The sequence below is a fragment of the Podarcis muralis genome, chromosome 2, assembly GCF_964188315.1.
Source record: "Podarcis muralis chromosome 2, rPodMur119.hap1.1, whole genome shotgun sequence".
Lineage (NCBI taxonomy): Eukaryota > Metazoa > Chordata > Lepidosauria > Squamata > Lacertidae > Podarcis > Podarcis muralis.
Window position 1 is genome coordinate 82,160,618 of NC_135656.1, and position 68,933 is coordinate 82,229,550.

The 68,933-nt window shown below is 42.1% G+C and overlaps 1 protein-coding gene across 2 annotated transcripts; it reads right to left on the bottom strand.

Moving 5' to 3' along the window:
• Positions 1 to 241: 241 nt before the first annotated feature.
• Positions 242 to 52,062, bottom strand: IL17RD (interleukin 17 receptor D). 2 transcript variants are annotated; one of them, XM_028719103.2, is made up of 13 exons: positions 51,778 to 52,062; positions 16,403 to 16,460; positions 14,824 to 14,949; positions 12,570 to 12,688; positions 11,804 to 11,924; positions 10,992 to 11,036; positions 10,739 to 10,890; positions 8,440 to 8,505; positions 7,676 to 7,730; positions 6,508 to 6,618; positions 4,449 to 4,612; positions 1,649 to 2,585; positions 242 to 547 (listed from the first exon to the last, which is right to left on the bottom strand). In XM_028719103.2, the coding sequence occupies exons 1-13, from the start codon at positions 51,916 to 51,918 to the stop codon at positions 432 to 434; spliced, it is 2,211 nt and encodes a 736-aa protein (XP_028574936.2). In that variant the 5' UTR covers positions 51,919 to 52,062; the 3' UTR covers positions 242 to 431. The 2 variants fall into 2 exon arrangements, with proteins under 2 accessions (XP_028574936.2, XP_028574935.2); XM_028719102.2 differs by having other exon boundaries at positions 4,449 to 4,633; positions 51,778 to 52,061.
• Positions 52,063 to 68,933: the final 16,871 nt, after the last annotated feature.

Here is a 68,933-nt window from a genome sequence, read left to right on the forward strand (position 1 = left end):
TATTATTGTAGATAGTACTTTAGTATTTAAGAGCCAGAAGCATATATAAGATAATGCACTGAATTATCAGAGTGCCAGACATTACTGGCAACTCATTTTGTACTTCAAAATACATATTTCAGAAAGTAGACATGTTCAGTTTCTGTATATATAACTTGATCATGAGTCTGGTTCTAGGAAGAACTTTTTTTAATAATAAAAAAATCTTAGCTGTTACAGTATCAAAGCAGAAAATACTTTATTTTATTTTTTAAAAAAGAACTATGTATAAAAATATACTGGCCATAAACTCTCCTGGGGAGCAACAGATAATCTGCTAGGAAAGTGTATTTTCCTTCAAGTAAGTCAAGTGGCTGTGATAACGCAGAGATTAATGCATACACAGAGGCTGTCGATGATAAAGTGGCAATGCGTAACAATCTTGCAGTGTGTTATAAAGGTGCGATCGGCTGCAGTTCTTCAGTGCGGATATGGCAGTGAAGTTCTGCTTTACATATTCCAGGCACTAAGGATTTGGTGGCAGCAAGCAAAGGAGGTTCTTCTTCTCCTACAAGGAAAAATGTAGGAAATGTCCAGTTATCCAATTAGTTTCAACTTCATTTCAAAATACAGTAAAATACAACATGTAGAAAACATGCAAACAAGCTCTGAGTCCCAAAACAATTCCAGGAAAAGAAAGGGAGGCAGGAAGAGACCAGACTTTCCCTGTTCCTTCTTCCCCTGCCCTGTGATCTACCACCAACTGCCCCGTGGGAAGGATCCTAATGGCCTTTTCTATTTTGAATGCTGTATCCAGCTCTGTACATGTGGATTTCCATTCGCGCAACCAAACTTCCCCTTTTTCTCCCCACACACCCTCAGAATCTGTTCTGGAAAGTCCTTCTGACTCTCTGCAGAAGGGGTTGCAGAGGAGAGGGAAAAGTTCAGGATAATATGTAAAAATGGAGTGGTGGGGTCTGAGCTTCGGAGGGATAAATAAAGTAAGACAAAAGGAGAAGTCGCATACAAAACCTAAACTTGTTCAAAGCTGTCTGTAGACCAAAGCTGCGAAAAGGCTAGTTCTGTGTAAAAAAAAAATCACAGGGAGCAGTTCTGATAGGTGAAAAAACCAATAACAAGATTAATCAGAGCTGCACAAAAGTCTGTGAAAAGCTTAACACAGAAAAGCCTAACCCAGTGTAAATTTTAAGGAAGAATGAAGTCTAAAAGAAAGAAACACCCACACCCAACTTATATGGGGTGGGGGGTGGGGGCGGAGTTGAAGTAAATATGGAATTCAGTGGAAAATTTAAAGTTCATTTTTGGTTCCTAGCATCCCAAAACCTCCTGCTACTTGCTGATATGTTTTTTCTAATTACTGCATCTAATCATACAAGTTGGAAGGGACCCTGATAATCATCTAGTCCAACCCCCTGCAATGCAGGAATATACAGCTGTCCCTTACGGGTGTTGTCCCAATACACGGTGTTGTCAGCACCATGCCCTAACCAACTGAACTATCCTGCTACTTCTTCATTGCTCACAACTAAAATTTAGTGCTGTATTGTTGAACAGCAGATGAAGAAGGAACGTTATTCTACTCAAATGTCCAGTTATATAAATGTTTAGACTGTAACTTGAGTGTAGTTCACTCTCTGTTCCATCTTACCCAGTCCTGATGAAGAGGAGACGCTCTCTGCAATGGAACAGGTTTCAATTTGGTCTGCTATGAGTCCTTCCATTAAAGGGAGTGATAATTCAGATGAAGGAACAGAAGAATCATAAATCCCAGAGTCCCTGGGCATATCTGGGAGATTGGCAGCCTTTACGACATGTAGCAATGGCTGAAGAATGCAGCTACTATTCTGAACGTCCTGAGAGTCTCTGTCCTCGCCAAGATTAAAATGTTGCATCACACAATGAGAGTCTGAATTCAAAGGTAGAACAATATTTGCATCTGCTTTCAGGAAGAAATCCCCATCAGTCACTTGTTTACCGACTAAGTCATTTAGTACCAATCCAGAGTCGAATTTTTCCATCACTGGCTCTTGGTAATGTAAAGGAGGTGGGCGGAAGGGAACAAACTGCTTTTCAAACCAGTCTGGCTCCTGGTCAATATACTGGTGCATGTTGCAAATGGCGACATAAAGAGAGCGCCCAGATTTGCTCCTGAAATAATTCCTTTTGCTGATGTGTACAGGATACAATTCTGAATCATGAAGGCTAAGATCTCTGGACTGTAAATGGGAGTAAAGCTGAGGCAGGTTATCCATGAGTTTGTACTTTGTAGTTAAATCCAGAATACCAGGAACATCACCCTCACAGGAGTAATCGAAGTAGACAGCAATGAACTTGCAGAGGTCATGTGAGTTCTGTTTTGCATGACGCAGCTTCTCTGCTATTATAGCTACAGCGACCAGAAACAGTTCTCCTGCCGCATCCTTCTCCTTGGGTCCCTTATGCTTCCAGTTCTTTTTCTCCACAAAGTATTTCATTCCTTTGGAACACACAATGATAATATACTGGGACTCGTTGATTTTTCGATGAAGCCACTCTTTTTGACCTTCTTTACAAATCCTCAGATCTTCCCATAAGTCTAAAGAAACCTAGAAAAAATATTATTAAAACCATAATCTAATGGACTGACATTTACTAAACATGTATTAGTTATGTTCAGTGACTTGTATGTGGCTTTATGCACAGACCTTCAAAAGTAGGGATGGAGAATTTGTAGATCTCAAGATGCTGCTGGACTACAACTTCCATCATCCCTGACCGTTGGACATGCTGCGTAGGGCTGATGGGAGTTGTAGTCCAACGGCATATGGAGGGCTACAGGTTCTCCATCACTGCATTATAGGTTTGTCTAAGTTGTTCATACTTTGAGATTATTATTTTTTGAAAGTTAATAATTACAAGATAATAGGGGGGTGTATGCGTGTGAATGTACACTGCACACACAATCCAGTTTATTATGCATGAACTGTAAAATGCAAGGTTGGTTTACTTGCCTCAATCCTACGTTATAACCCCCACCCAAGAATATAGATGTTTAGTTGCACAAAAAGCAGCAGCTTAATTACAGAAGCCACTGTAATACACACTTGGAGCTCCATGACAGTAAGTGCATATGTCAAAGGTATTTGTGTTGAACTGTCCCCAATACTGACGTGAAATTTTCATGCACACAAGATCTGATGGATGGGGCTAAGGCCCTTGAGGATTAATTTGTACCTTTAAAAAAAAATTGGTACCCTTTCTAAATAAATATGGTTTGTATCCAACCAAGTCATACGCAGAGTAGTCTACTTAAATAAATGGATATTGAATTCAGTGGGTCTACTCTGGGTATGATTTAGCCCTCCTGAAAAGAAACTAAAGCAGAATACAGGCAATGACTTTTACAAAGATTTGACCACTAGAGGTCAGACATGCTGTATAAATCTCTATGCAAAAAATAAATCAGCATTTAAATTCATACAAACACCAATTAATTTAAACCTCACAGAGACAGGATTAACACTGAACAAAGACAACTCTAAATGACTCCTGCAGGCTAATTCCACCCCCTCACTTTTTGCCAAATCTAGCTATTTAAAGTACAAATTTTCAAATATTAAAAGAGTAAGAGAGAAAAAAACAGAATTATGGGGTTGGAAGAGAGCCTAAGGGTCATCTAATCCAGGGGTCAGCAAACTTTTTCAGGAAGGGGCCAGTCCACTGTCCCTCAGACCTTGTGGGGGGCCAGACCCACTCTCTCCCCAAAGCACCCCCCCCCCTTGCGAAACGACCCTCTGCCACCACCACTCATGCCACCACCACGTCTTCAGCAGCGTCGGCGGCATCCTCTGTCTTGTCGGGGTGCAGAGCCCATGCCACTAGCCTGGGCAGTGGAGGCAGCCTCTGCACTGCTGCCGCTTCCTCCCGCTCGGCTCTTCCCACTCGACCACTTCTGGGTGCCACTCCTTCCTTCCCGCTGAGGCAGCTGAGCAGAAGGAAGTGGCCAAGTGGGAAGAGCCTAGCGGGAGGAAGCGGCGGCGGCGTGGATGCCGCGCCAGCGTCGCCACCCGCCCAGAGGCATCAGCGGCTTCTGATTGGCTGTAGGAGCTTCCTGCAGCCAATCAGAAGCCGTGTCGTGTCACAGAAGTCATTCCCCACAAGCCCGGCAGGCCGCATCCGGCCCATGTGCCTTAGTTTGCCGACCCCTGACCTAGTCCAACCCTTACAATGAAGACTGCCTGAACCAATAGTGTATTAAGAGATAGGATTAGGATTCTAGGGCTTTATGGAACCAACATTTCATCAGTATTTTTTCCCCTTTTTAAAAAAATTTGCATGGTCCACCAATAATCGTTTCATGGCTAGGCAACTTCTAGAATCAGCCATTATGAGGCTCATTCTATTTGCATAACTTGCACAGGCCCACACAAGTAAATGCAAAGCACTGGCAGCAGCTACAAAGAGTTTACCTCACAACCACAGAAGTCCTGGAGGAAATAGGCAAAGCACTGGATGACATTAATGTGCTTCTGACAATCTTTATTGGAATAGCAGATGAACACTTTGGGCCGAGGTCGTTGCCTTTCCACATGGAGGGCAGCAGAATAGGTTGAAGATTCTGAACTCTCCTCATCTAAATGGGAATAGATATTTTCTAAATTGAAACAAAAAGTAAAGGATTTTACTAGCTACATACATACAGGTGCTGCCATTTTTTTTCCTGCTTCAGCTTTGAACTTTAGCAGTTGATACATTTGTCTTAATTTCCCAAAATAATTTCCCCAAATTTTCCCTTCCAACTACAGACACCTTAAAACCAAACCCTCTTCAGCCATTTGACATAGTTGGAAGTTCTTACTGCTTGCCTGTTAAATGAATGCTCACTGACTGTGCCACTGGAGAGCTGCTAATGGAAACATTTGGGTCTAAGAGACATGCACAAACAACTCTCTGCAGGTGCAGATTACTGTCATCCTCTACATGCTACAGCTGATCAGGGCTGGCCCTGTCATTAGACACAGTGAGGCAGCTTTCAGGGTGTTTTGAAAAGGCATTTGCTGTTCCACCTCAGGCAGCAAGATGCCATGGGCTAGCCCTGTAGCCCATATAGCGCAAATGCAGAGTCTCATCCTAAACATTAGAAAAGTACCACCAGTGTGCCAAGCAGCAAAGTCCAAAAAAATTAACTCTAGCATTGCAAGCAATTTAACTCTGGGCACAACCTGTAGAAGGGCTCTGGTGATGGTGCAACCCTAGCTTTTCCCAGCCTCCACCCCAAGGACTAAAGCCAGGGGTCGGTAACCAGCCCACAAGCCGTACCCAAACTGAGCCACCCGCTAAGCGAGTCTCTGCACACTGTGCTAAACCGGCAGTGCGTGGCATGGGGACTTGCTTTCGCGGCGCTGGAAATCGCATCTGCGCAGACACAAACACCAGAAATCGCGTCTGCGCAGACGCAGGAAATCATGGGCGCACACGCTCACAAAGGGATCTCCACTGGAATGAACCAGCCCAGGCAAGGTAAACCTTGCTGACCCCTGGACTAAGCCTAGACAAACTTCAGCCATTGCTGAGGCCAAGGGACCTAGGAAGATGTCTGGGAAATCCCGGACATGTCCTCTTTTTGGGGGCCGACATGCCCATCTAGGGGGGATTTTTACATTTTAAAGGAAATGTTTCAGTTTGGGGGGATTTATTTATTTGCTTATTTATTTGGCTTGGGCACAGGCTGTTCAGCATGCTGCGGCTGCTGCTAGCCCAAGCTGGGGAGAGAGGCACATGGGCATGTGCCCTTGTGCCCCTTTCCCTGGCTTGGGCTGGCAGTGGCTCGGGCTATCCTCTTTTACTCTTCAAGATATGGCAACCCTAAAGGGACCACATGACCCAGGAGCTACATACCAAACTACAAGTACTGCTAAGATTGACTGGAGGAGTTGCAGGAGATAAGGCACACCTCTGGGTGAAGGTCACAGCAGTGTCACCCCTTGCTGAATGGAAATCTCACCACCCAAAGATAAGGCTATAGAGTTTGCTGAGCAAGACTTGCAAGTTAATCTCAATGTAGGGTTACAGTTACAGTTAGGCTGGAGATTCCAGCAGCAAAAAAGGGCTGAAGGAGAATCACAGACTTGCAGAGTTGGAAGGGACCACGAAGGTCATCTATTTTATTTATGTTATTTATTAAATTTGTATACTGCCCTATATCTGTAAGTGTCAGGGCAGTTCAACCACCCACAATCTTTCACCCACTTTGGGGCTCAAACCCTGAAATTAAGAGTCACATGCTCCATCTACAGAGCTATCCAGAGCACTTCTAACAACAGAATCCAGCTTTAGAAACAAATATAATAATAATAATAATAATAATAATAAGAATAAGAATAAGAATAAGAATAATTTATTATTTATACCCCGCCCATCTGGCTGGGTTTCCCCAGCCACTCTGGGCGGCTTCCAAGGTTTCCTTCCAATGTTAGCACTGCTATAGACATTTCTCTCTTATAATTCATCATGTGGAAAAATACAAACCTTGCTGCTTTTTGCGGCACATCACTGTGAAAAGTGTTGCAAATGCAGAGACGACAACCAATGGAACTGTAATGGCTATTGCTCTTATCGGCCCGGCCCATGGGGAGTGCACTTTGAAAAGTAGAGGAAAACCACTAAATTAGCTCTTCTCAGATTGTCATATTCTTAACGATCTCACTTTCTTACTGTCATTGCTGGCAAGCCTACATTAACTAAATGGCTTCCCCCCAATACTGATATTTAAATCATATATTTGCAGTATGTCGTTCATTTCTATTAAGTCCACTGTTGTGCATGCATCACAAATAGAGGGCCCCTCTCCCATCTCTATGTAATTGGTATGGGGGGGCGCTATTGCAAAAATTCCTCCACCCTATATATCTTTCCATCAATTATCACAATTATAGAATTCACCATCAATCCAGGGAAACTAGCACACAGTAGAGGGTGATCCACCAATGGCAGCCAACAGGGTGCCCTCTGGGTGTTGTTAGATTAGACTGCACTACAACTCCCATCATCCCAATTACTTTCCTATGGGTGATGGGAACTGGAGTTCAGCAACTTCTGGAGGGCATCATAATGGCTGTCCTTGCTGTACAAACTCCGCCTTGTAGAACAACCCAACCTCAAACATGCTTCACACTATTTAACATTGTGTGGATAACCCATTACACAGGGTACAGCACTGACGAGAGAGGAAGGGCCTCTGCCCTCTTCTTTTGATGTAATGCAGGGGTTCCCAAACTGTGATCTGCAGACCACCACAAGCTTCATTCAGGTGGTCTGCGGCATGTCTGTGAAAAACACAATCTGAATTCTATGGAATTCAAACTGTAAATACAATATAAGAAATAAAGGAAGCAGCAAAAATACAACATAAGGAATAAAAGAAGCAATTACAATAAAATTAAACATCATATAGCATTTAAGCACAGCACATTACAACTGCTGCAACAGGCGGAATAATCATTAAGTGGTCCACCTCAGCAATTTTCAAGTTATCATACGGAGAAAGACCACAGCTGCAAGAACTTTCAGAGCAAAGGGTCAGTGTAGAGCTGGCCCATAACTTTTAACCTTAACTGGGAGTTAACTGGAGATTAAGAATTATTCTTCAGATGGAAATGGGAAATTAACATCTCTTTCAAGTAGAAATATATCATACCTGGTTTTAATGCATAATGCATTGTTTTCCTTGTTGTATTGGTATCGTCAACCAGCTTTTTAAAAATGGGAGGAGAAAGAAATTTTAAATGCTTTATAACAATATCTATTTTTAGAGATATGACAAATCACTACTAAGTACCCATGAGTCAAGAAAAAAGTGGTGTTACTGGTAAAATAAGAATTGTGTACACTTTTTATTCATTTGATGAATAAAAGTGATGATTTGCCTGTGTGACTGAGTCCTTTAGCATCAAATACAGAAGCTTAGTATTGCCTCAAACACAATCCTTTTTAATAGAATTGATTTCACAGAATCAACTGTGAAGCATCCAGTAAACAAAGAGCAACCACACGCTGAAAACATGAATGAACCAGTCTGGCTTTTTTAAAAACAACAACAACAACAACAACACAAATTAGAGCTATGAAATTAATTAGACATGTTTGAAAAAAATTAAAAACGTCAAACATGTTGAAGAGTCTCTCCAACCCGCAAATAACGCTAGTGTTAATAAGATAAGAATCAAGGTTTAAAACTCTTCTTTGGATCAAGAGTTACAAAGATAGCTTGATTTCAAGCTACCACCCCTATTTTTTATTTGCATATAAGCAACCTTTTCACCATGGCAGTAATGTAATGATATAGCATTGTCTAAGTACATTCCCAGCTTCAAAGTAGATGCAAAATGCTGACACCTTTAATTTTGAAGAAGAACAATTTCTGTGAGCCCCAACTTCTCAGACTACAAATAATTGCATTACCTCTATTATATAATCTCCTGGTGAGACATTCTGAAGAATACAGCTTGTGACATCTGTATTTTTTTCCTACGGAGAAATGAAATAAATTGTTTTCTTGTAAGTCATTTGTATGCATTTGAATGCTAAGCAGAAGGTGCGCTCCCATTAAAAATTAGTCAATTTGGAAATTCATACTGCATCTGAAATTCACCCAGTACAAATAAAGGCAAACACAGAACAATGTTATTAAGCCCAAAGACTTTGGAGTCATTGATCGAATGAATGAATGAATGAATGAATGAATGAATGAATATTTATTATTTTTACCCCACCCATCTGGCTGGGTTTCCCCAACCACTTAATGTCTCACATTAAGACTTCAGAGCCCATGACCTAAAATCCAATAGTGAACACAGGGCTGTGTTCCTTCCCAAGAGTCAAATGAGAACTCTGCTGCAATCACAGACTGGCTCAGCTGGTTCAGAGCCAAGTGTATCAGACTGCCCAAGGGAGCAGATTCCAAAGACAAATACATATGATTGAAAGCAATCAGTATTTAACCCAAGGAAATTAGAATTGCAGTTCTTGTGGCCTTTGGTGAAAACCTTACATTAGCATTCAAGAGAAAGATGTACAACTTTAAACGACCCTTAGCCCAGATACATTGATTACTGTTCCCAGGTTGCAAAAAACCCCAAAACAAAACTCCCTACCCCCACCCCCAAAATGCAAGAGCACTTGTAAAATTTAAACCCAACTTTCACTCTCAAAAAAAATAGCATGCATGTATACGGATATATGATCGAAACACTGTGGTGTATGTCTGTGCTATCAAGTACTTTGCATGGTGCAGTACTGAACTCTAAATACTGCATTATCCTGTTCTATGTGGATCAATCCAATGTGAATAGAAATAACTGCTAAGATCCCACTGTTGTGGCACAGAATGATTGAAAGAAATCCAAGTTTTGCACAGTGGGCATGATCCAGGCAATATTGAGCACTTTCAAATCCCATTGATTTCAATGGAGAAGTCAGGCACCCAGTGAAATCTATCCTATTGAAAAAACCATTGCATTCAAAAATGTTTCAACTTTGGTGGGAGTGTTCCCAATGGGTTTTCCTACTTAGAAATTCCTGTGAACAACGTAGCATATTCTCCGCTCAGCTGTATAATCAGTGAACCTCATCCCAGAAAGTTCACTTTAAGTACACTGATGAGGACAGCAACCCCGCACTCATATTACATCACAATCAAAGATACACTGGCAGCAAGTCTGCTATATCCAGATCACAATCTGGGAGGGAACATGCAATTTGGAAAACAGAGGGGCAAAATGACTGATGCATGAACACAGTTCCTGGAAATTCTACCACTCTTCCCTAATCAGAGGCCATGCTGCTGCTGATGCCAAATGAAGTCAACAAACAGAGGGAGCCAATCCACACAGACCAGTCCATTTAGAGAGAAGTATGGCACCAGATCTAGGACTGGCAAGCTGTTTTGCCATTGAAATGGGTGCCCATAACTCTGCCCTCGTTCATCCACTCCACCAGTGTGCTGGGTGCATAGATTCTGTGTGCCTGTTGAGATGCAGCATGTTTTTCATTTCAGCAGCGTAGTGGAGCTTCTGCTGAATCCTACTCCTCTTCAGCCAATGTTAACTCCTATACAGTCATACCTTGGTTTTCAAACAGCTTAGTTCTCAAACGTTTTGGCTCCCAAACACTGCAAACCCAGAAGTGACTGTTCCAGTTTGTGAACTATTTTTGGAAGCCGAACATCCGACAAGGCTTCCATGGCCTCCGATTGGCTGCAGGAGCTTCCTGTAGCCATTCACTTTGGTTTCCGAACGTTTTGGAAGTCGAATGGACTTCCGGAACGGATTCTGTTCGACTTCCAAGGTACGACTGTGTTAGGAACTGTGCCCTAAATCTGCTGGAAATTAGGTCCGCCAGCACAGAGCTGTTAACACTTAACTATCAGTTAGTCAAATTTATTTGCTAAAAAGCATTGGGCACCACTAAACTACAACCAATCAACTTGTGCGATACATTTTAACATAGATGAGCCCCAGCACATTGGAACCTGTTTCATGCAGTAAAATTTTGTCTGGTCTGTTGGAATGCTAGAACAAATATAGAAACCATGTGACATATTTATCCCTATCAACCAGTACGGAAGATTTTTATTTGTTCTGCTCAAAAAGGAAACGGTCCAAAGAATCTCTTTCAAAAACTTGTCCCTACAGGAATTTTATGCTTAACAGTTTCATGTACAGAGCATTGTGAACCATGTTATAAATCATGCTCAGCCAACCTGTTTGCAAGTCTTCTGTTTGAAGTGTCCTTCGTTTTTAAGTTTGTAGTGCAGATAATAATATCTGAATCCAAAATTATGCGGTGCATGGTCAAAAGACACGTGCATATTAAAGCCTTGCTGGGTAACGTTCAGATTCCTTGGCTTCCAGACTATCAAGGAAGAGATATTTAAACATTAATTACTATTTTAGGAAAAACCATTAATTATACAATCTTCATTTAAGGAATGCTGAGCAAATATTTCCACTTACAAGGTTTGCAGGCTAAGTTTTCTGGCTGCAGTAGCAGTTCACAGGCTAGCAAGGGGAAAAAACAATAATGGATTCTTTAAAACTCAGGTTTTACAAACAAGTATACACCCTTCCTTTCATCCTTGATGAGTCCAGGTTGGGTTATATCATATATTATATCACAGGCTTCAGAATGTCAAAGAATCATTTATCTGTTACCTGCCTAGAGTCCTTGGAATAAGGCAGGTCAAGGATTCCAACAAATAGCTTACACAAATATAGCAGTTTCCCATAAATTTGCTGGGCATCATATAAAAAGCAGGACCTCCTTTACACCAGCAAGTCATGTGACCCTCACTAAATGAAGAAGAGGAAAAAGAGAACCCCAGGGTCTCTTAACAATTGCTTAATTGTAGCATCAAGCAATTATAGCATGAAGCTTTGAAAAAATGGATTCAGACAATCAGGTTACTCATAGGATGGCTGCAATTGTCATTTGAATCTTATCCTGATAGGTGACAAGCAGAGGCACAACCTTATGATGCTATTTTACCTTCCTAAAACCAATCATGGGGAGATGGGGGGAGGGCCAGAGCAATCTGAATGCCATTAAATGAACTTATTATTAATGTATCAAAACATTTCTTAACACTTCCTGTATTGTTGACTCTGATTCCCATTCCCATCTTTCTCTCCAAGGCCTCCAAATTTATGTGAAGTAGATTTTAGCTGGAAGTGGAAACTTCGGCGTTTCAAGTTGGTACCTGCTTTCCTTAAGACGCAAGACACAGGTACCTTTAAAAGCAGAAAGCCGCAATTGCCAATGCACTTACGCCGAGTTCTGAAGAAAAATGGGTGGTAGTTGCTTTCGTTCTTAATGGATGGGAAAGGGACAACCTTCACAAAGTAGTCAGTTTCAAATTTCAGATTGACAAAAGACTGAGACTCCACTCCCTGCAAATGGTTGGGGGAGGGGGGGAGAGAAAGAGAAGACAGAAATTAAAGCCAGTTAGTAACGTATTTTAAAGCTTGCTGCATGGTCAACTTGAGTGCAAGTATGTTTATTTGCCATCTTTTTTCTTTGCCAGTGCTTGAAGCACATGGGAACCAAAAGGGGACTAGACCCCTTACTTTTTTGAATGACTTAATTAACAACTCTCTTAAGGAGGGCACAGGCGGGTTCATGATTTTGCAGAAACTAGGGCTGGTGGGAGTCAGGATTTTGTAAAAGCCTCTCTCTCTCTCTCATAAAGTGCTGGTTCTTGGTATAAACACAAGCTAGAAGTCTCTTGGCTTGTCCCATAATATTCTGATCAGAAGCAACCCCTCCCCCCGCAAAGTAGTCATACACTTTCCTTCTGGCACTTCATAGAACTATTTCCTTGCTGCAAAGAGGTAAGCAGGGGAATTTTCAAAGAAGAGTAGTATGCTGTGCTCTGATAAAAACAGGGGAAATGTGTTCTAATAATCAAGGTCACGTGTACCAGAAGCTCCACTAACCTCAAATAGGCTTCTCATAAAATAATAGTTCTGGATTTTTTACCCAAATTATTCAACACTTTCTAAAAAAATACTATTTCCTTAAAATACACTACTTACAGTCCATTTATAACTTGAATTCAGCTGCTTTGGGTCTTTTAAGACCAACTGTTGACATTGTCTTCCCTCTGATTTTAACTCTTCAAGTATTACTCGAAAACCCTTCAGAAATTCAATACCTGCATACATTTAAAGAAAAAATCAAATACATATTTAAAGGCTGGATGTGCATGTGTGTTTTATATATGATGGATATATCATTCATCAGCTGGTTCCTTCCATGTGACCTTCCCCTCCCAAAAAACTTTGTACTATTAATGGTGCATCATATGAAAAAGCCACACTACAGTGGTTCCCACAGCGTTGAGCTAATGCTGGAAGAGGCTCTGTGATATTAAAAATGCCTGGTGCCAACCTGCAAATAACCACATTTTTCTTTTTTAATGTAGCATGTGTAGCACATAATAGCACATGTAGGCTCTCTATCTTGCTTTTCAAAATTTGCTAGATGATGAGCACAAGCTGCGCTTACATCCTGCTCAGAGGCAGGCAGCCACAAAAGTTGTCTGACCTTGGCACGCAGCCAAGGCATTTGGATGCCAGGCCTGTGTCCCTGAGCATGTGCTGAGGAGCACTTGAGAGCACCTCTCATGAGCAGCAAACAGTGCCTCCAAAGTACAATTCAACTTGAAAGAGCCCCAGGCCCCAAGCTTGGAGATAGGAAGAAAGCCCAAAACACCTACTGAATTTCAGAAGTGTTCAAAGTGGCTACAGTTCTGAAAACGTCAGATGAAATTTGGTTTGGATGAGGATCATGTTAAAAATGGTTACAAGGCTCAGAAACAAAGGGTGGGGTTTTTCTTTTTGTTTTTAAGACAAGGTGCTTTGCATAACTGGCCTACAAAGAATCTTGTAAATCACACACACTAAGGAAGAAAGGCTAAGTTTGCAATCTACAGTGCTTACACCATTCATGAACAAAACAGATTCTGAGTAAGAGGCTGAGGTGAAAAAAGAATCTAAGCACAGCGCTTGATAACTGTGTGTGTTTATAAAGACTGGGGGACGCTCCCATAGTCCAAAAGTACGTAAACCAAAACTGGATTACCATAGTTCAACTCTGGATATTTGTTGCGTTTGAATGCAGGTTTCGAAACTACACACACACACACACACACACACACACACACAAAATATCTTATTTCAGGGCTCTAAACGATCTTGCAATGGGAAATACAAATGAGCCACCCACTGTGTTCTTAATATTTAGAGGAACAAAAGCAGTGTTTGTGCTAACATATAGACCATGAAAGAGAAGAGTTAACGGGCTCCCTGTTACCTGAGATCCTTCAACTACAGTTCTCTCTTGATGCTTTCAGAAGGATTAACCTCTGATCATTACAAGAGAAAGCACCAAGCTTTGTATCCCGTGGAGATTGGATGCAGCCAAACCTGCAGCTGCAGATTACCAATTCAGTAACTCTGCACTCTTCGAAGCATTGAGTATCACTTTCACATTCCTTCTCTCTATCTCCTCATTGTTTTCAATTCAAAATTCATCAGCGGTAAGCTGCATGTTATCAAGCTTTAGACATTTTTCTATTTCCACAAAATATATTTACTAATTCTTCAGCAAAGTACATTTCTATAATCAGTTCATGACCTCAGCCCTTCTGAAAGGCTAACAGATTTAAACACACACTGAAAGACACAATTGTTCTGTAAGGTGTATCCCTGCATTGAATTTTGTTTATAAATGCTGTTTATACTTTCCTTACTTTATTCTTGGAAGGTACAAGAATTCACTAAAATCTATTTCCAATTAAGCATGTCTCAAATCACAATTGTAAATGGAAAGCAGGAGAGGCACAAACAATCTAACCTAGAGGGGGATGAATCAAATTGTGCACCTTTAAGGACCAGTGATTTTAATGGGAGAGGGTAAAACATGCTCCCAACCATTCAAACCTAATCTAGGCTGAAACTGATTTTCAAAGGACTTCTTAAAGATTTAGCAATTGTACAGAACTTGCCATTTTTAAAAAAATGGCGAGAGTACCATTTGAAACATTGCAAATAAGTGTCCTTCAGGCTAGAGTGCTTAGTTTAGCTTATTTGGACAGCCTGCAGCTCTTTTCCTAACAAATTTTCTCAAGTTTCTAGCCCAAATTTTAGGGGGATTAGTTTCAGGAGATTTGAGAAGACCCGGATGGTGACAATAGCAATTCTACTTGGAGTGTCCATGAACAGAAGTCATCAACTAATTGCTACTACAAAGGGCACATGAGCACAATTTCTTTTTTATTCTACTTACCAATGGGATTTGCTGTCCACAGTATTGTCACGGCAACTTGATCAGAGCATGCATACTGGCTAATAGTGATGTTCTGTACATCACCAATTACATGCTTTCCCAGTGAGCTCAAATAAGGAGTACAGTCTAAAGAAAGAACAATTGGGTGAAATACATTTAATCCAGGCTTTACGCAAAGACACATTCACGAGCTTAGCCAATATACTTTTTAAAAAAAGAGTTCTGCAGAAGATGTTCCTGCTATCTATCAAGCCTCATAATTCTGTTCTCTAGATGACTGCTCTGAGATCACCACCATGATATAACTATAAATTAGTGAAAGCTCCTATTCTGCTGCACAATTCAAATGAAGGACAGCAAGAGCTTCCTATTAGCAAAAATAGAAACCTGTCTTTTAATAGGAAGTTTTGAGCAAGAGCTTCCTGCAACATCTGGATCAAATTAATAGCTAGCTTTCCATTTTTGGATTCCTGTTGCTAAGGCTTTATGATCAAAAATGACAATCTTATTCCATTACTTTTGATTTCTTTTCAGAAGAACAAAGAACAGATTTCGGGTAAATAAATCTTTTGTACTTGACAGAAAATAGCTTTTAAGAATACTGACTAGGGAAAGGCGGAAAAAAGGTATCCATGGTCCATATTAGAAATAAACCATTAATGACAAAATTTTATGTACTATGAGATAGGGTCCAATGTTAACAAGGAAAGACAATTCAGCAAGAATTAACATTGTAAATTATTCACTTTTATGGGGTTAAACGTGGGTGGATCGTAGACTGGCTCTCTAGTCTCTGTTATTTCCTCATGGTGATGAAGGCTGTAGTCGTTATGAAATACCCTGTATGCAGCAACTACAGTAGTGAGAGTATGCAAGAATGGCTCCCTTGGACTTCCTTTCTTCCAAAGCCCAACCAAAGATCCAGTAAAAACCAGTATCATCTGCCTTATTTGCATAAGCATGCCATAGCATGTAAGTAGCTTAAAGCCCTTTAATTCTCTTCTCTGTGAACAAGTGTGCTGCTGCAGACAGAGCACCATCCCTAGTGAGATCCAGCAGGCTTCTTTCCATTCTAGATGAGCAACTTAAGACAATTCTTATTCAAACAGGCATCCCTCAGTTACCAGAGCTCTCTGAATTTTACTGTTCTGTTTATTTGTTCTGGTGAGGTTGCTTTTTATTGATTTATCATTTTAATCGTCTTTGTTGTTACAAATTGTGTTTGTACACTGCTTTGATATTATGCATACACAGTTTTTTATGTTGTTACCTGTAACAGGCCTACATTGGGTGCATTAACCTCTGGCCCTCCAAATGTTGCAGGAATATAACTCCCATGATGAGATCATTGACAAAGCTGGCTAAGGCTGATGCTCAACAACGTCTGGGAGATTAGCCACTCTGCTCTAAATAATTAGATTAACTAAGTAAAATGTGCTAATTCAACAATTCTCTATTATCACTGTTGATTTAAAAAAAAAATAGATTACTTCAATACATGGTGTTAAAAACTCATTTACTACATTAACAAATGAAATGAGTAAACGTGTTTCCAGAGGAAACAGGAAGGAGAACTTACTGTCATACTTAAAGGTGATATTAAGTAACCCGGGATTCTTTCCAATTGGCGATAAAGCCTACAGAGAAACAAAAGAAAAGTTTGTTGTACACTAATTACTTTGAATTTGAAGATAACTTGGACTCAGCTCACACATGAATTCATTTGGCTCTTCTATCTCTGGTGACTTTAGCTGAACGTTAACCGCCTCCATTGGAAAGCATTGTGCTTCAAGTGATCTTTTGTTAGGAGTACCTGTCCAGATCAGAAGTCAGGAAGAAACCAAGTAAAAGTATGAAATCCATACAACTGTGATAGCTATTTAATGCATTTAGGTTGCACACATAGAATCAAGAACATGTGAAAAATTAGCTCTACACACACACACACACACACACACACACACACACTTATTCTTCAGGTGAATAAACTAATGCTTGCATAGAACAAGTTTAACTGAGATTAAAGTAATGTTGTGATAGAATAACTTGGGAATGAGGCACATCAGCACTTGAAGACTCTTCAGTAAAGAAAACTGCATTTTCAGACATCTGAATTTGCAGCCTATCTACCCTTGTTCCAACACTTTGAATATCTTGTACTACCACTAAAAATTGATACTCAAGAATGAATAATGAAAATAATAGCTAGATTATCTAACTACAGTTGACTATTTCCTTTCTTTCACAAAGCTTTTGCAAAACCTGCCTGGGCAGCTTCTTTAAACCACCCCTCAGCACTATTCTTGGCCTCTATAATTGTGGTAGGAAAACCAAGCACGGTTTTCTATTCTCTCAGTACAATCAATGGATTAAATTCATTCCCTACCTCCTACAGAGTTGCAACACAAGTGAATTTAGGTTAGGAACTCCAGGCTAAAAGTTTGTTTTTCACTTTAAGAGGCTTTTCATCCTGTGGGAATGTATTGGAGAACTGTTCTGAGTGATCCTGCATTTCAGTTTCCAGCCATTCCACGTTAAAATTTAAATCAGCTGCTGATCAGACATTCACTGTTTATAAAGCACTAATACCTGACCAATTATGACTATTTACTGGGTTGGGATTTTACTGTTCAAGCATTGCTTTAAGATGCCAGATACTCTTACCAGCTCAGAGGAAAACTGTTATCCATTTTAACAGGATGCCAATTTTAAAAGCGTTCCAAATTTTCTAAAGCCATGTGGTGTGAGCAATGGTTAAGAGCATCAGACTAGGACCTGAGAGACCCCACTAAAGTCCCAACTCAGCTATCAAGTTCACTGGCTGACCTTGGGCCAGTCACTGCCTAACCTACCTAACAGGGTTGTTGTGGGGGGGGGGTTAAATGAAGGGGGAGAACCATGTACACCACCTCCAGCTCCTCTGAGAAAAAGGTGGGCTATAAATGCCATAAATAAAATAAAATGAATAAAACATGGAAAATCAAACTTCTGGCAGTATTAGGTTACGAATGAATACTAATTGTGCTCACAAAACATGTAGAGGAATCCCAATGAGATACAATTATTATTTATTACTCAGCAGTCCTCTGTAAGTTCCTCCCAAGGGATGTATGCTAATAGGTGTATGGTTACAAAGCAGAGAAGGAGAAACTTTTCTAGTCACATTCACTCAAATGTACAGTGGTACCTCAGGTTAAGATCTGGAGGTCCGTTCTTAACCTGAAACTGTTCTTAACCTGAGGCACCACTTTAGCTAATGTGGCCTCCTGCTGCCGCTGCCACTGCTGCATTTCTGTTCTCATCCTGAAGCAAAGTTCTTAACCCAAGGTACTATTTCTGGGTTAGAAGAGTCTGTAACCTGAAGCGTCTGTAACCCGAGGTGCCACTGTAATCTTCCGGAGCCATATGTCAGTGGTGGACAGAGCAAGGGGTGGAACTCTTACCCACTACATTCCAGCAGCCAAACAGGAGTCAGTGGTTTCTACATAGGCAAGCAAGAGGATTGCATAGTCATGCTATATCTCTTCCTCAGCCTCCATTCAGTCCTCTTCCTATAAAGCAGGAGCAACAAGCTATGCAAGGCACAGTGTGGGTTTCAGCAGCCGTGTGAAATATTGGTCTTGCTTTGGGGACAATTGTGTCTCTACTGTCTTAGCAACAGAAGCACAGGTTTTACAGTGGAACCTTGGTTCTCGAACAAATGCCTTGGTACTCGAACATTTGGGCTTCTGAACGCCGAAAACCCGGAAATAAATATTCTGGTTTTCGAACATTTTTGGGAACCCAAATGTCTGCTGTGGTTGTTGGCTATTGCTTCCAGGGCGCCTGCACCAATCGGAAGCTGGGCCTTGGTTTTTGAACGTTTTGGAAGTCGAACGGACTTCCGGAACGGATTACATTTGAGAACCAAGGTTCCACTGTAGTATCAAGTGGCTCCAATGCAGAGCGTAGTATAACCAGCTACTTGCATCTTGGGCTGCTAGGGCTGTCATCCAGGTTGGATGCTTCAACAGCCAGCCAACAAGTGTGTCGTTCCAGTGCAAGGGATTAGGCCACCTGCCATATAATTTCTATACTACATGTGATGGCCCGCAAGCAAAAAAGCATTTCCACCCTTGGTCTATCCTGATGGTACAGTGGCTCTCTAGAATCTCTCTCTGTCTTGCTACCTAAAAAAACCTTATAACAAGAGACTGAACATGGGGTGAAAAACACATACCGGTACTTCACCACTCAGCTATGGCCTATCCCCCAAGTCCTTCATAGGGGTTTAAGCAACTGCAAAACCATGGTGTGTCTCGATTAGACACGCTCCTGTAAATTTGCAGGAGGCCATGTTTGGTAACAGTGCTGCACTAAACAAAAGGATTCTGTATCATCAGAAGCATGTATAAACCTGTACTGTCGCTCACCAACTTTAAAAGTCAAAAGCAGGTGTAGGGAAGGGAAAACAATGCATCCGGCTGTAATTAGCATCTGAGTCAAATCTCTTTTAAGGAGATGTAAACTGCTACTTAAAGGATCAAAACAGATACTGTTTAGTGCTTTCAGAGTGCACCTTGTAATCTGGCTACCCTGTCTAGTTGCCTTTTCATTTGCTTATCTTATCTTTAGGTTTGAGCATATCAAGTTTAAAAAGGTTTCCTGAAACAGGAAGGAGGCAAAATTACCTCCCAGTAGTCTCTTCTGTTGTCGCTAAATTATGCCTTGTTAGAAGCAGATGGAAACCTTTTCAGTCATTTACTACTAAACAAGAACATAGGCCAGCCACAAAAAGGGTGGGGAAAATGTTTTTACTATAGTGGGTTTGTTGTTGGCCTATGGTAAACTCATCCACTTTATGTTACGAGTGCTTGCCACAGAGAACATAGGCCATAGTGGTCAGGACTGGATTAGTTGCTGTGTGAAAGCACCATACAATCTGCCATCAATCCCCTGAATATAAATCCAGGGCCTAGTTAGTAGGAACACACACTGCTGAAAAAGGAGAAAGAAGAAGGTGAGCTATACTGCAACACTGAATACTATTTGGTGTCAAGAGCAATGCCCATTCTCACAATCCCCTCTATACATGACAATGCAGCATTGAGTCAACATGTGCAGCTTATCAAAGATCCTCTTTGTCAGCCTCCTCAGGTTAAAGTATTCTGCATTCATAACTGCCTCAGCACATGGCTCTTGTCAGGGTCTGGCCCCGCCAGACAGCAGGGTGAAGTGATATAATAATAATAATAATAATAATAATTATTATTATTATTATTATTATTATTATTATTATTATTAATTATTTATACCCCGCCCACCTGGCTGAGTCTCCCCAGCCACTCTGGGGGGCTTCAGGAGGCACACTGAAGAGAATTATTGGTCTCTGAATGGTGCAGCGAGGCTTCTTTAATGCATTGGGATGAGCAGGGTATGGGTGTGTGGGTGTTTTAAAACCACAACAGCTATACACCAAGCCAAGCAGAGTCAGAACAACTGACCTTTCAAAATGTGCTACCACCGTACTTAGGTAGCACTGTGCTATCCATTTCACTTCTGTTGGTTTATGTATTGTTTTTCTGCCTTTAACTTCCTGCCCCAGGCGTTTCAGAACTTTAAAATACCAAAGGATGACAAAAGAGAACATTTAAACACCAAGTGCACAAAACAGAGCAGGTAGTAATTAAAATAAATCAAAAGCCTAGCAGAAAAGCTTGTGCATACACCAAGCACTGAAAGCACCTGGCTTCCTGCAAATAGTCCTGGGAAGTGTAGTTTGCCCCACAGAGCTACAATTTTAAGAAATCTTAACAAACTGCAGTTCCCAGGGTTGTTTGGGAGCAGTCATGTTTTTTGTTAGGTCCTAGCCCTAAAAAGCAGCTTATCAAAATTAAATGTTTTGAAAATATTTATTGGTTACAGTTATATCCCACAATCTCTACAAGAAGTTCAAGCTGGTGTCTATGGTCCTCCCCTTTCTGATTTTATGCTCGCAAAAACCCTGAGGGTTGGTTAGGCTGAGAGACAGTGACTGGCCCAAAATCATGAATGACTATTAAGAGCTGAGTTTGTTTACACTATGTTTTCAATCTGGATATGAATGCCTCTTTATACTACTTTAATGGCTAGTGTTTTGCAATATACTGAGAACTTTATAAATGCATGCTATACCATTTGTCCCAACTCTCTTCTGAATGACTTCAACTACTTTAGTTAGCTATTATTCCCAAATTGTAAGCACAGAATTCTATCTCAACCCTTTTCATAACTTTGTTGAGCTGATGGAAGAAAGGTGGAAGATAAAAGAAAGAAAATAAATACATTTTCAAAAGTATTCCAACATGAAAGCATAAGTGAAGTATTGTTGTGATTCATTCGAACAGGACCTGCTGCCAGAAGTCCTAAGAACAACAACTGCAATTTATTTGCAAATGAGGCCTACTTGAAATGTTGCTATTTTAGTTATTATTTTTTTGGTATTCAGGATGAAAGTGCCAGGTATATACTATTTGGCCCCAAGCCTCTGCAACACAGCCAGAGGCCTAACTAATGAATAAGGACCTTAAATTGGCCAATGGCTAAACTAATAAGTGCCTATCTGTTATGGTCATTTCCTTTATAAGCTTTGAACTTGAAAGCATACTACTTTGTTCCCCAAGCATATGAGTTTAATAAAACACCTACAGACACATGGGCTTGAAATTCAAACTACCACGCAGCTACACTATTTAATTAGCTCGCAATTAAGACTTGTTTCAGGTATATCTTACTTTAACTATAAATGTAAATGTATTGCCTCGGGACTGCACAGCCTGTCAATTAGCCACTAACATTAATTGAACTTATGGGCAGCTTTTAATTTGTTCCGATTATTGCTGAAAAGCAAGTCTCTCTTGCCTGGGGCTTTTGCTATAAAAATCCTTTGGTCTACACACCAGAACTGAGAGGTAACACACACACACAAATGAATTGACCCCAAGTTTCATTGAGTGGGAAACAATCCTCTGAGTTTTAGGAGTATGCTAGCTTAACGGAAGTTGAAATACTAGCTACAAAAGCTTGCAAACAACAATGCACTTGACAGTCTATAACGTAGAATGATAAATGATAGTGTTATGTAAACAGTGTGAAGAAATTACTTGTAAAGGCTAATAAACGGATATAATCTGTAATTGGTACACACAAACAGGTCAATTTCATGAAGTCCAATCCATGCAGATTCAAAGTGCAAACGATTGAAATCAGGCAGCAGAACCTATGGTACAAATTGTACCTTATTGTGAAGCCACAAAGAGTTGTATAATTTTGCCAAATATCAAATTCAACAAGAAAAAAACCATCAAGAGAGTGTACCTTTCTGTAACACAGCTAAATTGACTCTGTCCATTTTTATGGGGCACAAAACAATAGGGTTTTTTGTATTAAATGAATACATTGTTGCTTTTTTAATTGTTTCCTGGAAGTCTCCTTGATCTTTTTCAAACAAGTCATCTGAGAAATATTAAGAGCAATAATAATATTAACCAGGTCTTATATCTCATCAGTATATGCATGTATGGTTGTAAACTAGCCATAGTTCACTGAACCATAAATTCGTAAACATTCGGTTCCTCCATGATAATATGACAGCAACAATCGCAGATAACAATGGCTCTCAAAGTGAACCTTTCACAGTGGGATCAGGGGTTAAACAGGGTTGTGTTATTGCCCCAATTCTATTCATTATTTTCATTACCATGATCCTACACTTTGTCGAAGGAGAAACTCCCCACCTGAGTAGAAATCATATATCAAACAGATGGAAAGCTCTTCAATCTGAGCAGGCCGAAAGCAAAGAGTAAGGTTACCATAACTTCCGTCATAGAGCTTCAGTATGCTGATGACAACATAGTGTGCGCACGCTCAGAGGATGACCTCCAAACCATCCTAAATATCTTTGCAGAAGCTTACGAAAAGCTTGGCCTATCACTCAAGATCAAAAAAAACCAAAGTGCTGCACCAACAAGTACAAAATAACCCCTCTGCAGCGCCACAAATACAACTCAATGGTGTAATGTTGGAAAATGTTGATCACTTCTCCTACCTAGGCAGTTATCTTTCCACAAGGGCCAACATTGACGCCGAAATCCAGCATCGCCTGAGCTCTGCAAGTGCGGCTTTCTCCTGATTGACGTGCAGAGTGTTTGAGGACCAGGACATTCGCATGGACACCATAATGCTTGTTTACAAAGCGATTGTACTACCAACCTTACTATATGCTTGTGAAACATGGACCACGTATAAACGCCATCTCCAACTCCTCGAAATATTCCATCAACGGTGTCTCCGAAAATTTTTACACATCACTTGGGAAGTTGGGTGAACTAATATCAGTTTACTGGAAGAAGCCAAGATCATCAGTGTTGAAGCAATGATTCTTCAACATCAACTTCGTTGGACTGGTCATGTTGTGCGGATACCTGATGATCATCTTCCAAAACAACTACTCTATTCTGAACTTAAAAATGGAAAGGGTAATGCTGGTGGTCAACAAAAGAGGTTTAAAGACTGTCTCAAGGCAAATCTAAAAAAATGTAGACAACTGGGAAACACTGGCCTGTGAGCGCTCCAGTTGGAGAACAGTCTTTACCAAAGGTATCATGGGCTTTGAAGACATTCGAACTCAGGACGCAAGGGGGAAATGTGCTAAGAGGAAGGCACTCTTGGCAAATCCACACCATGGTCAACTCCCACCTGGAAACCAATGTCCCCACTGTGGAAGGACGTGTGAGTCCAGAATTGGCCTCCACAGTCACTTATGGACTCATTGTTAAAACAGTGTTTATGGAAGACAGTCTTACTAGGCTACGAGTGATCGCCAGAGGAGGAGGAGGAGGAGGTACATTTATTACCAATGGACATGACTTGTAACCCACGATTAATTATAAGTGTCCAAAGTAAAAAATAATGGTTTTGCATTCCTTGCCAAATAAGAGCTTCTGGAATCAGAGATCTAAAGCAAAGTTCCCATTAAATTTAAGAGGTGCTGGATCAGTATTAATAATATATCTAGACTTGCTAACCTCTAAGCCAGTGAATCATACACAAAACCAAGTTTCAGTCACCTGAGAAAGGCAAAGATCCTTAAGCAGAAACCATTTCAGGGCCCACAACAGGAAATCCCTGACTTTGTTCACTGAACTTACTCTCCAGAGCAGCTACTGACTCAGAAACAAAGTGAAGAAACATGGGAAAGAAGTTAAGTTGGCTAGAGCCTAAGGAATTATTCACATTCCAGCCTCTCGATTTGAATGCCAAATGAAATTATACAGCATTTTTTCAATAAAAGGTGTTGCTTATGGCTTCTCATATTCTTTCATTTCAGGAGGGAATTTATCTTATAGCAGCTTAATTCAGGTCCCCTTTCTAACCAATATGTATTGAGTCAGTGAATTACTAATAGTTCCTACCCTTTATCAATCAAGAAAAAGAACTGATTAGTTTATGTGATCAATGTTTTCCTAAGGCCCAATATCAGAAAATATCTCTGTTATTTTGTACTTTCAGATTTGCCACAAATAGTATCCCATGTCTCTAAGGGAGCCCAAAGCTGCAGTTCTACACTTCAGATGTTATACTTCCCATAATGTGTGTGTGTGTGTGTGTGTGTGTGTGTGTGTGTGTGTGTGTGTGTGATTTCTTTTTCAGATTAGAGCAACAATGAAAGAACAATAGTCCAACAACAAACAACCATCCAAAGAAAACTCAACAAGAGATTGAGATTTATCACAATGAAGCGTATTTCGACTATACAAGATGGATCTCAAGTTACATCAAACAGACTCTTCAAAAAGAAAAGGTGTAAACTCTAGACCCATTCCAATATTACAAATCCATCCCATGTAAAGTCACAAAAATTAAATAATGTGGAGAGACAGGCACAAAGACATGCCATCAGTTTTAACATCCTTATTAAACACATAGATCTGTGCCTGCACTAATTATAGATTGGGTCTTGGAGGTAGGAAATCACTACCCCGCAAAGCATAGCCTGTGCACCAGACCAAGACAGCAATCACAATTTATCCTTCATATGTTGTTAATTAGCACGCATATGTTCCTAATTTCATGCTCCCACAAGGCAAACTGAAGGAAACAATTGGTTTTGAGTTTGAACACAAAGAAAGAAATAATCAATATTACTTGCAAGCGCTATTTAATAAACTGAAGGCTTTATTATTCAAACTGTCAAACTCTATGAAGATAGCTCAGGTTGCTGAGATATTTGATAGAAATGTTTATATAAATTAATGTTAAATGCTGTATTTTGGCTAGAGTAGTGCCTAAAAAAAAAGGAATGCCAGACTAACCTCCTAACGCACACGCACATATATACTTCAACTAAGTTGTAGCCACTTTTTTCCTCTCAGTGTATCACCACCCTCACTTTACTCAAACTTCTGCCATTGTTTTAAACTATCACTTTTCCTGTTGTTGCATCTACCCCACCCTGACTTCATGTAAAACTGGGATTGTGATGTGGCACTACAATGTGGCCTGCATGCAATGACATTCTTACATTTTTATTATATGGAAAGATATTGAAGTTTTATCTGTGAGACTATTAAATCAGAAGTAATCAATCACTTAATGTTGCAACTATCAAATAAAGGACATGCATGTGCGCGAAACAGGTTTTACCCACTCTTCTGCAGCAGGCCTATGATAGTTGCTGTGCAATACACACATTTTCTGGTCACACAGACTTTTAAAGATTATTAAATAAAGGCTATTATCCACACATGCACAAAGAGAAAAATGCCTGTAATTATCGATTTAGTGTATATATATGAACAAGGTGAGAATGTAGTGCTTAAGCCCTGAAGTGATAGTATGGGGTGCACCACTTCCAACTGCAAGCCAGGGGGTGATGGTGGCTTATTTTAATGCCCCCTACAAGTAGAAAGCTGGCATAGGCATCAGAGAGCAGGTTCACAATCTTCTACTACTTTCCAAGTGAAGAGGGGGCATTCAAAAATGACATCTCAAAATGCAAGTAATGGAAAAGAGGTGCACATTTGCACAGTATAATTAAGTCAATAATTAAGCAACAAAGGAATCTGTTTTTTTGCAAATGAAAATTGTGCAAATTGTAGATTCTGTAAGAATCTAACACCTGGATCATGAAAAAGAATACCTCCTTTGACACCGCATTCTACTTCAGTCTTCCTCCAAATAGCTCAGGCAGTTTATTGAATCCAAAGTTTTTTTGCTTGGCTCATTAAAAGTCTCATTTTCTGCGAATGGCATGGAAACTTTGAATTCAATCCAGACTATATGGGTTTTCTGCCATTTTATCCTCACAACAATCACTTCATGGATCCAATGAAGCAGACCCAACTTCATGAAAGCTTATGCCATAATAAATGATTTTAAGTCTTAAAGGAACCACAGGGCTGATTCCCCCCCCCCCTGTGAGGCAGAGTAGACTGAGAAGTGGTTGACACAAGGTTGCTTCAAAGCTGTGTAAGGTTTTGACATCTGCTACTCAAACAGCATCTTAAAAAGCAGAGAGACCACCTTGCCGACAAAGGTCCGTATAGTTAAAGCTATGGTTTTCCCAGTAGTGATGTATGGAAGTGAGAGATGGACCATAAAGAAGGCTGATCGCCGAAGAATTGATGCTTTTGAATTATGGTGCTGGAGGAGACTCTTGAGAGTCTCATGGACTGCAAGAAGATCAAACCTATCCATTCTGAAGGAAATCAGCCCTGAGTGCTCACTGGAAGGACAGATCCTGAAGCTGAGGCTCCAATACTTTGGCCACCTCATGAGAAGAGAAGACTCCCTGGAAAAGACCCTGATGTTGGGAAAGATGTAGAGCACAAGGAGAAGGAGACGACAGAGGACGAGATGGTTGGACAGTGTTCTCCAAGATACCAACAAGAGTTTGACCAAACTGCGGGAGGCAGTGGAAGACAGGAGTGCCTGGTGTGCTCTGGTCCATGGGGTCACGAAGAGTCGGACACAACTAAGCAACTAAACAACAACAACACTCAAACAGCACCCAGTACTACAGTACACTAACTCATGAGAGCTGAAGTCACAATTACTACTCAGTACAGCATCCTTCGCCAACCTGTTAGCCTCTGCACGCTTTAGAGTTTGAAAAGAGCCACCATCAGCCCCAGGCAGCACACGTTGGGCAAGGCTGCAATACAGACAATACATCTCACCTCTTCCTCCTACCCACAAAGCATACTGTGTCAAAAACCAGCTATTTCAGTTTCTTCTGAATTTAAGAAAAAAATAGGGATAAATATTATAGGTGTTAGGGCATTACCCTTGAACAATTTGTCCTTTTCTGCTAATACACTATTTTGTCTGTTATATCTATTAGTTTCTTCCTTTGGAGTGGAAAAAACCCTTTGTTCTCATGTTAACACAGTTAATGTTTTGACTTCCTGAGAGCACAATACAACCTTCCAGGGAGTAATCTTCCTGGCGACCTGATCTAGTCACTAGATACTTCCTTTTCTTTCACAATGCCAGACGCTACACATTTGAGTCCTCCTTCCAAATTCTCTTGGAGATTACAGAGATTTCTCCTGCCTGCCCCCTCCTCTCCAATCACAAGAACTCAAGAGCAATGAGCTTAATAGTTAGGGCAGGTAAATAAGGAGCATTTATTTATCTATATAAAATAATTTATATTGGCTTTCATAGAAGTCACAATGTAGTTCAATAAAACTTTCAGAATAGAATAAATGCAGCAGTCAGGATAAACTCCCCATACTGGTATTAATCACCAACAAAGGTCCAGGAGAAAAAGTAAATTTTTAAGCAAGTGCCAAGAACCAAGAGCAGTAGGGATTTACCTTATATCTCATATATCTAATAGGGGAGCTTTTAGAAGTAACAGGACAGAAAATCCTCCTGGCTGTCACAAGTTGGACTCAAGCAGAAGAGCCTCACTGGAAGATCTGAGTGAGTGAGCAGGTAGATAGATGATAAAACGTGTTAATAACCAGTGTGGTTGGCCACCTAGACCTCCAGCATCAATAGTGGATCAAGGAATACCTCACACTATACACCTTTTCCTTTGGGTGGTGACAACCCCATAAAGACCACCTAATTCCAAGAGTCAGGAGCCACCCACCCACCAACAAGGCATCTGTCTTATCAGGATTTTGCCTCCACTTACTGGACAGCAACTATTATGGACTTGCAGAGCCACACTTGATTTAGATGTAGGAGAGGAATAAAGTTGGGCTCCAAAGCTCTTGATTAGGGGTAGGCAACCTAAGTCCCGGAGGCCGGATGCGGCCCAATCTCCTTCTCAATCCAGCCAGCGGACAGTCCAGGAATCAGTGTGTTTTTACATGAGTAGAATGTACTTTTATTTAAAATGCATCTCTGGGTTGTTTGTAGGGCCTGCCTGTTGTTTTTACATGAGTAGAATGTGTGCTTTTATTTAAAATGCATCTCTGGGTTATTCGTGGGGCATAGGAATTTGTTCATTCTCCCCCCCCCCCAAAAAAAAGTATATATATAGTCCGGCCCACCACATGGTCTGAGGCATGGTGGACCAGGCCACGGCTGAAAAAGGTTGCTGACCCCTGCTCTTGATGACTGCCCCTGACAAACAGCACTGGAGACAAGATAGAGCCTTGCATCATCCTACAGCATAACTGCCAGGGAGCTGAAGTATTTACTCTCTAGACCTGGCCCTGAAGGTAAGAGCAGAACCACTGCAAAACACTGTGTCCAACTTTCAACCCATTCCATTGCAAGACTAAAGGCAGGTGGCACGTCAGCAGCATCCCCAAACATTTTCTTTGTCCCAACACCAAATGTATGTCATCAAAGCCCAACCCCCATGAGCAAGGGGTATTTCAGCAAGGGAAATAGAAAATGTATCATTGCAACACCCTACCCTTCAGTCCCCTGCTTTTTATTTTAAGGGCCTTCTCCTTCGTCAGCATGGTTATAAGGAGGAGATCAGAAGCATTTGCTTTCATTTTCAGGTAACTGGCCATGGTTAGTGATCCTGGGTTGTTTTTAATACACTGTTTAATACACTAACCACAGTTCCTGGGGCTTGATCCTAGGCAAGCAGCTGCTAGTTGAAAAAAGGAGATGCGTATTCTCTTTATAACTGCACCAAAAGGAGGAAAGAGGAAGACTCCTATACACAGAACTATTGTTAAGTGCTAACAGAGCCGCTGAATTAGGCAACAGAAATGTTTTCAAATAATTTGGCAGGCTCATTAGGCAAAATTGTGACTGAGAAGATTAAGTTTATAACTGAATGCCAAATAATTCTTTTCTCTAAACACATTGCATCTTTTGTCTTTTAGTCCCTTTCCTTCCAACTTCCAACTTTTTTTAAAACTGAAAAAAATGCATTTGTTAAGAAGTCTTCTAACTAAAAAGTATAAGCATAATCAAGCCCATTGGTTTTATTTCAGTAGGGGAATGCTTCACCCATTAAACTCAACAAATTTACAAATGATTAACTCTGGCTGGATTGTGCCTTACGTATGTAATGCACGTACATTGTCTGGCAATAAAATAATTACACAAGTCATACGTATCCACGGGGGCTGTGAGTACATGTTCCTCAAGCAACAGCCTACCATGACACATAGCAAGGCTTTTTTCAGAGGTAACTCACCAAAACTCAGTTCCAGCACCTCTCTTCTAAGAGAAAGAGGGAGGCATTCATGGTGAGTTCTGGAACCTCTTTTTCTAGAAAAAAGCACTGCTACAAAGCATACCATTTTGGAAATGGAGAACACTTTCAAAAGCAGTCCACGAGACGACTGCTGCTCAAACTTTCAAATCCTAGAGGTCAAGCCTTGGATCTGCCCAAGGTAGCTCTTTGGATCCCAACCTATATATTTTAAGTAACAGGAAAATATTTGTTTTGCTTCTTTTCAGTGGCCTCTTCCAGTGCAAAAGGTACTGTTTTCCAAGGAGATAAACCTGACTTCCTCAGCCTTGGTCCTCCAGATGTTTTTGGCCTACAACTCCCATGATCCCTAGCTAGCAGGACCAGTGGTCAGGGATGATGGGAACTGTAGTCTCAAAACATCTGGAGGGCCGAGGTTGAGGAAGCCTGAGATAAATTGATGCACTGCACTAAGAAAAAAGTCCATTTTCAGTTTAAATGCAGTGTTAGACTTCTAAAAATGTACACAAAAGGAGGTGGAAAGTTCATGCAACTGGATCTAGGTCTGCTCATTGTGTGTAAACATTTCTAATTTTTGAGCATACCTGTTGGTGTAAGTTGTCAGAGCCACTCTTTATTGAGCTATGCATAGAAACAGGTATATTGTAAAGGTTTTTGGACTCCTTACCCAGGCTGACTGCATCAGAATAAAAGAGCAGCAATTACTCCTACTGTGCTTCAGCTAGTTAGCAGGTGTTGGTTTCCAAAAAAGAACGGAACGCTAAAACCCTGCTGATACAAAGAGACAGGTGTGGCCCATTTAGATTCCTCTGTGATTTAAGACCAAACAGAGCATATAGTGAGATATTGGGTGTCTAAGGAAAGAAATATGGGAAAGGACCAAATATGAACTATGAAAAGTCTCATTTTTGTAGAGAAATAGATGTGTGCGTATTTTTTAAGAGATCCCTGGTAAAAGTTATGTTTTACAGTCATATTGCTAAAATATGGGACAGGACTGTTCCCGTGATAACTGGATGGTATACTCTATCAAAGCGACAAGGCAAAGTGTTTCCAATCCCATTGTTCCACCTTTTATGGAAACCTAGGGACAGTCCTTGCACTTCTTGAGTGGTATTGTTGCTTGCCCTAATAACAATTCAGTATGCCCCATGCACATGGCTGCTGTATTTGAAACACAGCCAGAACTGCTTAGAGAAGTGGTAAACATGCTACTAAAGCAACTGAACTGACCTAGCAGTTGTGTGACAGCATGAATGAGTCTCCAACATGTTGTAGCAAGCAGGGCTTGAATTCCTCGATAAATGCATGTTGAGGAATTCAATATTTATTTTATTTAACCTGCACTGTAAAATAAGCAAAACAAAGTTTTTTTAAAAATTGCACTTTCAGTATTTAAGGTTTTTTAAACCTCCTTGTTGCTTATTGCTGAGCCTTTTGTGCTAGATTAAATACAAACATCTTTGTAGCAGAGTAACTGGGGAAGCAACGGCTCATAATTAGCCAGTCATTAACAGCCCTATCTTAATCACACTGTTGGCAGGTTCTGCCTCACAGTGGCTTATCTAAGGACAGCATGATTTTAAAAAGCACAAGGTACCACCTGCAACAGAAGGTTAAGCCCAAGGGTCACCAAAGCGGTGCCCATGTAGCAAATTCTATTGTAGCCAATAAAGAGCTTTATGCAAGCCCAGCTGCAGCACAGAGGGTAATTTCAGGGGGACACAGCTACAGAGGGATCTCTCTCCGGTTATGACCTCCCTGGCAGCAAAAATGCTCCTTGCCAGTCCACACTTAAAGCTTGCTTCAAGCCTAATTTCAGCAGGCAGGGGTGGGGGAAACAAGATCCTGGGGGGGAAACAAAAGCCTAACTGATTTCATGAGGGAAGCGGGTGTGCATGCATGTATTTGTGGTTGCCATGCATGTTGTTGTGGTGGGTGGGTGTTCATGATAGCTTCTCCAGTTTGCAAGAGTGCCCATGGGTCCGAAAAGAGTGGCAACCCCTGGCTTAGCCTACACAGCATGTGCCCTCTGAAGTCTTCCATTAAGCTTGGAAATTAGCAGAGCTCCGCTTGCCAAAATGACAACACTATACTTGTTTTTTCAAGCCTTTTGCAAGTAGAGACGTTCTGAACAGGCTTGGACTGCCACATTTTTATTGTTATGCAAGTCGCTTGCTAGGAGACGTCCAAGCTGATATGTCACTTTCAACAAAAGCAAGCAAAGTGATGGTAGAAGTCTTCTGAGAGTATATCCAAGCTAACATGCATACCATAAAAGTTGTACTGTCTTGATAGCAGGAGTATAGTTTGTGGGGGGGGGGGGGAAGGGGGGGGAGAGCAGGAAAAAACCAGGACTTGCATGATTGAAATCAGAAATGAAATGAGAGGCTCTTTTCTACACTATCCCAAGAAAAACAAGGTTTACTATTTTGTACCAGTGGTAATTTAGATATAAGGTGTAGAAACATCTCCATTGTTCAAAGCAAGTTGTTAACAATGCAACCTATGCAAGGCTCATCAACCTCAGTGTAGTTACTCCCAAGTAAGAGTGTAAAGGAATGCAGCTCAAAACATTTTTCTCCTAGCAGTCTTTGCAGAGAAATGATAAATAATTTCAATATTGACAGTTCCGCTTACTATCCACTTAGGTATAAACATAGGTTAGAGGAGCACAGGAAGTGTGGCATGCAGCCTCCGTCTCTAAAACCTTAGCAAGCACCTGGAGATGGGCCAACAGATGGTTTCAATAGATTCCTCAGGAATGGGAGAAAATGAAGTATGCACATTTCAGGAGCGGGAGGGGGGCGCTGAATGCAAATTCCATCATTAGTTTTCTTAATACTTATACCATACTAAGAAGTTGGAAGAGATTTCAGGGGAAGGAATGCAAAGGATCAAAAAGAAACACACGCTGCAATTGTGTGCTTTGTGTCTTCAAATTTACATATTATATATATATATATATAATTCCTGTCCCACCGCTGCAGAAATATCCCCACTGGCTAGAAACAAAAGTCTCCTTTTCATGCAAGGAAAACTGGGAAGTACAGGAATATCTGAAGGTGAAAAGACAAACTTCCAGTCAATTCCCTCTGTATTCCTAACTCACTCGTCCCCCAGGATATAAGAACAAAGGAAATTATTCCAAGGATCACAAGATTCTGCAGTAGAAATTTTAACCTGGACATCTGAACTGATCATTTAAGAGGAAAGAGGAAGTACTGAAATTTTAAAAGATCTAATTTAAGTAAAGCTGTGTTGAGCATCACCATTTGAGATGCAACAGACAGTCATGCCCAATACAAATACATTCAATGTACTCCACTGATGTAATGAAATCGTGTGTGTGTGTGTGTGTGTGTGTGTGTGTGTGTATATATATATATATATATATATATATATATATATATATATATATATAAATGTACACCAGAGTAGACAGTTGTCACAGTTAGCTACGTAGATGCAAAAAAACCTTCCCTATATACAATAACATAAGCTTGGAATAATCCGCCTGGCCAAGACTGGGTTGAAACGCAAGTTTTAAAACACCAAACTTCCATTCAGACCTTTCCCAACTGATCTCTCCATCTCCCTTTTCCTCCCAGTGATGATCGCTTGTGTGCCTAACCTATTGGACTAGAAGTCTGACAACAGAGTTTGTGTCAAATTTATGTACCCCATCAAGACATTGGGAAGTTGCCTTCTACCACATCAGGATACTTGTTCACCAAGCCTATTTCTGCTTACTCTGACTAGCAATGGCTCTCCAGAGTTTTAGGTAGAGATCTTTCCCACCACCAGTTACCTACTCTTTTTAACCTGAAATCTTCTGCATGTAGAGCATGTGCTCTCTAACTCAACTGCAGCACTTCCACCCACCCACTCCCTGCCCATATCTGGATGAGAAAAAGAATAGAAAATGAATTTCATAGTTCTAACAAAGAAGCTTTAGTAACTCACTTATCTGTATGATAAGCAGTTAAACTGGGAGTCAGCAAGTAAAAGCAACTGTAGTTTGCTATGCACACACAGATGAAAACTTGTTTTTCTCCAAGCATTTCTAAGTTATGTTGTTTTTTTCTGCTGTATGATTGTAGCTGCCTCTAAATTGTATATGATGAAGGTTTGGTATTACTGTATTGTTTTATGTTATTTTAACAGGCTCATTATATACCACCCTGGTATTCAAAAGGGTGAGAGCCAGCCTAAAAATATTTTAATACACACCAACTTGTAAGATTGTCTTCTACCACCCAAATTTGGGACTGTCTGGCCAAATGCTATGTTCCACATCAGAGTCTCTCTTCCAATCCCCACTACCACTTGAAAATAAGTGGCATGTCCATTTACAGAATGCCCATCCCAGGAAAGCTCACCAATTGTGTCATTATTTAGGTACCCACTGGGGACATTTTAATTAGGTTTTATTTGCTCCAGTATACTTTTATGGTGAACTGTTATGCTGCCTTTTTCAGTCCTGCTTGTTGAGTTTGTGTGTTTACTTTTTAAGTGTGCACAACACTCTGATGGGCAGCCTGAACATACTATTGAAATGCATCTCGTATATATTGGTTTATGTAAGACAATCATGCATTGTTAACTAGGGGGACAGCTCTCTTTCTTCTGAAGCAACAGTGGCAGTTAAAACCTATAGGGAAAATCCCTATCAGTAGATGCCAAACTAGGAAACCAGGCCTGATGAATTCTGTATTTAAAGACATTCTGATTGTGGTACTTAAGTTTGCTTTCCTTGGGCAAAGGGCAGCTTTGGGACAAGGAAGGTGTGGAATTAAGAGTGGCAAAATAGCACTGGGAGGGTTAAAACTACCCTCCACCCAGTGCCTCTGTCTCAGTCTGAATCAGCCTCCACCCTGTTGCCTTCAACATCAATTTTCAAAGTGTCCTTGTTCAAAGTACCACCCAGTCACTTGGGAGCAGGTTTGGGAGAACCTCATGTTCTGCAGGAGAGCGAAAAGCTGGCTGCACCGTGTGATGGCGCGACTGCACTTTTTTCCTTGGTGCCGTTTGGCCCTCCCTCACTTAAATATAGCGCACCCACCTCACAGAACACCAATTCCACAAATTCCTACAAACTACCCCAGATTATTTTGTGAGGGACTTGTGTGAGTGAAAACTTAACAATTTGGAGTCTCAGGCAGGATTTGATCAAATAAACAAAGATTTTATTAAACAAAGGAAGTTTATGACACAAAGTGGGTAAAACATACTTCAGATTATGTTATTTCACTTCAGTTCTTTCTCAGTTGTTGTACAGCTGTTGCTGCTTAATACTTTGGTTCTTAAACAAGGTGGTACTTCCTGTCAGTTACACACCCCTTAGTCCAGTCGTCAGGGATTATGGGAATTGTAGTCCCAAAACTTCTGGAGGGCCGAGTTTGCCTATGCCTGCCTTAGATAACCCTATTCCTGAGGTTCTCCAAGTAACAGACCCAAGGGATCACCACACCCCTCTGAACTGGTTTCAGAGTCTTCTCTTTTTGTAGAAGAATCTCTCCCCTCCTGACTGGAATGAGACCTAAGTAGATTGTATTCTCACATCTTCTACTTCTCCTGGCTCAGCCTCAGCCTCCCAGTTAATTCCTGGCCTATTACTCTTACAGGACACCACACACCGTCCTTCATACTAAGCTCAGAATCTTCTTTCTCTAGCTTGTGATATATTCCTCAGAGTGGCTGTTTCTACCCAGAACCAACTCTCTCTCCTCTTGTTCCCTCTCTCCCAACCTCTCTCCCAACCAAAAAAACCTCCCTCTCAAAATCCTCTCCTTTTCAACTCCCCCTCCTGGACCCCGTTCGTTAACCATTTGCTGGCAGGGGAAAAGAAAACACTTGGTGACCCAACCTGCCCAGCAAAACAAACTTTTCCGTCACACACCACTGAATAGGAAAGCCCCACATGGCAGCATTTTGAATATTTTAAAACAAATCAAATCTATCCTCATAGTATCTTTTCCCCCACTTCTGGGCAGTCATATCAACATCCAAAAGAGTTCTTGCCCCATGACAATAGGTCTGACAATACGTCTGTAGGGCAGGGAAGGTCCAAATCCCACTGTCCTCTCAAAACCGTAATGTCAGGTCAAACAACAGAATCAACTATTTTTGTAATTTCCAATTACTGGCCAAGATCAAGAAGGCAAAACATTTTCTGTATTCATCTCAGTTAAGGCCAGCTCATGTGGACACAAAAGCACATGTGTCCATTCCAAGTGGGGCACAGGCTCTCCAAGATCTCAGAAAGACACTTTTCCTGGCCCTACTACTCAAGATTGCTTGAACTGGAGATGCCACAGAAATGGCCCCAGGACCTTTTGCCTGCAAAGGCTAAGGCACCTTATTAAACCGGACTTGTGTTTCTAAGTTCTGCATTGTGACTGCATTTAGTTTCCACGCAAATGGCTGTTATTCACACAGATTTTGCACTTGGCATCCAGGGCAAGATGGAGGGAGTGAGGGGTGGAAGCAGTCTGCAGTTAAAACAGCATGCCAAGTACACAGCAATGGCTACACAGGAGCAACTCCTCAAGCTTCTCCATTGAGGAAGCAGCTGATTACAAAAGCAGCCCATAGCTTTGGCTATGGTTCACAAGCTTATCTTCTTGCTAACCTCCTGGGAATGCCCAATTGTTTATCTGGAAATACATACTATTCTCTCTGCCAATGGGGGGAAAACATATTTCTAGCGCTCAGTACTGCAGACAGAACACACATAATATGTACAGAAATATTCGCTTCTGTTAAAAGCACAGAGGGGGGAAGAAAACACCCTAATGTTGTTTGAAAAGTGATAACATGCATTTAATCAACTAAAATGCCTTCATTACACACTATTCAGTGACTCTGCTGAAATTAGACACTTTTGCCCTAGACCATAAAAGATTGTAGTGATTTGAAATGGAAATATTTCCTGTCCACTCACTGCCAGGTTTGTTCCCAGAGTGATATAACAGATGACATCCAGTACAATAAATTCTTTTATTAACCATACATTTGAGACTGCTTTAGGGAATTAGAGTGTTCAGTTTCATGCTGAAAAAATGTAATGTTATCCATAGACTGTCAATGTGTGCAACAAAAACAGAGGCACAGGTTTCTCTACTTTGATCAATGGGGAAAGAGAATAAGAGAGATGTCTTAAACAGACCCACAACTTGAATTCAAAAAATTAAATTCAAAAGCCCTTGATATTATTTGAGCCATTTGGCAATAATAAAAGTTCCATGTAACTAGATTAGAACAAATTTGGGCAGAAGGTGGGTTTCAGTCTAGCAACGAAGAACTACAGCAGAAAATTTAAGAGCATCAAGACGGTTTTCTTTTTAAAACAAATCAAAGTTGTTATTCTTGTCAATTACCCTCCTGGTTTCCTTTTACCAGAAATACATTGTCATACTAAAATTAGGAATTTTGCAAATAATTAATTTATATTTAATTACGATCTGTACATAAAACCTCCTGTTAATACAGTGGTACCTCAATTTACTAATTTAATCTGTTCCGGACGTCTGTTCTTCAACCAAAACAGTTCTTAAACCAAGGCGCACTTTCCCTAATGAAGCCTCCCGCTGGCGGTGCCCTACCACCATTCAGCTTCCGTTCTTAGACCGAGGTAGTTTGCAAACCAGGACACAACTTCCAGTTTCGCAGAGTTTGTAAACCGAATACTGTGTAAACGGGGCTGTTCTTAAACCAAGGTACCACTATAATTCTAACTATAAAAAAACTTTCATCCAGACCTTGCTATTTGCAAGTAGCAAATGAAAATAAAGAAATGAGAGAGCTAGGAAAATTGGAAGCCATGGCCATAGAATTTACAGGATGAAGTGCTTCCAACTATGTTAACTGGTGCTATGCCATTAACATGAGGTTACAAGCTTCACCTGTACTGATGGGACAACATGTACCAGAATGTGACATGAACAGGACTAACTTCCAAATGCTCCAGTGGTACAAGGCAGAGCCTCAATTCTCTGGCACTGGTCTTAAGTAAATCACTGCAGATTTTAGCCTTATTTTGACAGGGGAAAGAAGGTGAGGGTTTAGCACGCACTAGATTTGCTGTTCTTCAGGATTTCAACTTCCTCCTCCATTTCTCTAAAAGTAAAAACTTTTGACTGACACCACAGGTGCAGCAACTCTAGTGCACAAAACACTAAGGCCAGGTTTGCACATCATGCGAAGCTGAACCATGGCTTATAGCACAAACATGCAAACACTGCGTCCCCACAGAGAGACTGTGGCTACTGCACTCCTCCCATAAGTCTTCCTGTTGCTGTGCTGCCATGAGTTAAGCTACGGCTTGGCCTAGTGTGTCACTTGGTTTCTGGTTGCTCCAGACAAACCATGAATTGCAAACAACATTTGTGAGTAGTGGAATGAGAATTTTCCTTTCATTCTTCAGGTTGCAGGTCCAAATCCAGAATAAGAATTTTTTAATCTCTTTGTCATTCAGTCTTCTGTAGTGACACATGAAAAGCTTCTCTGTGGCAAGGAGGACGAAGGGTGCTAAAAGGTGGCCCAATCTCTAATGTTAACCCATCCCGCCGGTTACTGATATAAGGAACAAACAGCCAGGGGTCATGTCACAGAAGGATTCCTCTAGCAATGCAGTAAGGGTCAAATGTTTCATAAGGCAATGCAGAACCAAGACAATATGGGACACTCTTGCTGGTCCCAGTCACTCCATCGTTCCATCTGGATTTGGGCCTGAAAGACCAAGGGAAGTTGCGGGTGCATGTAAGGTAAGCTGTAAACAAGCGCAATTTATGACACTGCACAACATCAATGCTCATCACAGGGCAAGTCAGCAATGGCCTCAGTATTATTTTCCTGTTTTGTAGAACTTGAACAACAAGAGACAGCCTTAACTCTGATTTTAAACCAGCAGATTTTTAAAGCACTGAATAGAAACACTAACCTATCACAAAAATACGTTGCATACAGCAAAAATTCTGAAAGGAAAAGGAAAACAAGGAACACACACATGTCCAATATCACAAAGGTGGAATGAACATAGTTATTCATACCTATTAAAACTGTTGGATAATACAGGGGTTTTAGCCTTTCATTCAGTTTGCGGCTTTGATTCTTGCATTTACTGCTAACAGCCATAAAGAGAAAGTTCTGTCTTTGCAGCTCATTCTTTAGCAAACTGAATGTTCCATTTAAAAACTCTGCATGACATTTCACAGCTAGTGGTCCTTACTCAAAAAGTCAATGGCATGATTAGTGAATTAATCTTAGAAATGCAACTATTTGGAGATACCTAAGCTGTACCCTCTGGTATTATCCTGAACTTATGAATAAAAGATAGGAAGGTTTTTGTTTCTGCTGTTGTTCTGCAACACCACACATTAAGAGCTTGTCACCTGTTAAGGGACAGAGTTTACTGACACTTTAACCTCTTTTTTGTGATTTACACTTTATTTTGGTCAGGAGTTGGAGTATAAGTGTAATGACGGCTAAGTAATTACAGAACATTTACTCCTCAGGCATCAACCCAGGATCATATTAATGGAGAGAAATGTGTGACAAAGTTTCTTTACACACACATACTATAATTGAATGTATTATTGCACTACTAACTGACAAGGTTTATGTTGTACTTTTGCAACTCTGTACTATAGGTCTAAAAATTGCTATGATTTCCTTGGTTGTGACAAATGCACCAGTGCAATTTTGGGGCTGCAAAACAAAAACAAAAGAGTGTTGGTATTTTGGAATGCCCCTAACTCCACATCAATAGCATACCAGACACAAGAGTATTTGTTACAGGATACTGTGTTGATGGAGATGCTACATTTGAGATGAGATGCAAAGCAAAGATTCTTACTTGCCATTATTAAAGGTTCTTTGGATGTTTCTGCAACTTTAGCAGACCTTGCTGAAATTTCACTTGCAAAATGAACCTGGAGTCTAATGAAATTCCCACTGGACTGGTGATGCATCCTTTATTTCCCATTAAAATAATTCATGTACCGCTAGAGTGCATTATTTGCAACACATTGTGCATTTAGTAAGTGGCTGAAAGTTTTCCTGACTGCAAAAAATAACATGCATTCTAACCAACAAACACTTGGATTTCATGGCAGGAAGAACCACAGACAGACCTGTAGTATCTTAAAGACTAACAGATTTTTTTATGACATAAAGTTTGTGGACTAGATCTTATAGAGCTTATGCCACAATAAATCTGCCAGTCTTTGAAGCTGCCACAGTCTTCTTCGTTGTTTTTGCTGCTGCAGACTAACTTAGCTACCTGTCTGAAAATGCTAGGAAGATGGGACCACCGGAATTGTATCATGAGAAATGATATTGAAGAAAGCTATGCTAGATGACACAGTAAACATCAGTTAAACTTAGGTGGCATGCAAACACACCTGCATAAACTGCTTGAGCACTGTAGTCTAAATGCAGCATCTACATCCCCTGTCACATACCATGAAGCATCACACTACCCCTTCTCTAATAACCCCTTCTCCCATATACATGAAGCAGCACTATTTTAAAATTTCACCTCTACAATTAGGCAGCATTCAGGTGGACATGAGCAGTGGCCAAGCTATTCCAATCCAGATACGGCCTTGGCTGTCACATTAGACAAAGCTGTACTCCTAGATGCAGAGGTCACTTGGACTTCTAATGACAAAGATGCATACCTGCTCTTTCAGAGAAATGAGAATGGGAACCACCTGCCCACAAACAGAGCCTCTGTCTCAGCCTTCAAACTCAGTTTGCTGGATGCTCATCCAGTCCACTACTGCATTCAGACTCTGGTCCAGGGCTTGAACAGCTATTATGGAGTTATGGAGAAGTAGAGGTGTATGTCACTGGCACACTGGTGACACCACGCTCCAAATTTCCCAATGATCATTTCCAATGGCTTTTTGCAGATGTTAAAATTTTTTTGGTGTGTGTGTATGTGTGTGTGTGTGTGTATGCTACTTCCCACCCACCCCAATCTTCTCAGACCAGCTTCTTCCATGCTTAATATGGCACAGGGTCTATTATTATTTTCTAGCATTTATATCCTACCTTTCTTCAATAATGGAACACTATAATGTCATGTTTGGGCAGACAAGAGACAGGGAACTTGCTTGCTAAGTCGGCCCCTGCTGAAAGCAGCCTTGAAATCTCCACCCATCAATCACTGTTGATCAGCAGGGGCCCAGAGCATAGGACAGAGCTCTCTGCAAGCTCAGTGTGTTGCTTTGAAGTCTCAACTATCATCGCCTGATGTCACTGTGATGTTAGGTAATTGACAGGTGAGTTGCCTCACCCACCTGTCAGGTTTGGCCTGTGAGGTATAGGGCAGATTCCTCACCCTGGTCTACACTAACTGGCAGTAGCTCTTCAGAGTTTCTAGCAGGCGTAATGACATCAAGATTCAAGTCCACTGAACCTGCAGGGGCCACATGTTGTGTGTGGACAAAAGTGGGTGTACCCTCTCACATTCTTTCATGCACTTTCTCACATGTATACAAGCACATACAAGCTCACAGCTCCACTCCTCAACTGATCCACACAGATCAGCAAAGGAGGAGGTTTAATCCCCTTTTTAAATCAAATGATTGCTTGGATTACTGGGAAGGGGACAATTTGCCATCTCCATTAGGGCGCAGAACTCTACCTACCTCAGTGCTGTGTCTATGTTTTTCTTTTTGCAGCTAACAAAATTGGTGGGAGGCTTAGGGTCCAGAACAGGCCCTAAAGTGGGGAATACTCACCCTCTTTTAGAGTATTTCCAGAATGTGCTCAGGCTTAAACTCTTACAACCCTGTAGCAGGAGGGATTTCCATATTTGGAAGACATCCATCATTGAGCACCACTCTTTATGCAAATTCCTGGCTGAACCAGAAAACCCAGATGGTATCATTAAGTAGATGCCCTCGGTGGATTTCAAAGAGCATAACTGGGCACACAAGGAAACACACACTTTACTACTATACACAGAAGGTATCAACCCTTATTTCAGTCTTGCTTAAGACCAATTATAGCTTGGACATTCATAGGTGAATCACTATATTGACTATTTTATCATTTTAAGGCGATTCAAACGTCTTAACGTGGGGGGGGGGGGCTTTTTTAAAAAAACTCAACTGTCTACTACATAAATTATCAAACCAGTATAGTTTAGTAATCCTTTGGGATTAAAGTATTAGAAATTTGGGAGTTTAACAGTAAGATCCAGCATTTCAGAAGAGTACTATTAATTAGAACTCACAGCTTGAGTGGAGCACATTTTAGAAGGAATTCTTATGAGGATCACCTTGAAAGCGTTTGATGCTGAAGAAACACCATAACTTTTTTTCTTCACACAAAAGCAGCCATCAGCAGAGCACAACCAGATGTTACCTTCTCTTAGTTTCTGTAAACCTCCATGACCTCCTTCAAATTAAAAAAAGGCAATAGCATTTTTTTAAACCCGCAGGAGCTATCATTAGTGAAGCATTGTAAGGATTTTCATTAATTCATAGCCAGCCAACCAGGAATTTTCCCACAGCTACATACAAAAAAGTCAGGGAAGTCACTGAGTGCTTGGCTGGATCTGAATATGGTCAGGAGCAAGATCAGAAATATCTAGTCCCTCCCACTGGAGACAGAGAAGGGTTAGAAATTAAAACCTAAGACTGCCTGCTAAGATAATATGCTCTACCAAGTTTTGCTCCACCACTGAGTCCATTCATGGCAAACTACTCAATATACTTTTCATACTATTTAGAAGAGGCAAGAGAGTGTTCAATGCTTAAAATATATCTTTAAAATGAGAACAAAACCATGCAAAGATAATTAAATACCATTTTGTGCCTCAAACCCTTCTTACTGGAGATGAGTACTTGTTAGTGCTTTTAATGGCAAAGTATTTTATAATGGGTGTGTATGTGCAGAGGAGACTAAATTAATTGTGACACAAATTGCAAGTTTTTTAAAGCCTTTCAGTAAATTTATAATTTTAAAAGAGAACCTACAGTTCATAGCTTTTTTTTTATTACTAGAAACAGAAGGAAGGTGCAGAAGAGCAAAGTTAATTCAGAAAAATTAAATCTAAACAGATTACTGGGCAAGTATTTGTTTTAACTGGAAACATTTTACAATCCTATAAACACAGAATTAACTTAATCTGTGCCTTTTACTGTTTGATGCTGGCTCCTCCTTGTAATCAAGGTGCAGAGATGCTTGGGCATATTCACCTACAAGGAAAAGTAATAAGAAAGACTGAAACTGTACTTTTCACTATTAACTCTTGTAGGCAGAATGTTGGGCAGAGTGAAAGAGATATTAGTGAAAAATACAACCAACTGCAGTCTACAAGTGCAATTTAAAGGCCTAAACGCCTGAAAAAAAAGGAATCTGGGCAGGAAATGCCTGTCTCCAGTACTACAGGAGGAAAACCTGGATAATACATTTAGGGGTTTAAGTAAGTCGCAGTCTATGCTTTCCACTGCTTCAGGCATTATAAGTTCCTGTGTTCATCAACAGCATACAGCTATACACGTGAAGCCTCCTGCCCAATTATTTGTGCTTGATGTGCACATGTCAAGGGGGGGGGGGGTCTGACCTACAAAGAGTGAAAATCAGGGATAGGGCTACTCAGCTCAACCCCTGCTCCTTGCTCCCATATTGTTATGTAAAGGGAACAAATAATGCCTGCATTGGGCTAATAATGTGTTGTAGAAGTGGCTTCCATAGCTCTGTCACACTTGCGCATCAGACGCATGCCAATGGGTTGTGCAGAAATACCACTACATATATAAACCTGGATTCCCTGTCAGTTTTTATATAGGGAGATGAATAGCCTTCCCATTGGCGGTGCAAAAACTGCTGCAAATATTTGCCTTTATTATTGTTCTGCTATCCATCTCTCATCATCAGAGTGGCCAGACAGTCCAAAAGGTCTTCGTTGGATGCTCTGCTCACTGCTCTTGGATGCCCTGCTCACTGCTCTGACCCTAAGTTGATGGCTAAGTGGTTTTCATGCTGTCTGAGCTATTCATATGCTATTCTCATTACTGTCTGCTCTATTCATATGCTGCAGAAGGGAAGGGCCTAGGGAAAAGGTTAGGCAAAGACACCTGGACCAAGCAGAAGCCTGAAGCAGGAGAAAGCACAAATAATGAGAAAGTGCCTAGGAAGATAGGATTGGAAAATGGGGACAACATTGGTCCAGCTTTGAAGGCTGGCATGATGAAGAGCACTTTGAACCCTTGAACTGTGCAATAAAAATGGTAAATATAAATAGGTGGTGATTTTTACAAATCCCAATGACATGCAGGGCAATTTACAGTACATCTGAATGTTAAAATATCCTTGCACATAATTATTTTCCAGCTCCTGGCCCTTACTATCTACTCAAAATCCATGTAATATCTCAGTATACTTGCCCTTACCCCTTCAACAACTGATGCTAGAGTTTGTGGTAGCCTGGAAAACAGCCTAATACTATTCTACCACTGCTTTGGCTACCATCCCACAATTCAGCTTCCTGTCCTTAGCCTGGAGAGGTAGTAAATAACAGTTGTGGCAGTAGTAATGACAATACTTAACACTGGCATATCGCTTCCATGTATCTGAAAGTACATTTATCTGTTTGTAATCCTTACAGCAACTCTATAAAGGAAGTCAGTATTATTTCCCATATTACTGATACTAGGACTGAGAATGATAGAGGCAGGCTCATTACAAACTTACACTTTGTAAGTTCATGGCTGACGCCAGATGTGAAGCAGTCACTTATCCTTCACACCACACTAGGCAAAAAGCTTGCAACATCCTAGTCAACGGTTTACTAAACTGTAGGGGGGGCAATCCACCCCAAACCTAGAAGGGACAAGATCCCACTTTTTTCTCTTGAGCTAAGGAGCTCAAGGTGGCATACCTGTATCTCCCACACCTAATTTAATCCCCCAACGACCTTGTGAGGTAGGCTAGGCTGAGAATCAGGGACTTGCTGGAACCCATGGGAGGGGACAGTGCTCTTGTGTTCATGCTCTGCTTGCTTGTTTCTCACAGGCATTTGATTGGCCACTGTGAGAACCAGGTGCTGGACTGGGTGGCTATTGGCTATTTGCCTCCCACAGGCTATTCTTACGTTCTTATGACTGGCCCAAGGTTACCCAGTGAGCTTCATGGCTGAGTGAGGATTTGAACTGTGGTCTCCGGGGTCCTAGTCCAACACTTCACCACACTGGCTCCCTCAAGGGAAAAGGACAATGACAAGACATGTCAAGCTCATCGTCTTATTTTTAAATAATAGGATCTTTTAAGTGCTTGTATTTCGCACAGTGCAGCAAAATATGTTTTGTAGAATCGATGTCTTGGGCACACGAGTAAAGTCTGTCCTGGTAGGGAACTCCTCTCAACCTGCCATCCAACACTGCAGAAGGAAAAGCGTTTAGTCTGGCTTTGGTGAATAACTTTCGATAATTTGGTGCTGTCAGGTTTCTAATATAAGGTGTTGACTTAAAGACATGAGAGTGGGCATTTAGTAGATCAAGGAAGAAATCAGCTGAACCACATTGAATCCACAATAGTGCATTCATGGCAGGTGAAACATAACTGTGGAAGTAAAATGATCTTATGGTTAGCTTAAGGAGTGGCAAGACTAGGATCCTAATATCAGGTAAACACAACCAATTTTACCTTTGATCATTGAAACAGGACCATGTTTAACCAAGCCTACTGGAGGTATATATTTGGGTGTGCCTTTTCTATCACTCTATAGCTCCACTCCCATCAGAAGTCATAATTACAATATTCACAATGAAGTTTGGATGTTAAAAGATCGTTGCACACCAAAAACTAGAAGACGTATCTGGGCTTGCAAATTCTTAATTTATTTTCTTGAAAAACTTATATCCCTTTTACCCCTGAAGAAATTCAAAACTGCTTACAGGAACATACAAACAATAAAACCAAAATAAATTTATTAATTACCCATTAGAAAATAGCATCATTTTTTTTTAAAAAGAGCAAAAGCAAGAGGAAGAACAAGAGAGCTCAACAACTACTTTGACTCTGTCTTCATGGAAAAGGAAAGCAGTGTCCAACTGGAAGGTAACAGAATAAACAATGCCAGGAGGGATACCAAAAACAGAAAAAGAGGTAGTCAGGGAACACCTGGCTACTTTAAATGAATTCAAATCTCCAGGGCTTGATGAGCTGCATCCAAGGATACTAAAGGATTTTGTGGATGTAATCTCAGAGCCTCTTTCTATAATCTTTGAGAATTCCTGGAAAACAGGTGAGGCAGGCAAATGTTGTCCCCATCTTCAAAGGCATCTGAACACAGCCCTCCCTGTTTAGGGAAGCTTTTAATGTTTAACAGACTATTGTATTTTAATATTTTGTTGGACGCCGCCCAGAGTGGCTGGGGAAACCCAGCCAGATGGGTGGGGTATAAATAATAAATTATTGTTACTATTATTGTTATTATTATTATTATTCAGAAAAGACCCAGGTGACTACCAATTGGTCACCTTGACATTGGTACAAGGAAAGGTCTTAGAACACATAAGAAAACACTTAGAAAAAGATGCTGTGATTACTAACACTTCATGGATGAGACCAATAGCGGATCCAACAATCAAGAAGGCAATTTCTGCACCTGCCATAGAGGGGCAGATGGGGTTCATCAACCTGGGAAGGTGAGCCATCTAGGAGAAGGAAAACTCTGATCCTAAACCTCCACTGGCTTGCAGGATATCTTCAGGAGAAGAAAAAGCTAAGGAGTAAACCCTACACAAATCTGGAGTAGAATCCGTAAGATGATTGGATGGCACTTATTGAGGGAATTTTGTATGCTTACCCTGGTAAAGAGGAGACTGAGAGGAGATACGATAGTCATCTTCAAATATCAAAAGGAAGATAGAGCAAGCTTGGTTTCTCCTGCTGTGGAGGCTAGGATCCGAACCAATTGATTCAACATACAAGAAAGGAGATTCCGACTAGACAACAGGAGGAACTTTCTGGCAGCGAGAGCTATTTAACAGCGGAACAGACTCCCTTGGGAGCTTATGCCTCTCCTTCATTGGAAGTGGTGTTACTATTACATTTTGAAGTTTAATTTGTCTGCCCCCAAATCATGAACAAAGCACAAGACATTAGCAACAACAAAACAGTACCGTTATTAACTAGGACCACTTTTTGTGGGATACCAAGTTATTGAACTTATCCTTCCTTCCCAGCAGATGGTTGGCACTGCCGCAGCTGGTGTTCCTGATGCAGTGTTCTACAATTTGCTTACAGTAAAGAAGAAATATATGTGCATCCATGGGCGCTATATCCCCAGCTGCAGTAAACATTAAACCATGTGATAGTAGAAATCTGTTTGCATGGCTTAAACCCCTAATTAGATGGCTTTAGATCCATTTCAGTCCGGGTTCCGTCCTGGTTTTGGGACCGAGACGGCTCTGGTCGCCTTAACAGATGATCTCTGTAGACAACTGGATCGAGGCGGGTTGGGACTGCTGATTCTCTTAGATTTGTCAACAGCCTTTGAAATGGTAGATCATGATCTTCTGGACCACCACCTCACCGACGTGGGGATACAGGGCATAGCCTGTAAATGGCTATATGCTCGTTTCTCTCTGGTCGAGGGTGGCGCTAGGGAGGGAGATGTCATCGTGCCACTCCTTGGTTTGTGGAGTGCCGCAGGGCGCAATCCTCTCCCCGATGCTTTTTAACATCTTTATGCACCCCCTTGCCCAGATTGTCTGGAGCTTTGGGCTGGGTTGTCACCAATATGCTGATGACACTCAGCTCTATCTGCTGATGGATGGCCATACCAACTTGGCCCCGGACACACTGACCAGATATTTGGAAGCTGTGGCTGGATGGTTTCGTGGGAGCTGATTGAAACTAAATCCTTCGAAGACAGAGGTCCTCTGGCTGGGTCGGGATGGTATGGGGATGAGGGACCAACTCCCTTCTCTTGCGGGGGCCCAATTAGTGCCATTGCCTTCCTTTAAGAGTTTGGGTGTAATCCTTGACGCCTCCCTTTCCATGGAGGCGCAGGTTACAGCAACAGCCAAGGTGACATTTTTCCACCTTCGCCGCATCAAGCAGTTGCTCCCTTGCCTTTCCTGCCCCGACCTGGCCACAGTGATCCATGTGAAGGTCACCTCCAGGCTTGACTACTGTAATTCGCTCTACGCGGGGCTGCCCTTGTAGCTGTCCCAGAAACTTCAGCGGGTGCAGAATGCTGCAGCAAGGCTCCTCATGGGGTCTCTGCCATGGGAGCATATTCACCCAGTGCTTTTCCAGCTGCACTGGCTCCTGGTGGAATACAGGGACAGATTTAAGGTGCTGGTTTTGACCTTTAAACCCAAGCCCTTCACGGCCTAGGACCCTCGTACCTACGGGACCACCTGTCCTGGTATGCCCCACGGAGGACCTTAAGGTCCATAAATAGCAACACCCTAGAGGTCCCAGGCCCTAAGGTAGTTAAATTAGCCTCAACCAGAGCCAGGGCCTTTTCAACACTGGCTCCAGCCTGGTGGAACGCTCTGTCTCATGAGACCAGGGCCCTGTGGGATCTGATTTCTTTCTGCAGGGCCTGTAAGACGGAGTTGTTCTGCCTGGGCTTTGGCTTAGAATCAATTTGATTCCCTCCCCCTCTTTCTTTTTTCCTTTCTCCTCCTGTGAAGAGGCTGCATCTTAATGTTTTTATGTTGTTTTTAAGTTGTATTTTAATCAACTTGTTTTTATTATTGGTTGTTAGCTGCCATGATAGTCTTGGCTGGGGAGGGCGGGGTACAAATAAATTTTTTTATTATTATTATTAATTAGTTAATAGCATTAGTGAATATTATAATTATTTTTACCAAGAAACTTTAAAAATGGAGTTTTTTTTCCAGAGAGAGGATACACTAAAAAGTGATACAAGTGATAAAATAATACACAACACTTATTTTATTCTTCCAACTACAACATAATTGGTTATATCCAATGCTGCCATTCCATTGTGCAACAGACTTACCCTTGGATATTCTCCCTTTTGATTTCTGCAGCGCCCTCGCACGTGCTCAAAATCTGCGCCAGAGAATAGAGGGCCCCTCTGGAGCAGTTTTTGAGGTGCATGTGGAGAGGAGAGGAAGGGGAAGGGGAAGCCCACTGCGTGAGCAGAACTCTACTAACACAGCACTGGATACAACTCACTAGTACAGTATTAGTTTAAAGGTATTCATGCCTGTTACCCTTTGTACTTGACATAAATCAACCCAAAAAGTACATTATTTTTAGTTTTCAAATCCAGAAGAATTATTTTAGTCAATCACGGGTGATATTTATATCATAGTAAAATGTCCCAGTCATTGGCAAGCACTCCTTTTACGATTTATTTATTTGAATGTTTATGATCTGCACTTCTATTTTAAAAAAAAAAATCAAGGCAGCTTACAGCATTAAAAAAAAAATCAACCACTAAATATCTATAAAACATAATGAAAGAAATAGATAGATAGACAGATAGATACTGGTTTGTTAAGAATAAGAATTTGTATTTTAAGAACAAAAATGGGCAAGTTCACATCATGGCTCAGTCAGTCCTAACCTATCATCAGCAGCTAATCTTTATTAAAAGGTCTTCATAATTTCCCCCCACAGCTTTAATTAGCCAATAGCTATAATACAACATTCAGCATAATCCTTTGCATGCTTACTTAGAAGTAAGTCTCACCAAATTCAAGGAGGGGGCTTCTTATTTCTTAAATATGCATAGACACACTTTCTAAAATCCCACTGACCTCAGTTATTCTCCACCACACCAAAAAATGTTGTCGTCTCCCCCCCTCCCCGCATAAGATATTCTGCCCTTAGGTATTATAGTAAGTTATGCACAGCATTAAATTTTATAACTAGAAATTTGAAAAAACATGCTTATTATGATATCAAAATAATGGTGTTCTCACACTCTGAATGCTACTTGCGATTCCATAATTAGCCTACAAATATTTATACTCTTATTAAATTTTACCATCTGTGATGTTTCCCAGAGCACTCTGTGGAACTTAACTTCTGAATAAACAAACTTAAGGTTGAATTACAAGCTACCAACAGATAATCGACTAAAGAAATATCACAATCCTCAACCTGAGAACATTTGTGCAAGTCAATGAGCCTATTTTTGTTTTCCCTTCTTAAGAAGGCAGAAAAAAAATTCTACCCATCTTTCATTTCTCATTATAAATTATAAATAAGCTACACTAAGAATATCTGTCTGAATGGGATGCAATTACTTCAGGGCTTGTGCCTTTTCAATCAGTCAGTGTCCCTGCAGTGTTTAGAGTGGCAGAGGGGAAGTGGCCTGTGGTTAAACAGAGGAAATACCAAGGAATTTTAATAGAGCAAATAGTCTTTTTACTTCCTACAGGGTAGCACTTCAAAGGCAGCCTTGCCCCAGAGCAGACAATGTGTTACAGGGGCCATCAGTCATTTAATAGTATGTCAAGTCTATTCAAAACTTACATACAGCCCAAGATACACAAACAGGACAATGGGTCTTATCCTGCCATTTAATGCTTGGGGAAAGCTCTCTGTGTGTAGTCCCTAAAACTCCCCCCCCCCCCAAGAATAAAAACTGCAGGACCCTGGTCTGTATACATTTTACATTATCAGTGACAAATGTATTCCAATAAGTGATTGGCATACAGATTAAAGTTCCCAGTGCTTAAAAGCAAGTTATAACCTTAAGTTTGTTCTAACAGTACAAAACGTGTCAGGTTTTCCCTCACACCGTATCATAAATCTATAAAAGGCTGCATTAAAAAAATAAGGTTTAAATGAATAATGTTTTTTTCTTGCCTCAGTTTTATCAGAAAATTCACTTCCTGTCAGATCACTGAATATCCATTACAAACAAACCAAAATCAGTCAAGCATTATGGCCTTTAAAAAGCTAGTGCTGTTGACCTACAGAACCAGATGTATGTGCAGCTTTAAAATATGCAAATCAAATATCACTTTTGTTATGTGAAACACTAAACCGAAGCAGCAGCTGAATGCATTTTCCTACAGGACCTATCAGTTAACAAAATCCAAGATGCAAATAATATGCCCATTGGAGAGTTAAGTTCTTTGCAAACGTTTGGCTTCTTTTGTACTCCCCCCCCCCCCCCGTTAAAGTATTTTTTGTGGACACTTGCCCTTGCACACATACAACTACTCCCTACAAATTCTACCAGTTTTTGGTTTTTTGTTGTGGCTGCTGTTAACTTTTCCCCTCACTCAATGTTATGATCTGAATCCAAGGAAATCTCTGTGACAGTCTAACAAAAAAGGGGAGGCAATGAAAGTCACTCATGCCCTTCGACAAGCGTTCATCTGGAATCTTTAATAAGGCTGAAAATGGAATGGGGGGGGAGAAAAATCCCCCCAAAGCGTTACAGAAGTCCTTTTTTCCTTTCCATAAATAAAACAACAAATCACACTCAGGAAACCCATGGGGGTGGGGGTGGAAGTAAACTTCGCAACTTAGCAAAAGCTGCTAACAGGGACAAAAGGTAAAGCCCTAAAACACTCTTTTATCACCTTACAAGCACACCCATTCCCCCCGCTTCCCCTTCGGTCTAATGACTAGGCCTGTAGCCAAACCAGCCTCCGATCATTAAAATAACAAAGCCCAAGCGATCGCCTTTTATCCCTTCTCTCCCAGGGCAGGTCTAGTTAAGGAGGGGGGAGGAAGGCGGAGGGGATAAAAGACCTGTTGAGTGACTTCCCACTTGTTGGCTTCTCCCCTCGGCCGCCCTCCCTCCTCCCCCGAGTTCCTTTGGTGAGAAAATCCAGCCAACCTCCGCCACCACCGAGCCATCCCCGAAAGTTGCAGAAATGCCAGCGCTTCAAAGCAACGGCCGCATAAGAAGAGGGGGCGAGAGAGAGAGAGAGAGAGAGAGAGAGAGATCAGTGGCAGAGAAAGAGAGAGGGTTGGAGCTGCTGCCCCCGTTGCAGAAATGTCTCCCGCTGCCCTTTGCTGCGAGGTTGCACTGCACGCTGCTGCCCGTGCAACAGCCCAGACGCGCCACCTGCAAGCTCGTCGGCACGCGGAGCTCCAGGGCTTCTTCCCTCGCCCACCCCGCCAGGCACCCGCTTCCTGACAGACCTCTGGGCACCTCTCCCCCCAAGTTCTGCCAACTCGTGCAAGAAGGGCGAGGAAGCAAAGGGAGCCCCCGGGGGAAAGCCTGCTCAAGTCACCTCACCGCCGACGCGTAGAAAAGAAGCCAAACACAAAAGAGTCTTTCTTTCTTCCTTTCGTTTGTTCTTTCTCTCTCTCTCTCTTACCTTCCAGCCACAAGCATCTCCCGCTGGCCCCTTCCTGCCCCCGCTGCCGCTGGTCCCTCCCGCGGACACGGCCAGCCTCGGGCCGTCGAAGCAGGCAGTGAGGGAGAAGAAGAAGGAGCAGAACTTCAGCCAAGGTGCCATCGTCTGCCTTGCAGCTGCAGCACCGCCCGGAGCCCCGAATGAAGTTGCTCCACAGGCAACTTCAGGTTGGAGAAGGCAAAGGAGCGGAGGGGAGGGAAAGGGGAATGGCGCGCATGCGCGCAGCAAGGCACCCAGACATATGTCTATACAGTTAGCGCTCTCTCTCTCTTTTCTCCTTTGCCCCCACCCCTACCTTGCCAAGGATACGATGGGGGGAAGGGGGAGGGGCTGGACAACCACTACCATGTGTCTAGGTGCAGAGGTCAATTGTCCGCCCCTTTCTCTCTCTCTGTGTGTTTCCCCCACCCCGGCCTTCTAGGGCTTTATTATTTAATTTGCAACATCTGAGATGCAGTAAAATGAAGTGAGACCGTTTCTTTCCTTCCTCTGCCCTTGCATCAAAGGGAGAGGGGGAAGCTGTTCAAGAAGAAAAGAAAAGAAGCCCCCCCCCTCAAAAAACAAAAACAAAAAACCAACCCAGAAAGTTGAAAAGAGTGGGAGGTTTGGATCTTGACAAAGAACACCAAATAATTACTCCTGGGGTGTACCCGAAGTACAAGCGCTCATAATCCACAAATAGGGAGTTTGGAGTGAATAGCAAAAGTAGTAGAAACGCTTGTTTCCCCCTCTTTCACTGCTTACCACGGAACTGGAAGAAGAGTCATCGGACTTGATAAGCCCATGTCCTTGGAAGGATTCCAGGGTTTCCCTATTAAAAGGAATTTCACAAAGTCCAGGGTTTGCTGGTAGAGGCAGTTAGGTTTAGATGCTGATGTACCCTCATAGGCATTTACACACACACATCGATACTGCAACCCCTTCAAATGACGAAAGGAGGGGGAAAACTTCAAAAATACCCTCACTTCAGGCATATAAGGTTTGTTACACTGAGACACAGTGCCCAATATCACCTATTAAGCTGGCAGATACTTACTGGCAACTGTACCTTTGGGCTAGCAGGTAAAGGTACCCCTGCCCGTACGGGCCAGTCGTGTCCGACTCTAGGGTTGCGTGCTCATCTCGCTCTAGAGGCTGTGAGCCGGCGCTGTCCGAAGACACTTCCGGGTCACGTGGCCAGCGTGACGAAGCTGCAGCTGGCGAGCCAGCACCAGCGCAGCACACGGAAACGCCGTTTACCTTCCCGTTATAAAGTGGTACCTATTTATCTACTTGCACTTTTAGGGGTGCTTTCAAACTGCTAGGTTCGAAATAGTAGTCCAGAAGTGGTAAGATCTTATATTTCTATTCAAAACATTGTCACATTGACAGATTTATTTTCAGTTGCTAACATTTTAAATCAGTGTTGGCCCTATTCAGTGTTGGCCCCAAGATCCGTTCTCCTGGTTAGAACTGCCGGTTCAGATCCCATTATGTGAGCTTGAGACCGAACCACAATTGCCATTTGAATGCCCATTTACCAAGACTGAGGAGATCCTTGTGGATACTCTTTACATCTCTCCATTGCAGCAGCAGCAGTCCAATTATTCCTCCTCTCTGCTTCCTGCCTCTAACACCTACCTTACCACTGCTTGTCATCCATGCTGGCACCTCCTGTATATTGCAGTATACATTAGCCCTACTGAGACATTAACTGGTGTGATGGGTAGACATGTGTTCAAAGTGCTTGTAGGACTACATCTTTAGCTCTGGCCCCTTCATTGCATGGCCATAGGCCATTTGTTCAGTGTAATACTCTCTCCTTTGGATGCCTCCCTGATTTCATTCTCCATTACAGGATCTCCCTTGGGTCAAGGGACAATGGTACAGTCTCCAATGCTAAATTACTTTCATAGCCTGGTATTGCTAACCACAGCAATCCCATGGAGGAAGATCTGCCCCTTCTGAGACTTATCTAGTTTGTTTGACTCTATGTTCTCTTTGACATACAGAAAAGGGGGCTTTCCGAATTCCTCCAGGTTGCCTTTCAGTGTTCACAAGTGAGACTAGCATATTTTGTCACTATAGATTAATTCTGGTAGCTGCCACCGCCTTATCCATTCATACCGAACCAGATCAGCAGCCGCCAGATGTAAAGCTGACATAGCCTTTAGACACAGTTATTTAAATCTAATTTAGGTGGCGTTTCAAACTACTGTCAATCCTTCCTCTATGTTGTATCAAGCAATGTTTTGAACGTTTGACAATGCTGCTAAATGGAAGAGCTGTGAATAACAGAGGGGCAAAGAATCAGCTAAACAAAAAAGGACTTATTTAGGCCAAGAGAGCATAGCTTCAGGCAAGAAGGAAGTAGCATTCTCACTAATGCATGTGCAGTACAGTCCTGCCTATGCATGTTTACTCAGAAGTAAGTTTGATGGTGTTCAGTGGAGGAGTTTATTCCATAGAAAGCATGCTTAGGTTTGCAGCCTGGATTTGCATGGGTATTAAATGCTGGAGCTAGAGATAGAAAGCTGAGGAATTCCTTTGATTTATTCAAAATAATTTAACAACAAAGAAATGTTTGTGTCTCATATGGGATAAATCAGTGATATATCACTAGGAAGTTGATCACTTAGGAGGCAGCTAGAATCTGAGGACACTAACAGTATAATCCTACACATGTGTATCATAAATAGTAAGTCCTATTGAGTTCAATGAGGTTACTCCCAGGTAAGTAGGATAAAGGATTGCAGTCTGAGTCATACAGGACACTTCCGACCAAGTTATTCAAACTCAAGAGACATTGCAATTCTGCATGGGAACAGACTCTTCTTACCTGTGTACCATTTGTATGAATTTATGGCTGAGACATAAATGATTCATTCTGCATTTGTAAGAACTCAATCCTTTAGTGTGGCAGCACCTGCACTTTGGAACTCCCTGCCTAATGAAATCAAGCAGGCTCCTTCACTGTATTCTTTTCAAGCCTACCCAGATGCTTAGAAAGTTGAGGTAATTTTATCTGTTTTAGCATTTTAACTTTTGTATGTCTTAAAGTAGGGTTGTTAATTCTTCTCAGTTTTATTTTTACCATTTTGTAAACTGCTTTGAGGGTGGTGGTGTTGTTGTTGCCCCAAGTGAGTGAGCATAAGGTCCAGTTATGCTTTTTAAGAGTCTCATTAAAAGGGTTTGTCTTGCCACCCAGATAGGCAGGAAGACACAAATTGTAGTGGAGAGGCAAAGACACCTAATAGGTGAGAACTGGTTTCAATATACATTCCAGGAACAAACAACCTGAGATTCCGGGAGGCTGAACTTTTGACCCTAGGATGGTAAGATGGTTACAGATTCAATTCACAAAACAGACATGTTCTAGTATTTTGTCACAGTTACACATTCCAGCTCTTAAAATTTATCACATTCTATTGTATAACCACAACTTGTGAGTACGTGCTACAGTATAACTAGCCCTTTAATATTTTTGCTTCCTACCCAATCCTTAAAGCCCATCGCTTCGAGGTACTGTAAAGGCAAAATAAAGCAATAAGGCAAATACTATTAAATGCTGCAGATTCCTTAGCACAATGTTGGGGTTTCAAATCCAGTTTCCTCTTCCTTCACAACAGCTTCTTGTTGCCGAATAAATATGAATACCTTTGACTTGGAGCCCACTCAAAAGTCATGGCTATCAGCATAATGAGTTCTGCAGATGGTTTTAGTTGCCATTCTCCTCCTTGCTGCAAGCTAAAAACTTTCTCAAGCTTCTTCAGCAGCTGCTGCCAGATGGAGGAGACATGTGGAGTATGGCAGTCCCCCTAAGGAAATGGGCAAAATCTCAAAATAAGAACAGTAAAATAAGCAGTTTTGCAGAGTGGTCAGAGGTTTCCCACCAATCTTTCTATCACTTGTGGGAGGGGGGGGGAGGATCTTCCTGAGATTTTAGTACACGTATATTACACCCAAACTCACATGTCTGGCACTGGCATAAAAGAATGCCATAAATCCCTCCCTGCAGGGAATACCACTTTGCTGTGTTCTTGGCTGTAAAAGTGGTGTGTGTGTGTGTGTGTGTGTGTGTGTGTGTGTGTGTGTGATGGAAATGTAGACTGCAGCCTTATGTCACTTACCCTAGGTAAATACTTAAGAAAAATGCTTTTAGAATTTGGTCTTAGACTGTTAGCAAAATTAACTTATTTCAATGCAACGTTTGCTTAAATCAACAGGGTTTGCTTCCGAGCAATTATGTTTTGGGTTGTAGGGTGGATTAGTTAACAGGAGTCACTGAAAACAGTTATTCGCTCCTGGAAATCAATTTCCTACATGAAACTGAATTTGATTATTAGTTCTCAGTTTCATATTTGCACAAAAGTTTAAAACACAACTCAGCTGGAAACCTCAAAGTAAGTTTGGGCATGCCTCATGTCATGTATCTCCCTAACCAGGGGACTGTCCCCTCCAAGATCTATGGCAATATTCTACAGTTGATACACTACAAAAACCCTACACTACAAAACTTTGGCACCGGTTTGGATGGGATCCAAAATTTTGGATTTGTAGTTAATTAAGCTGAAGCACTAAAAAGTTTATTCAGTGCTCATGACTGAGTGATAACCTCAAGTGACAGTAACAAGTAAGAAACTACAGGTATGCATTCTGTAGTAAGTTTGGGGTCACCACGAATCATATACCCACACATCCAGGCAAATGTCCTCTATGAGACAGTATTCAATCATATCCACCCCAAAGCTTTCTTGAGGCACAAGACATTGTCAAATATGGCACCCAGTGTCAATCAAAGTCAAAATATGTAGAAATTCATAAGAAATTGGGGGTGTACACCACCAAAAATTGAGTGCCGCACAATATCCAGGACGCAGTCCTCTATGAGATTTCACTGATTGCATTCAGTTACAAACTGTCCTTGGGTGCAAGACACTCTCAAGTGCATGCATCCATGTCAATCAAAGTCAAAATATGTATTTTAAAAACATTAAAATGGAAGTAGGGGTGCATACCCCAAGATAAGCTTTGGACTGCCACAAATCACACACATATAGGACAGTGAAATGCATCCAGCCAAAAGCTTTCCTTCACAAACCATAATAAAAAATAGGTACAGTTGCAGAAATAGGTAGAAATTAATAAGGAACTGGGGGTGCACCCCCCCCAAAAAGCTATTGAGCCATTGTAAATCATGCACCCACACATCCAGGACAGTGTTGTCTACATTAAAGCACTGAATTACATCAAGCCCAAAGCTTTTCCGGGGTCCACACCTACCAGTCAGAACATGTCAAAAGTAATAAGGAACAGGGGGTGTGCTATCCATAATAAGTTATTGGCCACAACAGGTCATAAATTCACACAACGAAGAGATGTGTTTTGACACGCAATATTGTCAAGGGTGTGTACCACACCAACAATAGCCAGAATATTTTCTTGGCGTTGGGGGGAGATCAGTTATGGCTCTTCTGTCCTACCTGTCATACTAACTTTCTACATGTACGGAAATGAACATTACCTTTTGGAAGTGCTCCAACTGGAGGTGCCCTTTCTGTAATCTTCTTTCTTTATTTTAAATAAATACATAAATTAAATTAAATTAAACAGCTCTTCCACAAAAGGGTGTATAATAGTTTATTTGGTATCTGAAGCAGAACATATGTAGTTTCAAATCATAGCCAATAAAATCTCCACACTTTAATATAATCTAATACATGTACAGCGGTACCTCGAGTTACATACACTTCAGGTTACAGACTCTGCTAACCCAGAAATAGTACCTCAGGTTAAGAACTTTGCTTCAGGATGAGAACAGAAATCGTGCTCGGGCAGCAGCGAAAGGCCCCATTAGCTAAAGTGGTGCTTCAGGTTAAGAACAGTTTCAGGTTAAGAATGGACCTCCAAAACGAATTAAGTACTTAACCTGAGGTACCACTGTATCAGTCTTCCAAAAAATTAAGTTTACTACAGTTGTGCTGTAAAGGTGCTCTTCTACTAGGGAAATCCACAAGCACCTGTCCATTGCACCAACATGTACTTGAAAAGGAAGAGCAATCACTTTGAAAACAAAAAGAGAGCTTTTGTGGATTTCACTAATGGGTGGTGATTATATCTGTCTGGAAAGGGTGGGGTTGATAAAAGCTATGCTGACAACAAAGATTTATCAAAAGCTTATTTTGGGATGCTCACCTGCACTTCTATATACAGTGGTACCTCGGGTTACATACGCTTCAGGTTACAAACGCTTCAGGTTACAGACTCTGTTAACCCAGAAATATTGCTTCAGGTTAAGAACTTTGCTTCAGGATGAGAACAGAAATTGTGCTCCGGCGGCGCGGTGGCAGCTGGAGGCCCCATTAGCTAAAGTGGTGCTTCAGGTTAAGAACAGTTTCAGGTTAAGTATGGACCTCCGGAACGAATTAAGTACTTAACCCGAGGTACCACTGTACATGCCTTCATGTAGGAGAACTATAGCACATATCTACATATTTTAAATGGCAGTGGCCATTAGGTTGATGATTATGTCTTCACCCCCCCCCCCCCAATAATATTTGGGCTGGGCTTGTTTCACTTTAATTTTGCAGATAACTGGCTTCCATGTGTTCACATACACCCATCCATGCCCCTATATTCCCTGCATGTAGAATTTCCCCATGGATACATTCCCTGCATGCAGAAATCAAATATGTGTATACACCCTTGGCATGAAGTTCAGTGGGAATCATTCCAGATTAACATCTCTAGGGTTGCATCTTTACAGGGCTATCAAATAATTGAGTTTATTTACATACTTAGGGGACGTAAAGGTAAAGGGACCCCTGACCATTAGGTCCAGTCGTGGCCGACTCTGGGGTTGCGGTGCTCATCTCGCTTTATTGGCCGAGGGAGCCGCCATACAGCTTCCGGGTCATGTGGCCGTTTACCTTCCCGCCGGAGCGGTACCTATTTATCTACTTGCACTTTGATGTGCTTTCGAACTGCTAGGTTGGCAGGAGCAGGGACCGAGCAACGGGAGCTCACCCCGTCGCGGGGATTCGAACCGCCGACCTTCTGATCGGCAAGTCCTAAGCTCTGTGGTTTAACCCACAGCGCCACCCGCGTCCCTAGGGGACATATTTTTATTTATTTATTAAATTTACATTCTGCCCTATACTTGCAGGTAAGAGGTTCGTTTATAATTATTTTGGGGAAAGGATTCATCTTTTTTTGTAGCTGCATTGTTTTATACTTTCTGGATGTCCCGTTATCATATCATAAAGTAGTTATGTTCTACGTTATAAATCAATCACTGCTAGGAATTATTTTTGTTTTCCAGTGTATTTATTTTCAATAAAATGTTTGATGTGGCATGAGCAAATTTTTATTCTGAAAGTGTGGCCCAGAGAAAAAGTTTGAGGACCGCTTGTCAAGAGAATGAGTGATCATTTGATGATATTTCTTTGCCTCCCCCCACCCCCATGATAACACTTACCTGTGAATGTACTGTGCAGGAGCAGATTTGTACAGGCAAAAGTATTTTGGATAGTGAACAGTGGGGGCTGGAAGCTTCTTTGCGGAAGAATGAAGTGGAAATGGCATTACATGGCTTTTTAGCTGTCAATAATTGTTGTATAAACTTAATTAAGGGCTGGTTTACATACTGGGTTGCTTTAAATTGCTCCACATGCTAACTGTAACTGCACATCATTTGTTTGCAGTGTTTCGCCACCGAAGATGAATATTTTTCAGCATGTCCTTTTTTCTTGCCACTTGTAATAGCTTGGTTTAAAAAAACCTTCTCTCTCTCTCTTTCTTTGAGGTCTGACTATAGGGTATCCCAGAGGTTTTCAACCTTTTTGAGTCCATGGCTCCCTTGAGCAGCCACACTCTTTCTGTGGCACCCTTGTGGGGCTCAGGAGCCCAGTTGTGTCACCCCTTGCCTGCAGAGCTGGCAGTCCCTCACCCATTTTCAAACACCCTCCCTTGCGAAGTATTCCCTCAGCCTCCTCTCTTCTCCCCTCTCCTTGGGAGTCCTCCAGGAAGCTGCAGCTGCTGCCCCTGGTCTGTGAGCTGCTTCCCCTGCCCCAAAGAGAGGTGCGTCCTCATACTTTCCCACAGGGCCCTGGGAAGCACCCCCTGGCCAGCCCCAGAGGCATCATTCACCTGGGGAGCTTGCAGTCAGGGCTGTTGCAACAAACAGCTGTGCAAGCCTTTGGGAGGCAGAGACATGAGAGGGCATCAGAGGGAGGGAAGGAAAAAGGGACATAGGTTGGTGTTGCCTGCAGCACCCCTCACCATCATTCAAGGCACCCCAGGGTGCCATAGCACACTGGTTGAAAACCACTGGAGTATCCTGATTATGTCACTGCTCAGCCTTCCTGAAGGAAATTTGAAGCATAGGACAAGGGGGTAAAGATGCACAAAGATTGCCCTCTAGAGGAATAAACTCTTTTTGACCTCTCAGCTGCTTTCAGTAACATGGTATCCTCCTGAAGTGGCTGTCTGGGTTGGGGGTGGGTGGCTCTGCATTGCGATGGTTCTGGTCCTACTTGGATGGCTGTTTCCAGAGCTTCTCCTTTACATCTGCAGATGTGGCAGTGGATGTGCTGGACCGATGGTTTTGCCTCAGTAATGGACAGGATGAGAGTAAACAAACAGAAGCTCAATCGAGATAAGACTGAGGCACTGTTAGCAGGCACCTCCCTAGACTGGGTGAATGAGAGGTTGCCTGCTCTTGATAGGGTCATACTCCCTCTAAAGGAGCAGGTACTTGACTCGGAGGTCTTTCTGATCCATTGCTGTTACTGGAGGCTGAGATGGCTCAGTGGTGCAGAGTGCCTTCCATCAGCTTTGGCTATAGCTGTGTCCCTATCTGAACAGGGAAGGCCTAACTTCTGTCATCTATGCCCTGGCAACCTCTATGTTAGATTACTGCAAAGCATTATACATGGGGCTGCCTCTGGAGACACTTCAAAGACTTCAGCTGGTGCAGAATTCAGTGGCCAGGTTGCTCACTGGGGAAAGACAGCATATAATACCAATCCCGGCCTGATTGCACTGGTTGCCAATTAGTTTTATAGGTTAAATCCAGCACTTTGAATTGGGATTGTTCACAAAAGGCTTATTCCTTTTGTTTTCTTCACCTCTCCACTCCCATCCACTCACAAGCTTCCTCCAGCTCTGAAAATGTAACCTCCAAAAATTCCCCTTAGGGATTTTCCGTGTCCCCCTCAGCTTTTCCTTTACCCTAACAGTGTTTCCCAACCTTTGGTCTCCAGCTGTTTTTGGATTACATTTCCCATCATCCCTGACCACTGGTCTTGCTAGCTATGAATGATAGGAGTTGTAGTCCAAAAACAGCTGGCAACTCAAGGGTGGGAAACACTGTCCTAACAGTTTCCCATATTTTTTTGTTCTGAAGGCTTTGTAGAAGAAAACATGCCATTACTTTTAATCTCAAGTAATCCTATGTACACAGAACAAAACAATGCTACTGGTTAAGTCAGGACCTACATTTTCCCCCCATGACAGCTCTGATTTTGAAACAGCCTTAGGTGCTGTGCTCTTGGCTGAATTAGTTCATTGTATGAAAGCCAAATTAAGAAGCTGTGGTTGCAGTCAATTGCCTTTGCCAAACCTTGATCCATGTGGAATTCAGTAGAGCACTTCGCTTTCAAAGGCTGCAGTTCAGTGGACAGACTTGAGTACATGCTTTGCATGCATAACGTTTCAGGTTGAATCCCTGGCATCTCCTGTTAAAAAGTACCTCAGGTAGAAGGGCTGGGAAATTTTTTTGCCTGAGGCTTGGAGAATCAATGCCAGGCACAGCAAATAGTATTTGACAAGAGAAACCAAAGGTTTGACTCTGTCAGATGTTTCAGAGCCAAACTAGAAGTGATGTTAAACATGTGTGTGCTTGGTTTTTGTTTACCAAAGGCAATCACTGGGTGGGCAGATGGGTGGTCTGGATCAGAAGTGGTCAAGGGCATAGGTCAGTGGTACAGCAGGTGCTTTGCCTACAAGAAGTCCCAGGTTCAATCCCTGGGGGACTCTTGCTTGAAATTCTGGAGATTTGGCGACAGTCAACATCAGCAATAGTCCCAATCCAGATTCCCACACTTGCAGCTATTTGGTAAACAACAACGAAGTATGCAAGAACCAATAATGTAGTTAAAGTCAGGTCTACTTTGGTCCTAAGTCAGCCTAGGCTCATGCAACTGTGAGGTTTGTATGACTTAGCCCTATTATTCTGGCACCCATATTAGGGCAATAATACACAGTGGATATGATTTTTGTTCTTCCCATGGGGCCTCTGTGCAACATGAAATTGGCAAGCACCTGTAAGTGGCTCCTCCCAGACACCATCTAAAACTTACTGGATGCAGACATAGACAGCTTGGCTAAGAACACCAAGCTTAAATCTTTCCCTTCCTGCCCCTTGAGCTTTTTTTTTTTTTTTTTAAAGGCCAGATAAAGATTTTTGGGAACTTGAAGGTGACTAGGTGACTATTTTATGACATTTGGGTTGGGCTAATAACAGTATTGCCCTAATCTGAATTTGCATTTTTCAAAACTTTTACACTGTATTATTCTGTCTGCTGTGAATAACATAGTGCGCAATTATCTCATATCATAACATTATAGTGTTCCTGTTTTCAGCAGACTGTTTTCACCTTAAGCCACATAGAATTTTGATTATTACTGTCTGCTGTCTTTCTAACCTTGTAAAACAGGTCTTGTCAAACTTGGGGTCACCAAGGTTTTCTTTTGACTAGTTTAAAACTGCAAGTCTACATGGTGCCACCAGAGGGGGTTCATGACACACAAAACCCAAACTTTGCTGTGGTATTTGTGAGATGCTGAGAAGACACCAAAAATGTTGAACAAATTCAGCAGCAGCTCCTTTGGAGACAGTACATGATGCCCAACAGTTTCCCTCATGGGGGAAGTGTTAGGCAGTGGTTAGAAAGTTTGGTTTGGATTTCATGTCCCCACTTGGGCCTAGTCCTCACAAATAGATGAGTTAAACCTGTTTCAGGGGCACTTCAGACTGCAAGTGTGAGATGTCAGGGGAAAAGTGTTCTAGCCTAGACTTTCCACTGACATTTCACCTTGGTGCAGGGCACTTTTGGGGGCCCCAACTGTAGACTGAAAAGGTACAAACTGGAAATCAGTTTACTAGTTCATCTGCTGTTTGTGAGAATGAGACTGCAGTAGTGCTCATACCAACCTAGGAGTAAGGTAAAAGCTAAAGGACCCCTGGACGGTTAAGTCCAGTCAAAGTTGACTATGGGGTGAGGCACTCATCCCACTTTCAGGCCAAGGGAGCCGGCATTTGCCCATAGACAGCTTTTTGGGTCATGTGGCCAGCATGACTAAACCACTTCTGGCGCAACAGTGACTGAAGCCAGAGTGCACAGAAATGCTGTTTACCTTCCCACCGCAGTGCTACCTATTTATCTACTTGCACTGGTGTGCTTTCAAACTGCTAGGTTGGCAGGAGCTGGGACAAAGCAATGGGAGCTCACCCTGTCACGGGGATTCGAACTGCCCACCTTCCAATCGGCAAGTCCAAGAGGCTCAGTGGTTTAGACCACAGTACCACCCTAGGAATAAAGCCTCTTAGAACAAAGGGGACTTACTTCTGAGTAAATGTGTATAGGATTTCATGTGGCCATGTGCCCTACACAAAGGGCAGTCCTCTATTTGAAGGGCTGTCTGGTCCAAGTCCAGTTTAAACCATGAATGGGAGGGAGGCAGGGAGGGAAAGTTTCCCAACAAGAATTAGCCCTTGGGCACCAGACTGAGCAGGGACACAATTCTCCTAGTGAGATGTGCTACATTTCTATTTAAATGACAGCAATTGCTTCTAAATTTGCATTGATATGTATACATTAACACATGCAGTTTTTATGCAAATGTGTCCCCCTTTGTTCTCTTTTTGGTGCTGCCTACATCTCCATTCTAATAGAATTGTGCAGTGAAGGGCCTTGATCACTATCTTGTTGGTGTGGCTACTATATTGTCCTGTTGTGCTAGCCAACATTTTTCTTATCAGATTTTTCAATATTTTGCATCTCCTATATAAATCGCATCTCAACTGAGCAGTGTTAAGCAATTCAATACAAGAGCTAAATAAACTTCAAAAAGACAACATACATAAACAATGGAAGACTGGTGTGCGTGTTCACATTTTCCTATAAAATATGACTCCTAGAAAAGTGGAGTTAAGGCAGATAAAACCATTCAAAAAACAAACACTATGCAGACAGGGGTACCCTGGGAAATGACTTTACCATCACAGTTATTAAGACTATTAAGAGATGTAAAGATTATGGGGGGAGAGAGAGAGCGCACAAGAAAAATCAGCAGAAGAGTATAGTGAGCAGGCAAAAGTGGGAAATACATTCTGATAATGTGATTTAAAATCACACTTGTGCATCATACAGTTAAAAACTGTATTCTTCGCAAATTGTACAGATCACTATGAAAATCTAGAATTTCCAAGAAAACGAGGCATATATATGCAATCCAATGAAAGCCTGCTACGTAATACAAACACCCTCTTAAACACACAAGAACCCTTATCATGGTATACTAGATAAAGCAGGCAAGATGGTTACAATCAGTGAAATGGAGCTGATCAGACCTTGTGCCGAAGGAAAACAAACACAGTTAATTTATTGTGTTTTTAAATGCTTATAACTAAAGCAGCCAGCTCCTCTGCTCTAACGAGCAAAAGCGAGAGATCACAGGACACAGTATTAGGATCTCTCTGTCTAGTCCAAGGAGACAAGTCGTCCTTTCACTCTGATGCTGGGACCTGTCTGAGACTTGTACCGAGTTGAGCTTTCTTCTTGTAAAACAGCAAGTGAATAGGCCCACAGTTAAATGTAGTGCTTATAATGCTGGCACTCCAGTATCTCACTGCCAAGAGCAAGTGCCCTGCCACCACAGAGATTAGGAGGAATTCAATTTACTGCGTTTTGTAATTTTGCCAAGTGTAGTGATTTGTTTTCTATTACTCATGCAGAGGTCATTCTGCAGAGGGTGAAAATGGAATGCAAACTTTAAGCCAGCTATGCTAGGCAACTGTGCTCAATACTTTCCAAGAGCTCATCTGAAAATTACTTCAGTACTACTGGGAATCCATTTTACCTACCGTGGGGCATTCCAAATTAAATTTTAAAAAGTACCCAGTTTGCGCAGCTCTATATGCTTTTTCTTACTCCCACATCCATGGTCAGAATTGGTTAAGAACTGCAGTTATGGAGACTGACCATAGGCAGGTATGCTTGGAAGTAACTCCTCTTGAGTAACATGGGATTTACACCCAAACAATGTTATAAATCTCAGTCTCTCCAGGTTAAGGCCATTGGCATGCTACTATAGATTTCCAATTACTCCATTACAGTCCAGTAGTTACATGAAAAATGTAGATCTCTCTGGTAAGCGGAGATGGCATTTGTTCTGCTTGGTGATCATTGAAGACACTCTTTTCCTAGTCAGAAGTTAATTTACACTGTTTACAGTGCTGTTTTGGCATTTTCCAAACTTTTTTGCCAGAAGTAAATGAGGCTTTAGAGACATTGATCCAATTACAAAATAATCAGTTCTATAGAATGTAGAGAAAAAAGCAAATAAGATTAACAAGACAATGATTAAGGAAACAGTGAGTTAATCCACTGAATAATAACATTAGCTGCATCTATTGATTTCCTAAACAACCCTGGTTTGGAGATTATGAGTCACAAAGATCTCAAATTAGTGGCATTTAATGACACAGGTACAGAAAGGGGAGGATGAGCAAAATGAAGGTGTTTGCAGATCTTTTGTTCAGTATGCCTTTTGTCAGAATAAGTAAAATAAACTTCAGAAATCCTTGTTAAGTGTAACATTTCCTTGTATTAGAGCAGCCCATTAAAAGTTTGTTAAGCCAATGGAAAAGTATTTTGCCTTTGTTCAACATATACTGGATCCTGGATTTCATTTGGGAGAAAAAACAATCAAAGAGCCTTGTGGCCGCTTAAAGATTAACAAACTTATAATGGCATAAACATTTGTGGGCTCGAGCCCACCTTATCAGAGGCATAAAGTTAGCTGAAAGATATATAAAGGAGAATTTTGTAAAGTGAGAGTTGAATGGCAATGAGACGCAAAAATTACAGTCAGCATATTTCCCCAACCCCAGTCCTTTCAGAATGAGATCCTACTAATTGCATTTGTTTAGAAAGATGATGTTTTACTTTATGAATCCCTCCCGTTACTTTTAAATCCCAACTATGTGATGCTACAGACTATTTATTTATATCTGAACAATGATTAACAGCCTTGAAAGAGAATTTCAAACAACTAGACCTGTTCTGTAATCCTTTTCAGGAAAACACAGAAAGACTGCCACTTTACATGGCTAAAGAGAAAGCCACACAAGGATTCAATATGGCTTCTCCATTGTACACTTTGCAGTAGTCCCTGCGTATGAAAAATCATGACTCAGTGGCTTGGATCAGAACTTCGCTTTTAGGAACAGAATAAAGCTTAATGGAATGAGGCTTTCCTATCTGCCCCTTCCCCCTGCAGCCCCCTGCAAATCTGATCCTGGACAGTTGGAGGGCCCTTGAGACTGGTGAGGGATGTGGTGCCTATGGAAGCTGCAGGAGGAAGCAGTCGAAATTCATTTCCTCCATTTTGCATGAACAGAGGAGCAGCTTAGAATCCAAGACCATAGAGTTGAGAGGAGCAGATTGCACACCATAACTTTTGAAGTACATTTGAAGCACATCCGCTGCCCAATAATTCCCCAAGGAAAGTGTTTGTCAAGGGTGCCAGTAACTGTAGCTTTGTGATGGGCAGTAGCAGCCAGTGAGGCAGTATGGCCGGGACACTTGTGGCTCTCCTGGAGCCAATCCAATGCTTCTGCCACCCAAAACAAACAAGATGAACTTTAACAGGGAGAAATGTAAAGTATTGCACTTGGGCAAAAAAAATGAGAGGCACAAATACAAGATGGGTGACACCTGGCTTGAGAGCAGTACATGTGAAAAGGATCTAGGAGTCTTGGTTGACCACAAACTTGACATGAGCCAACAGTGTGACGCGGCAGCTAAAAAAGCCAATGCAATTCTGGGCTGCATCAATAAGAGTATAGCATCTAGATCAAGGGAAGTAATAGTGCCACTGTATTCTGCTCTGGTCAGACCTCACCTGGAGTACTGTGTCCAGTTCTGGGCACCACAGTTCAAGAAGGACACTGACAAACTGGAACGTGTCCAGAGGAGGGCAACCAAAATGGTCAAAGGCCTGGAAACGATGCCTTATGAGGAACGGCTAAGGGAGCTGGGCATGTTTAGCCTGGAGAAGAGGAGGTTAAGGGGAGATATGATAGCCATGTTCAAATATATAAAAGGATGTCATATAGAGGAGGGAGAAAGGTTGTTTTCTGCTGCTCCAGAGAAGCGGACACGGAGCAATGGATCCAAACTACAAGAAAGAAGATTCCACCTAAACATTAGGAAGAACTTCCTGACAGTAAGAGCTGTTCAACAGTGGAATTTGCTGCCAAGGAGTGTGGTGGAGTCTCCTTCTTTGGAGGTCTTTAAGCAGAGGCTTGACAACCATATGTCAGGAGTGCTCTGATGGCGTTTCCTGCTTGGCAGGGGGTTGGACTCGATGGCCCTTGTGGTCTATTCCAACTCTATGATTCTATGTGCTGCACTGCACCAAACTCCCCACACACCTTGCTAAGCTGCTGTGTTAGGAAGCCAGGAAAGACATTACAGGTGAGGGGTAAACTACAGTTCCCTGTATTCTTGCAGGGGGCGGGAGGTATGTGCTTTAAAGCAGTGTTTCCCAACCACTGTTCCGCGGCACACTAGTGTGCCGCGAGATGTTGCCTGGTGTGCCGCGGGGGAAATTAAAAAATTGAAAGTTTTTTTTTTTAAAGTCAAATTTTTGATTGGGGCGCCGTCACTAGATGACCCCTGGGGTTCCCTCCCTCCCTCCCGCTCTGCGCCTTCCTCCTCCTCCTCCTCCGGGGAGGCCCTTCCTGGCTCTCGGCCAAGGCTTGGCGGCTGCCACTCACTCACTCGCTCGCCCACCCGTCCCTCCATCCCTGCACCCGGCCTCTCCCCCTCCGTCCCCGGCGCGGGGGCTGCCGGGATCCGTAGTCCCCTCGCCCTTGGGCTCCGCGCCCGCGCGGGGTGCACGAACTACGTTTCCCAGCGTGGCCTGGCGGGCCGGGCGTTTTGTTTGAAGCGCTCTTCTCCCGGCCATGGAATGAGCGCAGCGGTGGCGGCCGGGCGGGCAGGGGCTCTTCCGCGCAGACCCCGCACAGCCTGCCTGCGCCCCCCGGAGATCGGGCGGCAGGATGGAGCCCGGGGATCCCCGCGGAGGCGGAGCGGCGGAGGCAGAGGCTGCCCCCCAGGTAGGGCTGCGTTGGGTTTTTTTTTATTTTTGCAATGCTGCATCCGCGCCGGAGGGGACGCATCGGACCGCGGGGAGACCCCTTGGCGGGCATGCAAGGCAATGCATGCGTGCAGCCGTTGCATGGAGTGCAGTGCAATGCAATGGCAACGCGGCGCCCTGCATGCATGCATGCAACTTCCACCGGCGCTCCGGACTTGGCAGGTGAGGGGGTCCCCAGTGGGCGGCAGAGAGAGCCGGGAGGGCGAAGGGGAGCCGGGGGGGAGCAGCGCTGCTCCCCGAGCCGAGCCCGGGGGAAAACTTCGGCGTCGTTGCGCCGGGTGTTGGAAGCGGAGGCTGGCGGGGGGCCCTCACCTGCAAAACCTAGTCGCCTCTCATATATTTCGTGCATTGCATTCATCGCCCGCTTTCTCCTCCAAGGAGCTCCCGGGGGCGCGCGTGGTTCTCCCCGTGTTATCCTCGCAACAACAGCCCTGCGAGGTGGGTCAGGCGAGTGGCCCAAGGGAGCACCCAGGGATTGTCCTGGCCAGGTGGGGTGATTTGAACCCTGCTCTCTGCCCGGTCTTCGTCCTCATTTAGCCCCCACATGTGCATGACTGTGCATGACTGAGGTTTTCCCCCCTCATCTTGGCTATGGTGTGAGTCTGTGCTGTTAATTAATGGGGTTCTGCCTTCGGAGAAGATGAGCCAGCCCTCAAGGAGGTGATTATGTAATTTGCTAGCAATTCATG

What these genes read in the sequence shown, in the direction of transcription:
- IL17RD (XM_028719102.2), bottom strand. Translation starts at nt 51,918, where the DNA reads ATGGCACCTTGGCTGAAGTTCTGCTCCTTCTTCTTCTCCCTCACTGCC. An exon ending in GAGATGCTTGTGGCTGGAAG is followed by an intron (nt 16,461 to 51,777) that starts GTAAGAGAGAGA and finishes GTTTCTCTGTAG; the next exon opens with GCTTTATCGCCAATTGGAAA. An exon ending in GTGGACAGCAAATCCCATTG is followed by an intron (nt 12,689 to 14,823) that starts GTAAGTAGAATA and finishes AAATGTATGCAG; the next exon opens with GTATTGAATTTCTGAAGGGT.